The sequence below is a fragment of the Bremia lactucae genome, linkage group LG4, assembly GCF_004359215.1.
Source record: "Bremia lactucae strain SF5 linkage group LG4, whole genome shotgun sequence".
In the NCBI taxonomy this organism is placed as follows: Eukaryota; Oomycota; class Peronosporomycetes; order Peronosporales; family Peronosporaceae; genus Bremia; species Bremia lactucae.
Genome location: NC_090613.1, coordinates 6716599 through 6786845, shown reverse-complemented (window position 1 = coordinate 6786845; position 70247 = coordinate 6716599). Strand labels below are relative to the sequence as shown.

The window sequence follows — 70247 nt, the reverse complement described above, 5'->3', positions numbered from 1 at the left end:
GAGGATGAGACGGAATTTTTCATTGATGCCTTTTCGGCATCGGTGGTACTCTTTTAAACGGGCAAAGGATGTCAAACTTTGTCTCAAGCTCGGACAGGCTTTGTACAGAATGTGCAAAACTTAGACCTTGAGGTCTGGCTTTACAAGCTAAATGCTTTCCGTAAACGGTTCGAGAAACGAACCGTAGTAGGTGCACGCTAAAAGCTGCACCATTTATATATAGAGAAAGGATTCCTTGTCTCTCGTGGAGGAACTCATACCCATGCTGTTTAAAGGGTGCAGGTCATGCCCCAAAGAAGCAAATTCCCTCAGATCCTCGTTGGAGGTCGCTCATCTCTTACGAGATACGCCAAGGGATTGAAAGTCTCCAATATTACGAGCGCATGATGCGCTCGTTCTTCGATCGATCTTTTGTCGATGAGGATGGGTCTCGTCCTTCTGTAAGACGAGACCCGGAACGTCCAACACCAGTTGGAAACCACTTTCCCAACGATCATGCGAAAATGGATACCCTCGCCAACGAACGAGATAACTCGTTCGAATCCCCTTTACCTCACGGCGGCTCGACGATTCTCACCACTGGAATCCGTCAATGAATGTGGAGGGGGGAAAAATAGGGTTCGTCTCCTTTGCCAGACCCGAATCAACACCGTGATTTGGATCACACACTTTATTTTTTGAGGGTGGACATTGATCGCGAGCAATCCCGTCACCGCTACCTCGCGGTGACGGTTAAAAATGTTTCTCGTGTCCAGTTGAGAAATTACGCAGCTTGCGACTGATCAACTGGCAAACGAAAGGACACATCAGTATCTTCATAACGAGCTGATGAGAGCTCGTCAGAAGATCTCTTACCCGGAGGAAAGAGTGGATCATCGGGTTCAAGAGAATCAGAATCTGTTCCGAGACAATAAGGCTTTGGCTCGGAACCATCAGGCTTTGGCGGATGCTCTAGACCGTTCCGGTGTAATCCGAAATCGAAAGAAGCCTCGTACTGATGGTACGGGCGGAGACGCCCAACATAAGACGTAGGATGCGTTCGCATTCTACGAGGAAGCTCCATCTTGTACGCATTGCCTTGGCGATGTAGTGCATGAAACGGGCTGATATACCAGGGTACTAATTTATAACGGCCTACATTCGTCACTACATGTGTTTGTTTTTGGTAGGCTTACCGAAGACAGTAGGACTAGGTCATTAACATTAAATGAAAGTATGTTCGCTCACTCATTTTTATAAGAGTTCCGTTTCTGTCGATTCATCGCATCAGCGATGGAAAACTGTACGAATCGGACCACTGCTTCAATAACCAATCTGCTGACTTGGTTTTATTTTTGTTTTCAGTGCGACCGGCTCGCACTACTGAGATATCAATCTCTTCATTATTGAGAGTATCATCGTTCTCATTCAATATATTGTTTTCGATGCTGAGCCTTTCAGCATCGTTATCAAAGTCAGTTATAGCATTATTATTATTACTGAGTTTGTCCACTTCAATGTTAATAAAAAATTGGTATCCCTCGCATTGACCTTGGTGCTAATGCGTGATGAACAAGAGCTAAAAGGTTCTTTGCTCGAGCGAGTCCCTCCTCCCCCCTTGAATAAGAGGTGGGTATACGTGAGTGGCATAAGCCATTAACGAAATATGTGCATCCTTTGTAGAAGTATGCACAGAAGTGTTGATGGCAAATCCTACCATCGCCAAAAACTTGCTCAAAATCTTAGAAGAGTGGACGTATCCGCGAAGCACCTCCGACAATACGGTTTGCACGCTTCGTCTGACCATCTTATTCAGGATGACCAGAAGTTGACATTTTCAATTGTGTTCCAAGTGATTTGAACACAGTTTGCCAAAATCCGCCGAGTTCGCGAAATAACCCATGGAATTGAAATATCGTGTCAACAAAGACACGAGCACAGCTTTTGACTATGATCGACTCCGGTACTGCAGCGAGATGTACCATTTTGCTGAAACGATCAACAAAATCAAGAATACCATTCTTCTTTTGTTCGTCGTTGGTAAATCCGAAGACGAAGTCCATAGAAACGGACTGTCAACACGATGCCGAAACAGGCAGAGGTTGTAACGGAGCACGGGATGAAGCACTGGGCTTCAACCGGTGACAAACTTCGCAAGCACGTATGTACCTGCGGACGAAATCATACTGGCGTGGCCAGTTGAAGTCGCACTTATCGTGAGATAGGTCTTCGCACGTCCACGATATCCACTTGTTGGTGCACCGTGGCGCTCATAAATGATGCGTAAAGGCAAATCAATATGGGACGACACAACGTGGGTCGCCAGTGGCCTTATGCTCACTGTTGATTTGCGCAATCGGCTCAAAATCGGGTCGGCGCGAAAGGGCATCAGCGACGACGTAAGTCATCCTGGTTTATACTCCACGTAGAGGTTTTACTCCGCGAAGAAAGACAACCATCTCGCCATTTTTTGCGAGATGTGAGGACTGTTTACGGCCGTGCGTAACGACGCATGGTCCGTATATACAATGAAAGGTTTATCTCTCAAGAGATAAATTGTAAACTTAGCCAGTGCGTATTTCATGGCAAGGAGTTCATTGTCATGCACTAGAAAGTTTCTTCCACCTGGTTGAAGCTGACGCGATTGATGACAGACGACGCGCTCTCCGCCGTCTGTGTCATATTGCATTAACGCACAGCTGATTGCAAACTCGCTGGCGTCACAGATCACATGATATGGTCGGTCTTGGCCCTCAATTGCCAGGATAGGTGATTGCATCAAGCTTTGCATGATGTTCTCAAAGAACGCTGACCATCAGCCTTTCATCACCATTTTACATTTTTCTTTACAAAGAAGAAAGATGTACTGTGATTTCGACATATTTGCGGGAGTGCTTCTTTAAAAAAGTACGCCGCTAAGACAAAGAATTTTCGATGAGCCTTTACATCGACTGGCAAATGCCAATCACTGATCGCCTTGATATTTGCTGAATCCGAGCATGCACCATGCTTGACCACGATGCACCCAAGAAGTGGTATTATGCTTGCTGCGATATACACTTGTTGAGATTTGCATACAATTTGCCCTTACGCATAGGTGTAAGGACCTTTCGGACGTGGGTACGATGTACTTTAACATCCGACTTTGCGTTCATGGCTATGCTATGAATGGAGGCATCAACAAAATAAATTAATGCGAAATATCGCGCCGATCTCAACAGATTAATTACGCATCTGTTACATATTGTAGGGGCATTACTATGTTCCTGTGGCTTGACAAGCCACTCCCATAGCATACCGCTTGGGGCGCTACTGCTGTGAACGGAATATCTTGTTCACGCATAAGGATCTGGTAGAATCCGTCCATCAGACCCATTGACGAAAAGATAGTACTCTGTGACATACCATCAATGAGTACGTCTTTTCGTGGTATCGGCGTTTGAGCCAGTACCGTTGCAGCGTTCAATTTATTGAATCCATGCACAATCCGTCATCCTCCTGTTGCTTCACGCACACAGAAGGTCCGAGAGCTGTGTGGGGGAATAAATTCCCTCACATGGCCCGCTGCTAAGCGATCGGCAAAGAAATTGTCGATCGCTAATACTTGTTCACGAGGCAATGGCCATTGCTTCATGGCACAATATTTCAAATCTGGTATCAAGTCGATATCGTGTCGAGCGCCTTTATCGTTAGGCAACTCGCACGGTACTGATTTAGGAAAGACATCCTTGAATTCTATTTGACTTTTACATAAAGGGATTGTCTTCAAAGCCTTCCAGAATTGGGACATGGAACTTTTCAGATGATGAGGTTAAACTCATCACCTGGGGCAGTTACACACAATGTTGGTGTGGGAGGAGCAACTTTCGTCAAAAGGCCTGCAAATTCTTTTGACGTTGCTGGATCAGTGGGGCGCTCCGCCCCTACCGACCCCGACCTTTTTTTACTATCCGTCTCGCCGTTGCGATTTCGCAACAACGTCGGACCCGCGTCCTCCGCTGTTCCTATCAAGCGGTCGGTCTTCGCAACAGCGTCGGATCCGCTGTTCCTAGCAGGAGATCAATCTTTTCGCTCAGTGTCTTTAGGCACAGGCCGTGGGGTGGAACACTCATTGGCGTAGTGGCCCATCTTTGACAGCAATTACATTTTTGTAATCGTTTGTGGAGTGAAGAGCGACGTTCTCGCTCTCTACATACGAAAAATCTATGGAAGTGGACCTCTGTTTTCCTTTCGTCTCGGTGAACGATATGCAACCAAGTGGATGAAAGCCTGTTTCAGGCTGAAGTCCTCCTGCCCGCTATAGAGATCTTTTGGTCGAGCTACTTTAATTCTAGCTAGTAGAGGTGGGCGGAGGTAACGGAGCCGTCGGCAAGACCTTTAATAAACAAAGCTACCTGTGTTTGTTTATCGATTAGATGACTGACGATTCAGCTGACCAGGTATCGTGTATGTTGGGTATGAGCGTGAATGTCACGCTTGCCCTGCTTCAAATCCAGGTGCTCGACTCGAGCCCTGAATTCGGCACGTGGCGGCTCACATGTTTGTCTGAGCCGGGTCGTATAGATATTTTACGACCCAAAGGCTAATGGGTGGTGAAGCTTGGGCCCCAAGGCCCAAGATTAGGCACGCTCGGCTAAGTTGAACGTGCCAAATTTCACTTTCGTCAGATCATCACTGATACGGCGAGCTTCTATGGCGTTGTCTATCACTCTGGGCACAGTTGAAAATGCTGTCTACTCTCCATGAAACAGATGACAAGAAAGTACATTTAATTCGCATCCTCAAGAGATACTTCGAGGATACGTCCAATCATTTACGAGCTGAAATGAGTTCCTGCCGATGGCATGATTTTCCATCAATAATTCGGTGGATGCACGAACCATCTTAAATGGGAGTCGCCTTTTATTGCCTAAAACTTAGAGATTTCGTTCTTTAAGCTCCGGGTCGACGTAAATGCGTCGACCCACACGCAGCATGTAAATGCTGCTGTCACAACATTTTTTATTGTTGAGCACCCTGTTATCTCAACAATTCCGCGCGTTGAGAGCCTTGCTGGTAAAGCGAGGCTACTTTTTCCTGGGCCCCGTCGAGTTAATGTTGTATGAGCTCAGCTATAGCCGCATGTTGCTCGTCTCTTTGTAGAGCGAGCAACATGGCGCTAACGGCTGGCCCAAACCCATGCGATCGATCGCTCTCCATCCAAGGTCATTAAATTTTCACGCGTTGCGTGATAGCTTTCTTGAGGGGCTTAAAGCTTCCTCCTTCTTCATCCATGTCCATATTGGATGGGACGTGCGTAGGCCGTTGAACGGACTACGAAGAGCTACCAGATGCTTGGGGCACCCTATGCTAGTACTGATAGCAGTACTAGTCAACCCTATACTAATTACTCTGAAGGTGGGGTGCCTCGACTACTTTACGCACACGACATGCAGAGGAATGTTCTAAGTAGATAAGAAGTCTTAGTACTTGAAGGTAAATTTTAAAGTTATAGAATAGAAAAGTAAAATTGTATTAACATATAAGGTTCTTTTATAACAATCGTCTATCTACTGCCTTTAATATATGTCTGACTTACTATGCAATGCACCTTGCGCAACGCCTAATCGCGTCTTGTAACGATTGATTGACAGGGTTGATTCAAACTTAAGACAACCAATTATTACAACTGATGTCTTATCGCGTCAATATCACCAAATTTGGTAATATTAATAGTATGAAGTCAAAATTAATAAAACGACAAATTTTTGTACTTCTTCATTTATATCCTTCCATATGAGATAACATTTATGTAACAGGCTACCCCATTACAATTGCGCTTGCGAATGATCTTGCAATTGACAACGAGCATCCCAGGCGTACCAATGAGAAGACAAAGTGGCCGTTGAAGCCTTTGCCTCACAACAAGATGCAGTAAGATGTCCGAACGCGTCTGCCCGCGATAATAGTATGTCACGCCTACTAAGTGGGTGCTTCTAGGGTGACAACGATAGAAGCACCCTCTTAGAAGACATGAGATACCGTTATCGTGGGCCCTCTTAGAAGACATGAGATACCGTTATCGTGGGCCCTCTTAGAAGGCATAACATACCGTTTATGCGCACTTAACGTACACATCTTCGGGCACAGCGAGGTAGTTGGAAGGTGCCTTAGGCGACCTCACACAACAAACTTGTGCTCTTAGACAAGTCACGTCACAAAAGCGGTTTCCCGACTTTACGTGCGTCCCGTGTACAAGAAAGTAAGTTTATGACTGATTTTTACATATAGAATAAAATTTAAAGCACTTTCATCCAAGAATTTGATGTCACCTCTGTAGATGCGCGTCCCTACATTGCGTACATATTTACCCGAAATTCATCAGCTCGCAGATGACGTCGGATGTCATTCACTTTTAATGCGAATGCACCTGCGTGCGTCATTTACAGATAGGTGCGTCACTATGTAAGCCTAGCCTCAATGACAATTCGACTGACTTCACATTAAAAACAATTGATCCCCCCCCATTTGGAGTATAAAAGATGCGTGCACCATAAGGTTACACTGGCGCGCACTACAGTTACTAACTCTGCGCAGATCCACCGGAAAGGATGTGCTCCTGCGAAAGGCCTATGCAACTGAAGTCATGTTTTACACAGGTAGGGGTGAGTTGATGGGATATCAAGCGTACCAGGTCCTAACTAGAGCCTAGAGCATAGTGTAGTGTCCCTACAAAAAATCAGGTGACACAAATTTCTACTCAGCTCGGACAGACTGGTGTAGTAAATTGGAGATGGAAAGTATTTATGCGTTCAAAGGTCCTGAACAGAGCCGAGAGCATATAAAAGCTGATCGCGGTCTGAACGGCACGGAGACTAGAGCTTGGTGCGGCTGCAATCGATGTATTCGCCGATATAACAACGGCACCCACCTCCAGGTCCAAGGTTGTATTTACTTGAAATACGGATACCAGAAAAAAGGTCGATCAAACGTAGGTCGGTATAGTTTGAATCAGTCCCGGTCCAAGAGGTCAAACCTTCGTATGACAAGATAGCGGAGGGACCCTCCGTTGAGGTGCTCCAGCACGTCTTGGGATCTGCCGAGGAGATACTTAATCCCACGGAGATAACGAGTTTCTGTCCAACCAAAGGAAGAAAACATTAGCGAGACAGGCGCACCAGTTCCTGGGATGTTGCTCGTCGTTCATAATTGACGAGAGTGTCTAAGAGATCGACAAGCAGCGGCTCTTTGCTCAAGGGTGGAGGTTTTGAATGACAACCGATTTTATGTCGTTCTGTCGAAACACCGTAATGTGTTTCCAGAAGAAGTGCCGAGCCGCCTACCTGCCGATAGGGGCATCGGGCATGACATTGCCCTAGACTTAGAATCAAGTATTGCGTGACCAGACAATGGCCGTTGCCAAGGAACAAGCCAATTGTATCGATGGGTTCATCGGCAAGCGAGCCAAGGCGGGATATGCATGTGAGAGCAAGTCGCCTCACTGCAGACCGACATTCTATGTGCGTAAGGCCACACGTTGATGACGCGTGATTTACTCTTACAATAAGCTAAACACGACCACCATACCGGCGGAAATGTCGATGCTGCGGAATGATGTCTTGTTGAACTCCATGGGCAGTTTAACTATCTTATTCGCGTTAATTTAAAGGATGGATACTACTACGTAGTACGATGTAGCCAAATCGGCAGTAGCACCCTAAGCGGTTTGCTATCGGAGTGGCTGCGATGCCACAACGGTCGGAAAATGCATAAATTTAGTGGTGGGTCGCGTGATGCGTCAACAACGTGCCTACGCGCTTTGACAGTGTATTCGTGCATAACAGGACTAAGGACAGGCTGAGCGAAATTGAGTCGCATAAGCGTCTTTTGGACGCTGTGTTGAGGTACCTGGCTGACGCTCAACTTTACATCAGCTCGAAAAAGTGCGTCAAGGGTCCCCGAGATACCTGTGCTCGACTCCATCGAACGTACTATTGTGTACGAGCTGACCCAGAAGTGTAAAGTCTGTAAAGAAATGTAGTTCCACGTCAGGTGAAGGATCTGCGCCAATTCCTAAGGCTCGCTAATTACTTTCACATCAGTGAAGTAGTGTTGGTCTTGCCAGACACGGATAAGCCCTTAATCGTCGTCAGCGATGCAAGCAATTTGCAATCGGCGGCGTGCTAATGCAAAAGGATGACGACGCGTTAACCGTATCATCTCTTACCAGTCCCGAATTTCGGAAGCTACAAAATTAAATTACCCTCTGTTTGACAAAGAGCTGCTTCAATGGAGGTTGCTATTGTTAAGTTTTAAGTGCACCTGTTGGGCACCGAACCATTTGTGGCTTAGACGATTCACGCATCACTGCGGACCGCAATAAACTCACCGAACCTTTCGCCTAGAATGTCAAGATGGCTTACATTCTTCTCTGCATTTAATTTCAAAGTTGGATACAAGTCTGGAAGCCGAACGTCTTGGCTGATGCGCTATCGCGCAGACCAGACTTCGAGGCGAGACGCCAGGGAAGTGTGTCTCGTGCTAAGGCACAAGTTGAGTCGTGAACGTTGCTAGCCATGAAGGTCTACTACGTGGCCAGCTCGTTGGCCTCCTAAGTAGAGGAGAGTTATAGTCAGGAAGAACATTGTCGCCTAATCATGGATCACTTCGGTGGATGAAAGGTCTCCCTTCCGTTGCACCTGAAGGCAAAGCTAAGTTGGTTTAGCTACAGCGAAGGCCTTTTATGGCATCAGCTGTCATCCTGTGATTCCTGGAGACACTATATCCCAGATGACACAGATTTCAAGCAAAATATACTTCACGAGTTCCATGACGCACAATCGAGTGAGCATCTAGGCAGTGACATGACATTCTCACGAATATCAGAAGAAATTTTGTGCACCCACCTTTAGCCAGCTATATTCGCTCCTGCGAACAGTGTCACCGCATATAGCCTGCACCGTCCAGAAGTGCGCCAGTAAAGCCGCTGCCGATCTCAATTGATTGTTTCAAATCGGTCAGTTTCGACTTCATATTTGTCATACCACAAGGGTCGGACAGCGATCATTGTCCTTGTAGACAGACTGCGAAAGGTGGTTCATGAAGCACCACGATCTTAGGCAAAGAGGCAGCTCAGTGGTTCCTAAAACATGAGTCGTGGCGAATGTATTTGCGCACAGAAGCGACTTCTAAGAAATTGAGCAAACAATAAATTTTCGTGGAGTTCGCTATTACTAACAGGGTCCACTCCAGCACGGGTAACAGCACGGTCTTATATTAACGGACTGCGCCATCCTTGGACGCCAGTCGGGTTTATGTGCAGCCCGAGTCTTAGTGGGGAGGGCCCCTCACTACGCTCGGTGCGAATGAATTGGAGGACACGGTTTCGTCGAAGTGACGATTGGCTGTGAGGGGTATCAGTCTGCGGCTAAAATTATTCATAGTGGCCCTGCCGGTTTAGTAATGGTCACGACACAGAGAGGTGTCAGTGCTGTATCACGGCTAGAAATACCCGTGCTCCTTGACGATAACGACGTGGCATTATTGGCAGCTACGTCCTATGAGACCTCTTGGGGTGTCATAGGCGAGTTGGATGCCAAAAGCGTGAGCGAGGATCAACGCTTTGGATGAACGATTAGCCATAAAAATCCTGTGACGCGATCGCAAGCGCACAGTACAATTAAAAACAATACGTTGATTAACACGATCGTAAGAACAATGATGATTTTAAATATGGGTATCATGTATTGCTACTTACCTGGAAGGCGGTTCTGTATCACCTGGTGGAATTACGAAAGCGCTGCTAAGTTACGGTGGTCGAGGAGGTTGGAGACCTGAATATAGATCCGCCCTCCCGTCATACATTAGAACGATATGTGGATCCACAAAAGAGCGCATATCTCCATTCGCCGAAGGTGGTTAATGGTAAAGCCGACAGTGAAACGTGCGTTGTTGAGGTGGAGGCGACGAGGAAGATGAAAATTTCCAGCCGACAAATTTGGTCAACCTAGAAGGGAACTCGGAGAGCGAGGAGGGCTTCGCGCTTCACGCGAGTTTCTTACCATCCTCCAAAATATCAGCCAAGCTTTTTGCCGTTCGAAAATATGACGATTCTTCAGGCGAACATCGGAGCACAGCCGAGTTCATGGTAATTTTCCTTAAATCCAGAGAAAGAGAATCGTCCTCCCCTGATATATCTTCACACAAGACAAGAGGGCGATCGCTAAGCTCACTATAAGATACGTGCATGGACCGAGTAGGCAAAGATGCTGCAAAATGGTTATGGACCTGTCCCATCCGGGTAAACTCAAGATGCATAAATGCACCAAGCCGCGCATTAAGCAGTTCTGGACCCTGAGATATGATACAATTCATTCCCCACTACAGCTTTCAGCTTTTCGAACGCTTAGCTTAAAGCCTCAAAGAGGCTCGGAAAGGCTCGTTAGCGATTTCATCCTCACCAAGAGTCAGTCTGTGCAGACTTTGCAACCAAGCGTAGCGGAGCTGCTTAACTTAATAAGTCGGAGGACAACTAATAGGCTCAAAGAGCCACTAACACGGAGCAAAGAAACCACTGGATGAGTCGTACAAGCTCGCAGAGCTAATTTGGCTCTGTGAATTTGTATATTATTTAACAACCTTAAGTGTTAATTTCATGTAACGATACACCCCGTTACACATATCCTGTAACAAGGACTCACGATTCGTAGAATCACACGGCAGCTAGTGCTCAAGAGGATGTCCTTTAAAAGACTTCTAATATTAGCGATCACTTCTGCGCAAGCCTTAAGAGGCACTGAACGCTTCAGATCAAAAGGGGGACTGAAGTTTATTTATTTTATCTGTAGAAACCTTATTTTAAGTAAATCTAATATAGATTCTACTTGCTAAGTTCGCATTACCAGAGGATTTATATCTGGTGGCCAACACGTGTCGGCACTGAAAGGAGGTGTCCGCTACATAATTGCTATTTCGTGTAAGAGATAATAATAAATATTATTTCCAATTAGACGAAATAATTAAAGAAGTACAAACTTATTGTTCTTTATTAAGGGTACCGACCGGTATAGCCACGCACCCTTTTTTGGTATTGCCACAAAGAAATTACGAGCGAAAGCCGACAAAACTGAAACATAAGGAAATTGTGGCTCTCTTGCGCTCATGGTGGGTACAAAAAAAAGAGCACTGAGATTCGCCAATTTGAAAGGTAAGCATGCAATTCCGCAAAAGTTTGTCGGAGTAAAATGAAAAAATCCATCTTTAGCTTGACCTCCAAAGACTAACTAACATGCATGCGCAAGAGCGCACCTCCGACTGTTGTCGCTTATTACCAGCTCAACTTCTACCTGGTTAGCGATTCACTTATGTAATTTAGGGGGCCTTTATAAAATTTGACTTAATAGTATCAAAATTCCAAACTTTGGTAATATTGACGCAATAGGACATTAGTTCCGTTGATTGGTTGATGCAAGTTTAAATCAACCCCGCCAAACGTAACAAGACACGATTAAGCGGTGCGCAAGGAGGCGCTTTACATCGTTAGCTGATTAATGTATCAAAGTTCAATTTAGAGAAGTACAAGCTTTTGCCCAATTCGGTTCAGATTTAGATGCAACTACTCAACAACAATTAAATAGAGGTGTTAGATTAACAGAAATGTTAAAACAAGGTTTAAACGTGCAAGTAGATGAAAGATCGTTACGAAGAAATAAATTAGAAGTAAGCTTACTTTTTCTCTATTCTAAAGCCTTAGTTTCGACTAATAGTAGCTAAGACTTCTTAGCTACTTGTAGCACGTCAGTGTACGTGAAGAATTCGAGGCACCTCACCTTCACTGTTATCAGAGTAGGTTGACTAGTACTGTTGTCAGTACTAGCAAAAGGTGTTCCGTTACAGGCACCCTTAACTGATAAAGTATTACCGATCAATGCTGAGCCCAAGTGTCTCTGTTGCACACAAAATTCGCAATTTGCAAACCGGGAGACTGTTTGTTTATTTGTTGCCCTTAAATTGTCGTACACCCAACTGTAGCCATTAGGTCGTCCTATAATACGGTTGTTTTAGCCCTGCGCTTTCAATGTAATGATATCAGCGGTAGTTCGAAAAATTACATACATTAAATTCGAAGCTGGCTACAAAGCAAATATTGTAACGGGGTTGCACGATAAAGCGAAAGGACGATTTGCTCTAGCCATCTGACTTCTTGTAGCCTTGATGAGCCTATAAGTACAGCGCAAGTTATAAAGCAGCGATTGTGGCGATCCTTGATTTCAAGCTTCAAAAGCTAGGATATCTGTCTTCTCGTTAGCTCTTTGAATAAGTATTGGCACATAAGCAATTGGTACAACTCCTGATACAATGCAATACCGTACTATTTATTAGCGTATATAACTAATTCCATCCAATAAATAATCGTTCCCGCCAAAATTAGCATGTCAAGTCGCGAGGCGAGCAAAAAAGCAGCCAAAGAGCTGTTGGCGCTTTGCGCCAAGGAAGGCGTCAAAGTCCCGACGGTGCGAGTTGTCTGTTGTTCTCATTTAATTTTACTAATCTTGCTTTCAAGCGGACATAGGATGCTGTAAATGCCGCAGTCGAAGCAGGCACGATGATCAACGCCACACGCGAGAATGTACGAGGCAGTGAAAATTACAATGCCAAGAATTGCTTAGTATCTTAGCAACTTAAATCGTCTGCAAAAAATTAGGGCGAAATTCAACTAAATGCAGCGCTTAAGGTACGTCACAGAAATATGTTAAAAGCGATAAGCTCCGCTAATCGCGTCATGTAGGAAATGATAAAAAGATTTGGTGTCAAAGAGAGCACTTCACCAAAAAAAAAGGATGACAAGATTAACATCAAGACCGAAAAGAAAAGAGGCCGCAAGCGTAAGGCTGACGACGAGAATGCAGAGGCTATTGAAGACGAGGAGAAGAACAAGAAGCCTCGCAAAAAAGTGGAGGCTACTTGTGAGGCTAACCAGATGCTGGCGGATGCTTTCAGTGAGCTTTCGGGCTTCGAATTTAAGCGCGGTGAGAAGTTTAAGGGTGGCACGTGGTCCAAGGTGGCCAAGGCTATTCGCGACTGCGAGTCCGAGCTCTCGTGCGGTAAAGAGGCCTTGAAGCTTAAGAATGTTGGAAAGTCGTCAGCTGCCTTGATTGACGAATTTCTTGAGACAGGCACGCTAGAGAAACTCAAGGAATATCGTGCAGGCAACATGTAGTAAACACTATTAAATGGACTCCATTTAAGTTCTGTACCGTAAAGTTTCCTTTTGGCGTCAGCGGGGATTACGTCTTTTTTCGTCTTCAGTCTCCATATCGAGACCTGAGGACACGGCTGCACCTTCCGAGAATTCGTTTAAAATTTTAAATGAGAAGAAGCTACAATTTCCAAATGTCGATCATAACGGGCAAGCGCGCTCACTTTACATTTGGCCAGCTAGAGCAAAAGTCTTTCGTTATATTCATGCACAATACGCAGCGGGTTCAAGTTGCAATGGCCGACAACAACGCGACGGCTGGCAGTCGAAATGTGGACCAAAGAATCGCAGATATGCCCCGGTATGGGTGGCTTCCGGCCCCCATGCAAAGAAGCTATGCAGTGTCGAACCCATCGCCGGACTGCCTAAAGTACCGTCAGGTGTATCGTAACACTTCGTGCGACCATCGATACAGCAACAACACCAATCAAAAGTATCGAAAGGTCCAAAAGCCTTGTGTCAAGTTCAGATTTGAATATGGCTGCTCCTTCGGGAATAAATGCCGTTATTCGCACGATCTCCGACCTTTCTACTCAGATTACTATGAGTACCATTTGTTCCTTGTTTTCTGATGTACAATAGAAAGATAGATGACTAACGACTTACTCTGTTATCATTGATCCTAATCGACAAATATCAGTTGGGACGAGCTGATCTGGTCTGAAGTCAATCCCATGCCACGACAAGATTTTCAAAACTGCCTGCATCGGCAAATTTCACATTTTGTGAAGTCGCCCCCGTAAGTGATTTACTACTTCTATCGCTCCTGCTGCGGCTTCACACGCCTGCGCAGGTAGGTGGCTTGATTGCTGCTACCTTCCGATTAGTGAATGTACGCCTCACATTTTTACTTACAATAAGTTGATGTATTGCTCATAGGAGACCGACACTAAGCCCAGAGCATCAATTCTTCTCGACTAGCAATATGCCGAAGCGTGAACATATATTCAATTTTTCCCGCCATTATCAGCTCCTATCGGATGACGCTCGTGTCGTGCATGGTCACAACTTTCTATGTGAGGAGGCTATTTTGATGGAAAACAATATGAAACAATCGAAAATTCATAAGTGCCACGAATTGAATGCATCGAAAGCTACTAGAGGCCTTGAATGTAGCGATGATTACAGTCATCCCGATATCAAAGCTTTGGCAACTGAAGGTGACGTGGCTGACAAGAGAATACATACACATGAGAATCAATGGCACAATAACATGCAACATTCGCGAAAATATGCAGCAAGTGATGAAAGGCCGAATGCTGCTAATGGCAACTCTGCGGATTGTTATTTTAATTTGAAAAGACATCTATCAAACCAAGTTGATGGCAGTGGAGGTTTGTCGCCCGTACAGTGTGCCAAGCAGCTGTGTCAGGGTCAAGAGCAGCGATATGATTCGGAGTATGCGAACATGTGTGCAGTGCAGCAAATGCAGATATCAACTCTCCCATACACGTGGTACTTGGTAAAGGAACAATTTTACAGGTACTACTCCCCATGAGAGTATTTATTTATTTAGAGGAATGACGTATTTGTTGACATAGTAACCTAAGCAGACAAGTGGAAGAATTCGTACAGTACGTTGACACTACACTGGCGACGATAAAAAGGCACAAACAGCAGGCCGTTGATTTTCTTCAGGGAATGGTGCGCACTTTGTGGCCTGATGCTGTAATCGATGTTTACGGATCTAGTTACACAGGGCTCGCATTGCCGGTAAGTGATATTGACTGTGTGCTAGTTTCTCGTTCGCTAGAAGAGATGCAACCCTTGGCGGTGCTGGAAGTACTGGCGGCTGAGGTTGAGCGACGTCTCTGGATGAAAAAAGTCGAGCTGCTTCGAAGTGCTAAAATACCTGTCCTTAAAATGACCTACTCACTCGATTCTACAGAGCAAGAAGTACTGCTCGACCTTACGTGCGGTCATTCAGCTGGTCACACTGGAATTGAGGCCCGAGATTATATATATTCTTTGAAAAAGGAAATGCCAGCATTGCGTCCTCTGGTAATGGTGTTAAAAGAGCACCTTGTTTGCAAACGTAAGGACTTCTTATCTTGTGTTTGGACCTTGTACAAACTCATTTATTTGATTGCAGAGTTGAATGCTGCTTACACGGGTGGCATTTCGTCATACGTTTTGGTAGTATTAGTGGCTCGCTTCTTACAAGTATGGTTGATATGCCTGGTATAATTCGATGCAGCGATTTCTAAGTTGGCTGCATTTTTTATTCTGTTAGGCATGTGGCGGTACACACGAAACTTCATTTGTGAGCAATGGTAAATTACGCGACATAAACAGCAGAAGGAGCTATTCGGAGAGCGCATGTGGAATTAATTTTTCTGAAGAGGATGCCCACGTCTCAAATTTTCGCGATGCCGTCCTGGTTGCGCAACCAAGGTGGTGCTACACATTTTCGCGTGGTGGGCACCTTACTTGGCAAACTGATCTCGGCAGTCTTTTGATGCTCTTTTTGGAAACATACATAATGTTTGACTACCGACGATTCGGCATCTCCATTAAAAATGAAGGGTTTGTAACCCATCTGTTTAACCTTACGCTAGGGAAGCTTAACATTTGTGAAACTGCAAATTGCTGTGCAGAAGTTACTTTGTGCTGCCTCCAGACAAAATTGTGCTGACGCATTGCTCTGTTGTCATCCCTTTCGTCGCGGATCCAATGAAGCCTGGCAGAAATATTTGCAATTGCTTTCGCATGCATGAGGTAGGTCGATGAGGGTAGTGTCTACTTTTGAGGCTTGATGCTCGTGCTGTCGTTAGGTGATTCAATCTTGGCTTGAACTATACCGGAATCTTGCAGCTCGAGTCCCCATTGCAACATGTATCGGGAATGACTCGACTACGTAAATTGATGTATTCAACCGCAAGATTTCATCGCTCGTTTAATAGCGATGTATCTTTACTCGTGTCAATGAATTCGAAGAAAGTAGGTGCCTTAACTTTAGTTATTGCTCCTTGTAAGATCACCGCTGCATTACCTATATTGCCTAGACGATGTCAACTGCATTGTAGTGAGTAGTTGAACTGAAAATTAAGCTTTATGGCGATTGCATTTTAATGACTCGTAAATACAAGATGCAGGAGCAAAAAGCGGCGATCATTCTTACTGGCAAAAAAATCACCTGTGCATCACAGATAACTTAAAGCTATTGCTTTTTTAAAACTCTAAGGTGCGCACTTTCATAAATTCAGCTACAAGTTCGTCAGTAATGGCGGCACGGCGCTTCTGAAAGTCGAGCGTATACTCGGACATGACATCAATTAGCTTCTGTTTAACTTCACCGGACATTATGCGACCCGCGCCGTACTCAAGGCCAATGCGCTCAAGTTCCTCGTCGTCCTCAAGCATAAAAGACAGGTACTGGTACGGAATGTCAGCCTCTAAGTTAGCACCGTACTTTTCATGGTCAGCCTTTGTCTCACCACCGCCACTTTGCATAACACCAAGCAATTAAAACAAACAAATACGTAACACAATCATGCCAAAAAAAGGCTTACCTGAACGCAAACTTTTTAATCTTGTTTGCAATATCTTCCGGGGAGTCCGAAACATAAATGGTCGTACTTGCCTTGCTGGCGCTCATCTTGGTCGTGCTTCCTTGAAGCGCTGGGAAAAACTTAGAATGCATGGAAGCAGGTTTAAGGTAACCAATGCGGGGCGCCACGTCACGCGTCATACGGAAATAGGGGTCCTGATCTATTGCGTGGGGAATTAGACAGCGCAGTCCCTTGCGTCCACCAAGCACTACAGGAAACGTCTCGGAAAAAGATGGCACGGCTTGAACGGCAGGAAAAGCTGACTTGCCAATATTGTCGGATCCAGTGAAACCAAAGATGCCACGTACCTGATTGTACGTGACACACTTTTGTACTTTAAGAATCTGTGGATACATCTCCTTGATGTAATCGGTGTTGGTGAAGATAAAGGTCTTCTTAACATCAAAACCACAAGCAATAATGTCCTTGGCATTCTCCCAAGCCATGACCTCACTTTCCTCAAGCGTCTGGTTCTTAAACAAAAACTTCTCATCATTCGTAAGTTGAATCACGAGAGGTACGTCAAAGACCTTCTGCAGCCAGGCCGTGAAAGTGAAAGGGATTAAGTGGCCCATGTGCAGGCTACCTGAGGATGGGCCACGGCCTGTATAGAGAAAAAATTTCTCGCCCTTCTCGTATGCGTTCAAAATCACGTCTAAGTCTCGGTGTGAAAAGAAATAGCCTCGGCGCAGGTAGCGGTGGGCCTTGTGAGCCGTCAGATTTTCCATACGTGTTACCATTTCGGGTGGAATTTTAGTGCTGCCGAATTGTTCGACAAGCTTGTCGTAATCCACGCCGTCTTCCGCCTCAACATCCCACGGAGTGACGAGCTGGGTGCTGTTGGCCACACCGGTGCTTTCTTTTTGATACTGAAACGTTGACTGGCGCAAGAGCAACTCAGCGTCCGAGGGAACAGCGGCAATCTCGGCTGGCTTGGCACTTTCACTGGGCTTCGACTGCTTCTCCTTCTGTTTTTGCTTGCGAACCATGTTACCGCCGCCCGTGACCTTTTGAGCTGTTTGTTCACTTAAATTTTTTTTTTTCTTCAAGCCACAATTTGATTTTTTAGGCCCATCGACGTCGGTGAAAGCACTTTTCTTCTCAGACTTCTGCTGTGGCGCATAGTCGACACCCGTTAGGGTCTTAAACTCGGCCTTAAGCGCTAGTAATTCTTTTACTTTAGCTGCAATGTCATTCAACTTTGATGCGTCTTTAGCCAGCTTAAGTTCGCGAATGGTACAACCCGTAGCCACGATCTTGTCCGTCAGCGCTTGAGTGTCCATCGCTTAAGGTCACAAATCGATTGAAATGGCTTGTGGAAATTATTTAATTAATGTTATTTGATGCAACCACACATCATTGGTGTAATAGCTTAAGTCAAGGTCCTACCACTTGGCGCAATGGTCCAAAATATACGGAGTGAAGTACGTGATGAGCACGCTAGCACCAGCACGCAGCAGGCTGAGGTGGGCTTCACGCACGACGGCGTCTAACGAGTTCGTAGATTCGCCGTAATCTTTGATCATCTTGTATTCGCCTGAGACGAGGTAGCACACGACAGGTACCGTCTTCTTGGCAGCAAAGCTAGCCACGATATCCGAGTAGAATAGCGACGGTTTAACAATGATGCTATCGGCACCTTGTTGCACGTCACGCTCGAAGGCCAAAGCGGCATGGCTCGTGCTACCTACGGGGTGTTGATAGCGCTTACGATCTCCCTGGAATGTGGACTCGACAGCGTCGCGGAAGGGAGCATACATTACAGAAGCCTTTTTGGACGTGTAAGCCATAATAGACACGTGCTCAAAGCTATTTTCATTTAAAGTCTTGCGTATCGCGCCGATGCGATTATCCATCATGTCCGACGGGCACAACATGTGCGCTCCAGCCTTGGCGTATGCTATCGCGATGCTACAAAGACGATCAAGCGTGCGCGCGTTATCAATAATCTGCTCGCCGTCCACATCACGTAGGATGCCGCAATGACCGTTGTCCGTGTACTCGCACATGCACACATCGCAGGCCACCATGAGATCGGGCAATGCCTCGCGCAGCACCTTGGTGCAGGCAATGACAGGCGAAGCCCAATCATCGGCCATGCACCCACACGCATCCTTTTCCTCGATGACACCGAAAAGCATGACGTTTGTAAGGCCCTTTTCAATGAGCGCGCGCACATGGGTTACAAGTGAGAAATAGTCCCCTTCAAGGCCTTGGCCCCACTGCATCTCCGGCTCGAGTCCGCAGATTATCTTATCTTCACTGCGCAACGTCACGAAAAGAGGATACATCAGTTGCGATGGGTGCAGATGCGGCTCGCTCCAGGAACGCTGCGCGGGGTGATGCAGGCTTGAATGCAGGAAGTTCATACTGTCTAGACCTTTCCTGTAAATTTACGCTTTGTAAACAGGCATTGAGTGAAAACCGTTATAATCCTCTCTGTCTTATTTGATTGGCATTTATAAATAGATTATCGTCCCAAAATTTAGTCATTCCTTTTGTGCCACCAAGGCTTGAGGAGTCATTGGCCAATCGAAAAGCAACGAGTCGAGAATTACTTGACTTTCAGGAATTAAACACTCTATCGTTCTCAGCTCTTGGCCAATAGTACTCTTTAGGAGGCTCGCGTGGCCGTGAGCGCCCTAACGATTACCTGGTTCGCCGTTGGGCGTTACCTTGTTGTGACGGGGTGTGCCGTTACATAAATAAATATTATTTATCACAAGAGGAATAATAGAAATTATTTCCTATGAGAGGAAATAAATAAAGAATTATAACATTATTATTTTTATCAATTTTGACTAAAATAATTTCAATATTACCAAATTTGGTAATTTTGACGCCCGCCAATCGTTATAAGACACGATTGTGCGATGCGCAAGAAGGCGCCATACATAGTTTATTTCTGATATAATAAAGTCAGAAGTAGATAGAAGATCTTAACGTAGAAACTTAATATATTAATATATTTTTACTTTTCGCTATTCTAAAGTCTTAGAACTAACCTTTGGTAGCTAAGACTACTCAGCTACCTGAAATCTTTCTCCGCACGTCTTTTACGTGAAGTAAGCGAACCTTCGATGTAATCACTGTACTGCTGTAAGTACCAGCAAATGGTGCCTCGTTACACCTGGTAGCACTTTGTAGTCCGTCCAATGGCCCACGCACGTTCCATCAAACATGGACATGCTAGATGATGAAGGATGGAGCTTTCAAGCCCCTCAAGAAGGCTATCACGAGACGCGTGAAAAGTTTACTAGTTTAAGTGACCTTGAATGGAGAGCGATCGAACGGATGAGCTCGGTCGTTGGCAGGCCACTTGTTGGCACAATGTTGCTTCCTCTGAACACATGAAGAACATGCGGTCATGGCTGAGTTCATACAACACGAACTCGACGGGGCCCAAGAGACAGTAGCCCTGCTTCATCAACAAGGCGCTCAACACGCGGATGTGTTGAGAGAACAGGGTTTCAACAATTGGAAATAGTTCCAGCTGCATTAACATACTGCGAGCGGGCCGACGCTTCCACTGCGAGCGGGCCGACGCTTCCACGTCGACCCGAAAGCTTAAAGATCAAAATCGTTAAGTTTAAGGCAGTCGAAGACGACTCTCTTTTGAGATGGTTCATCGAATTAGACGACACCATTGAAGCTCGCCGTATCAGTGATGATGCGACGAAAGTAAATTCTGGCATTGGGGCTCAAGCTTTACGACCCATAAATGTTTGGGTCGTAAGAGGTCTTTTAGACACGGCTCAGGCAAACATTTGAGCCGCCACGTGCTAAATTCAGGGCTCGAGCCGAGCTCCTGGATTTGAAGCAGGACATAGAGGACTTTCGCCCTTATGCCCAGCATACACGATACCTGGTCAGTTGTATCGTGAGTCATCCGATTGATGAACAAACACAGGTAATTGTGTTTATTAGAAGGTCTCTTAGACGGTTCTGTCAAGGCCCACCTGTTCCGGCTTGAGGTCGAGTCAACAGAGTCTTCTTTTCCCGCTGATCATTCCAAGCCTGTTCCCTTGGCTGTGCGTTCCTCGACAGTAGATAGGCACGGTGGGAATCTAATTAATTCATTCATACCCAACGAGGCAGGCTAATCTTGCCTCTCGTGGGGGACTCATCTCCCTACTGCTTTAAGGGTGCAGGCCATACCACTAAGGAGTCCATTAAAGACCCTCATTGTCTAGAGCGAAACAGGAGGACTTCAGTTTTACAAAGGCTTTTGTCCACTCTGGAGCTTATTGTCCTCCGAGAAGAAAGGAAAAGGGAGGTTCAGAACCAATGGACTTCTCATATGTAGAGAGCGAGAAACCTCGCTCTCCAAATTACAAACGATTACGAAAATCTAATCGATGTCAAAAGACGGGCCACTACGTCTATGAGTGTAGCGCCCATTTTCGCTCAGTGTTTTTTATCACTGGATGTGGGCCACTACGCCTATGAGTGTAGCGCCCGACATCCAGTGATAAGAAACACTGTGCGAAAATATTGACCTCCTGCTTTTACAGCGGATCCGACGCTGTTGCGAAATCGCAACGGCGAGGCGGATCGTAAGAAAACGGTCGGCGCAGTAGGTGCGGAGCTCTCAACTGATCCAGCAACGTCAAAAATATTTGCACGACTTTTAACGGAAGTTGCTCCTCACATCCAAACATTGTGTGTAACTGCCCCGGGTGATGAAATTAACCTCATCATCTGAAAATTTAGTGTCAAAAAATGCCACATAAGCCCCTAGTCGATTGTGGGGCGTCGAAGAATTTAATACGACACCAATCGCTAGAATATCCCAGGCTCAAGTTCGTTGAGCTCGATATCCCACTAATGATGAAGACAGTGCGCTTAGCAACAGGCGCATCTGTAACAGAAAAGAAACGTGTAGTTAGATCCAATACACGTTAAAGAGTAAACAGTATGATGATAATTTCATCGTACTAGATTTGGATGACAAATTCGACGTCATCCTTGGATTACAATGGCTCAGAACGTACGAGCCACGTATAAATTGGCAGCATCAAGCCGTGACGATCTGTCTCTCGTTCAACAGAAGGTCATCTATTGAACGTCTTGGAGCGTCCACGAGCGTGTGGATATCCTACGAGGGAGTGCGGTGGTCTCACTTGTGGGTCGGTCGTATGCACGACAGCACAAGACCTCAGTGTGAATACCCATCACACTGTGGAATTAGATCCCGACGGCTGTGCACAAGCACAGGCAGCGTTGAATTCGACTACTCAAAAGAGTTAATGGTACGAAACAAGGATGCTCTGTTGGAAAGTAACATCCAAGAAAGCTAAAACGCCCGTCTACAAGAGACAGTGCGAAAGTCCTAGATCGAAGGGAGAGTGATCGAAGAGGATTTCGCTGTGGTAGCGTGGTAGTGCAACCACAGCTAGAGGCGGATACTCCTCAAATAAGATCTGTAGGATTTAGTACCCGGAAACCTGTGGTCAAAGGCTCTCAGGTCTCTTTGGAAATATGTTCCAAAGAGGAAACTGAGAAGTTAAATGTTTTACTAAACAATGGGTCAAGTGTAGGCGCTTATGCACTTGATCTAACAGCGCCACCAAAGTTATTCTGAAATTAACTTCGGAGATAACTCAATTGCCAACGATGGAACCGAAACGGTTGTTACGTGATATGCGTAGTGGCAAGGTCAAGCAGATCTGCGTACTTGTCATAGATGACAGCTGCGTGGCTGTTATTCGGTCGGCAATAGTATTTCCAGATTACGAACGGGTTCTTAGCAGCTAATCGATGGACGAAGTGTCCTCGATGAGAAGACTCGGGTCGAACGTTTTACGTACCAAACCTGGAAGTCTTCGAAGACAATCCCTCTATATAAGAGTCAAATAGAATTTAAGGATCTCTTTCCTAAATCAGTACCGTGCGAGTTGCCTAACGATAAAGGCACTCGACACGATATCGACCTGATACCAGATTTCAAATATTGTGACATGAAGCAATGGCCATCGCCTCGTGAACAAGTATTAGCGATCGACAATTTCTTTGCCGATCGCTTAGCAGCGGGCCATGTGAGGGAATTAATTCCCCCACACAGCTCTCGGACCTTTTGTGTGCGTAAAGCAACAGGAGGATGACGGATTGTGCATGGATTCAATAAATTGAACGCTGCAACGGTACTGGCTCAAACGCCGATACCACGAAAAGACGTACTCATTGATTGATGGTATGTCACAGAGTACTATCTTTTCGGCAATGGGTCTGATGGACGGATTCTACCAGATCCTTATGCGTGAACAAGATATTCCGTTCACAGCAGTAGCGCCCCAAGCCGTATGCTATGGGAGTGGCTAGTCAAGCCACAGGAACATAGTAATGCCCCTACGAAATTTCGCGCCGATCTCAACAGATTAATTACGCATATATGTAACAGATGCGTAATTAATCTGTTGAGATCGGCGCGATATTTCGCATTAATTTATTCTGTTGATGCCTCCATTCATAGCATAGCCATGAACGCAAAGTCGGATGTTAAAGTACATCGTACCCACGTCCGAAAGGTCCTTACACCTATGCGTAAGCACAAATTGTATGCAAATCTCAACAAGTGTATATCGCAGCAAGCATAATACCACTTATTGGGTGAATCGTGGTCAAGCATGGTGCATGCTCGGATTCGGCAAAGATTAAGGCGATCAGTAATTGGCATGTGCCAGTCGATGTAAAGGCTCATCGAAAATTCCTCGTCTTAGCGGCGTACTTAGAGAAGTACTCCCGCAAATATGTCGAAATCACAGTACAAATTTCTTCTTTGTAAAAAAAAATCTAAAGTGGTGATGAAAGGCTGATGGTCAGCGTTCTTTGAGAATATCATGCAAAGCTTGATGCAATCACCTATCATGGCAATTGTGGGCCAAGACCGACCATATCATGTGATCTGTGACGCCAGCGATTTTGCAATCAGCTGTGCGTTAATGCAATATGACACAGACGGCGGAGAGCGCGTCGTCTGTCATCAATCGCGTGAACTATTAGTTCAACCAAGATTTGTGTGTGACCCTGAGTAAAATTACGGGCAAGAGCTTGTCATCGAAATTTAAGTGGATTATGGCACCAGATCCATAAACTTCTGCTAAAGATTTTCCACTAGCCATTTCTTTATTAGGCTAAAAAGTGATACGCGGCGTACGTACAGATTTTTAAAAGTGCGAAATTCAATACGTAAAAGCTTTCGCGGCATTCTCTATAGAAACTTCAACTTTTCTCGTAGAGATCATTGAATGCAAACGAGTAATTAGTCCTGCACTTTCACGCTTTGCTATAGCTGCCCGTTATCGATTCCTTGACACCCAGCACTTTCTTAAAATTAGCTTGGTACAACATTTGGGTAACTGAAACGGGGTATTCGTTGCGTAATAGAGAAATAATAATGAAGAAAAAAAGAATATTACTGCCGCATTATATGAAATACTTACAAAATTATCTTAAAAATTTTAAGTCCTTAAAACAACCCCGCCACTGCTGGACACGCGAATAGACGATTAGCAATGAGTAACTATACACTAATTTCACATTGTTATACTAAGTCAGAACTAAAAGAAGCTATTAGTACGTTGTAACAGGGCACCTTTCGCTAGAACTGATAATAACAGAAATTGTTGAAAGGCAAGCTTGAAGTTGATATACTAAGAAAGTGGTACTAGAATCAGTGTTTGATATCATCTTTGCGCCGAGCAACAGTGGAAGTTTCATTTTATATTTTTTTCTGCAGGAAGGCTTTGATAGCGACCCAGGAGATAACGAAACTAATAACACTATTTTGCATTTAATTGTGTGTCCTCTGTCTCTACCTCTGTGTATTGACTTCTAACAGGTTATGATCCCAAAGCACGGGGCACTCAGGGGTGACACGCGTGACGGCGCGTATGCGAAGCAGCCCCTGCCACTGGTCACGAAAGGGCCAACGAGCATGTAGTTTATGAAGAGAATAGCAAGCCGGGTGTTGTCCATGCGGTGGACAATGCTATCACCAGGAGTGACTACGCGTCGGAACTCCTGGTATTGATGAGAGGAATTACCGTACGTCTGGATAGGCTTGAGGAGTCTCAGACAAGGTTGATGAAAGCCGAGGAAGGGCGTGGGAGACATAGGACACGGCTTTGACTCCGCCTAGACATTCAAGTTTGTTTGTTTCGGCTTTGGGGAGAGGAACAAGAATGCATATGGACAACTTGGAAGGGTCCACTGATGCGCCGTTATTTACTCCGAGGAGGCCGGTTGAAGGACAGATGTCGTTTGACGCTGGAGCCCGAATATAATGGCCCCAGTCAGGACGTTCGCGGTCAAGTTGCACCAGCACTTGGAATTCCTGGTATTGTTGCCCCAAGATGGAGAGCAGTGGTACAAGCAACATGAGGACCTAAACGGACATGGTCATGCACAAGGAAAATACTTCAAGTGCGATATCCTGATGCAGGACAAAAGAAGCTGGGCATTCGGGCGTTTGATGGACGCGAATTGTACGTAGGACTTGGTTCTGTTTTTTTGGAGTGGGGTCGGAGATTCGAGCGTCAAATTTCTTTGGCGCAGTCGTCTTGTGGATTTAAATGGCCTGAAGATGTGAAAGTGGATTTTCTTGGCTTGTATCTCTCTGGGACTGCAAAGAGATACTATAACAGACAAGTTGCGATGTGGTTGAGTCAATCACCCGCTTTGCAGTGTGTAATGGAGAAAATGCTTGAAGCATTCAAGACCAGTATAACACATAAGATGAAACTTTTTACGCAACGTAAGAACCCTGACCCGAAGTTGGTCAGAACATTATGTGCATCTGACGGCCATTTCCGAAGTTTGCGGAAACGGTGGTGATTATTTGGTTTTGGACAATATTGTGCAATACGCCTCTGAAGCTTTTTACTGGCAAAAGTTAACCACACGAGACCGGATTACCTGGTACAAGCAGAACATCTCGCTCACTTTCGCAACCATATGAAGTACACACTGGGTGAGAAAAAACACAAGAGAAATAGTTAATTCTGTTTCCGATCGACAACGCAAGGATGCGCGCAAATGTCATTTTTGTCACGAAGTGGGACATTTGCAGGGAGCGTGTCACAAATGCGAACGACCACAAGAACCTCAAACAAATTCGTCGCTTGCTGTGAATGAAGTCTCAAGTCAACAAGACGATATCTGGATTTTGGATAGCAGATCCAGTAGAAACTTGATTAGTGATGAGTCATGGCTTCAAGTTGAGCCGTTCGAAGAGGTTTGTCCTTAACCCGTGTGACAGCCGCTTCATATAAGCAAAAGAGGCACTGTAACGATTAACGTCTTGGCTTGTGGAGTTGAGCGTGTGCTGACTCTTACGGATGTATACTTTGCTGAGGGCATAAGGCATATTTTAGTTTCGTATGGAACTTGGACCGAAAGCGTTACACACTTGGATACAATGGTCAACAACGTGTTTTGTCCGACAAAGTTACTGGAGCTGGGGCTCTTGATGTTCAATTGGTTGGAGACGTTCTTGTGGTGCCGTGTCGATTGATGGACAACTATGTTGAATTGGTTAGAGTTATATTGGCGGTCTTAGGTGAAGAAGCAAGTGTCCAAGTTTCTTCCGCTGTCCAAAAAGGCAGCTTAATGGACTTTCACAAACGGTTTGGCCATTTAAACTACGAAACGGTAACAAAGTTGGCTAAATATCCGTATTGTGATTTTTTGCTTACGGATAAGCGTCGAGAATTTTGATACACTTGCTCACAAGGCAAACAGACCTAGAACAAACAGCAAAGTTAAGACTCTGGGCAACACTCACCGATTGACATTGTTGGAGGTGTTATCTGTTCGGACATTAAGGGACCGGTGACGCCAAAGGATCGGCTGAATAATCGTTATATGATCAACTTCGTTAATCATAAGACCAATTATTGCCGTGTATTTATTGCTCGCACTAAAGACTCTGCAACAAAAAAATTAGAGGTTTCCTGACTTGATTAGAAGAAAAATTTAATTGTCGCGTGCACGCCCTTTGCACGGACTCAGTAGGAGAGTACCAGAATGTAGATTTTTTCTGCAAGAAGTCGGGCGTTGCAAGACAGCGAAGTGAAGCAAGAAACCAAGCCAGCAATGGAAAAGCTGAGCGCGTGCATCGGACCATCATGAATTTGGCCCGTTGCGTGATATTTGCTTCAGGATTACCACACAATTTCTGGGGTGACGCGGTTGAATATGCTGCTTATATTTTGAACCGGGTCCCTACAAATTCGAATGATGAGAAAATGTCGCCGATGAAGGTGCACGGACCAGACCGCGTCCCTCGGTCTTTGGGTCACCATGTACAGTGTACAGAGATCCCAAGAAGAAGAATTTTGCACCGAGAGTACAAAAGGGATTATTATTGGCATTGGTGAAGAAACCGAAGGGAATCGTGTTTATCTGCCAAAGGATAAAGTGGTTGTTGTCTCGCAGCATGTTCAAAATATTGAGACACTGAATAAGGCCCAAAATAAGCAAGTTCAAGAATTGTATCTGCAGAATACTACTAGTCTGGAAGATAATGACTCCGCGCGAGATCAAGTTCAGGAGGGAAATTAATTCAAGATTTCAAGATTTAGAGGAAGCGACAAATCGTCAGGACCAAACACAGACGATGAAGAAAAGGACATCGTGGACAAGAAAGAAGAAGGTTGTGACAAGATCGGCGAGCAAGAATAAACGTTCAAGCCAGGAAAAAGAACTGAGAGTTTAGCCATGGATAAGGACGTTGCCAATGCTGTCACATTATCTGACCTAAGAAACTTTGGTGAAGCTATGCGTAGCAGTCACAAGGAAGGGTGGATGAAGGCAATTTCGGAAGAATTGCAAGCTTTGGAGAACAATAGAGTTTGGAATATTGTGAAGGCTCCAAAAATATTCGAGCACTTCATTTGAAGTAGGTTTTTAAGACGAAGCACGACGCAGAAGGTGGTATCGAGCGATTGAAGGCGGGCTTTGTCGCGTGTGGGAATGAACAAGTCTTTGGAGTGAACTATGGAGTTACTTTTGCTGCTGTGATTCATATGTCCAGCGTGAAGATAATTTTCGCACTGGCAAGAAGTGGAAGGTGCCTGCAAAGCATAGAGATGTTCCAAACGCTTACGCTAAAGCAGACAAGGAAGATAATCTCGACATTTACATCCATGTACCGCAGGGAATGCAGATTGCAGAAGACTTGATGAAGAAAATTGGTGTTTCACAGAACAATGAAATTGTTTTGGAACTGAAGAAGGCATTATATGAATTAAAACAAGCAGGAAGACTATGAAGTTAATTGCTACATCGGAAATTGTTTGACATTGGTTTTAATCAAAGTCGACATGTGTGTCTACTTTAGATGGACACATGATCATCTATTGATTGTTGGAGTTTACGTGGATGACCTTCTGGTAACAGGTAGTGATCAGGGTTCTGTGGATTCATTTTTTGATGAGCTCACTTCACTTTCGGTCAAAGATCTCGGATGTGCTCGCAAGTTTTTGGGTATGCGTATTCAACACAAGGACGAAGATGGGTACACTTTCGATCAAGAAGTTGGAATTATGGACATGCTGAAGGAGCTGGTCTCGAAGTGGGTCATAGTGTGCGTGTTCCAATTACTTAAGACTAAACGACACTGAAGAATCGGTACCTGTGCCCTTACCGGTATTTGGAGGAGATGGTGTGGTTACGGCGAAGGATTTGCAGTTACTTGTGGGAAGTTTACGATGGATTTCGCGTTGCACCAGACCAGATATTGCTTTTGCGGTGCATAAAGCCTCAAGATGGACTAATACCACGATGGGAGATTATAAGTTGGCAAAGAAAATTGCAATGGATCTGTCTAGCACGAAGACATTGCGACTTTTTATGATTGGAAGAGAAGATGAAAAACAGGTGTTACAAGTGGTTGGGTACAGTGATGCGGATTTCGCTGCCGACAAAGGTGAGATAAAATCTATCACCGTTGGTTTAATTAGGATTGATGACATGCCAGTGCGCTGGATGTGCAAGAAGCAAGGCGGCGTATCACTTTCGACCATCGAGGCTGAGTTTTCAGCTGCATCCATTATGTCTTGAGAGCTTTTGGGATTCGCGAACTGTTGCAAGAGTTAAATTTGAGATTTGAAGAACCTATGCCACTGCGAGTGGGTAACTAAGTAGCTTTGAAACAATTTGACGGTAAAAGAGCTTCGGCTAAGGCCAAACATATTGATGTGTGCATCAAGTTTGTCGGTGATTTCATGAAGCGAGGAATTATAAAGACTGAATATCGAGAAACGTCGAATATGCCTGCAGCCATACTTACAAAGGCATTGGCTGCACTGAGATTGGTCGAGATGCGTCAAATGATCGGTTCAAAATGAATCGACCGTAGTCGACGATGACAGAACAAGGATCAAGTGTTTTGTCAGGACAGTGTCGACGAGGGAGGAGTGTTGAAAGGCAAGCTTCAAGTTGATATACCAAGAAAGTGCTACAATTATCGGTTTTTGATATCATATTTGCGCCGAGCAACTGTGGGAGTTTCATTTTATGATTTCTTCTGTAGGAAGGCTTTGATAGCTAACCAGGAGACAACGAAACTAATTACACTATCTCTTTTGCATATAATTGTGTGTCCTCTGTCATTGCCTTTGTGTATTGACTTCTAACAGGAATCGTTACGGGGCACCTTTCACTAGTACTGATCAGTACTAGTTAACCTTAACCTTTCACTGATTACAGTATAGGTGAGGGGCCTCGAAACTTCACGTACACAAAGGTACAAAGGAAATTCCTTATGAAGCTAAGGGTCTTAAGGTTTAAGGTCTAGACTAAGGCTTTAAAACACAGAAAAGTAAAACTGTATAATATTTTTAGTTTCCAACGTAACAATCTTCTATCAACTACTGAGCTTATAATATTATCAACTACATATTTATTTATCAATAAAATAAGTGCGCACCGCACAATCGTGTCTTTCAACGAATGGCGGAGTTAATTAGACTTAAATCAACCAATCAATAGAGCGAATGTCTTCATCAATTTTACCAAATTTAATAATATTGGAACTATATAAGTCAAAATTAATCAGAATAATGATTTTGTACTTCTTACTTTATTTCCTCTCTTGGAAATATTATTTATTATTTGTGATGTAACGGGACACCCCGTTACACCCCCCCCCCTTGAATAACCTGTCACTATAGTGACTGATGTAGGGTGACAGGAAATACTATAATGTCTTTCCCTGTAATTTTGCATTATTAATTTTACTACAAATACCGATTTTCTTCGCATTTTTGATTTGACCAAAATCAACATGGCGACAAAAAAGTCTGTGCGCGTGGCGGCAGCTGCACGGATCAGTGCAGCTGATTGTGATGCATGTGTTACAGCAGACGCATTAGCGTCTACTGTGGAGAATACGTCACCTCCTACTATGATTTGAGGTGACTGGAATATGTCATCTGTTGATGGCATTGCAGGTGACGGTGAAAAACCACCTGCAACACCAATTGTAGGTGACTGGACCAAGTCACCGGCATCGCCCGACTCAGTGGCTACTGTAAAGACCATCGGATCACCCGGGGCCGAAACCCCTTAACATTTGGGTTCTAACGTGACAACTAGAGAGGTGATGACGAGGTTGTTCGACTTGTCGGACTTCTTTGGTGTGGAGTCATTTGATGATGACTCCGTGGGCGATGATCACTCTGGTGACGTTAGTATGCGTCACCAAGAACTAAGTGGTCGCGAAGAGAAGAATGCTGCTGGTGGTGCTAGTTTGCATCAGCAGGAAGGAGTGATTCTAGGGATCGCTCCAAGGGCCACGCCAGCGGTAACATTAACATGAGCGAACAGGAACCGCAATACGTTGCAGTTCGCGGCTGAAAAGAGGCCTTAGTTGCCCTGTAAGGATAACCTAATTCGTCGGTCTGGTATGACTGATATCATATTACGCTATCCGACTCATTCAGGCTTCACCAGCCTGGTGAGGATGAGACGGAATTTTTCATTGATGCCTTTTCGGCATCGGTGGTACTCTTCTAAACGGGCAAAGGATGTCAAACTTTGTTCCAAGCTCGGACAGGCTTTGTACAGAATGTGCAAAACTTAGACCTTGAGGTCTGGCTTTACAAGCTAAATGCTTTCCGTAAACGGATCGAGAAAAGGACCGTAGTTGGTGCACGCTAAAAGCTGCACCGTTTGTATAGAGAGGGAGGATTTCCTTGCCTCTCTTGGGGGGACTCATGCCCATGCCGTTTTAAGGGTGCAGGTCATGCCCCTAAGGAAGCAAATTCCCTCAAAGATCCTCATTGGAGGTCGCTCATCTCTTACGAGATACATCAAGGGATTGAAAGACTCCAATGTTACGAGCGCGCGATGCGATCTTTCTTCGATAAATTTTCTGTCGATGAGGATGGGTCTCGTCCTTCTGCAAGAAGAGACCCGGAACGTCCAACATCAGTTGGAAACCTCGCTCCCAACTATCATGCGGGAATGGATACCCTCGCCAACGAACGAGGTAACTCGTTCGAAACCTCTTTACCTCACGGTGGTAAGAGAAGCTTTCAACAAGAAAACGCTTCTCACCAGTCGAATCCTTCAATGAATGTGGAGGGGGAGGAAAAATCGGGTTCGCCTCCTTTGACAGACCCGAATCAACACCGTGATCTGGATCACACCCTTTATTATTTGAGGAAGGATATTGATCACGAGCAATCCCGTCACCGCGAGTTAGCGGTGCCGGTTAAAAATGTTTCTCGTGACCACTTGAAAAATTGCGCAGGTTGCGACTGATCAACTGGCAAACGAAAGGACACATCAGTATCTTCATCATGAGCTGATGAGAGCTCGTCAGAAGATCTCTTCCCCATAAGAAAGATTGGATCGTCTGGTTCAAGAGAATCAGACTCTGTTCCGAGACAATAAGGCTTTGGCTCGGAACCGTCAGGCTTTGGCGGATGCTCTTGACCGTTTCGGTGTAATTTGGAATCGGAAGAAGCCGTACTGTGGTACGGGCGGAGACGCTCAACATAAAACATAGGATGCGTACGCATTCTACGAGGCAGCTCCATCTTGTACGCATTGCCTTGGCGATGTAGTGCACGAAACGGGCTGATATACCTGGGCACTAATTTATAACGCCTACATTCGTCACTACATGTGTTTGTATTTGGTAGGTTAACCGAAGACAGTAGGACTAGGTCATTAACATTTAATGAAAGTATGTTCGCTCACTCATTTTTATAAGAGTTCCGTTTCTGTCGATTCATCGCATCAGCGATGGAAAACTGTACGAATCGGACCACTGCTTCAATAACCAATCTGCTGACTTGGTATTATTTTTGTTTTCAGTGCGACCGGCTCGCACTACTGAGATATCAATCTCTTGATAAATGAGAGTATTATCGTTCTCATTATAATATAAATTGGATGCTGAGTCTTTCAGCAACGTTATCAAAGTCAGTAATAGCATTATTGCTATTACTGAGTTTGTTCACTTAATGTTAATTAAATCAACATTGGTATTGTTCGCATTGACCTTAGTGATAATGCGTGATGAGCAAGAGCTACACTCGAGCGAGTCCCCCGCCTCTTGAATAAAAAGTCACCCTCAATCAAGGTGGGTACACGTGGGTGGCATAAGCCATTAACGAAATTTGGCGTATCCTTTGTAGAAGTATGCACAGAAGTGTTGATGGCAAATCCTACCATCGCCAAAAACTTGCTCAAAATCTTAGAAGAGTGGACGTATCCGCGAAGTACCTCCGAGAATACGGTAATCATTTGCACGCTTCGTCTGACCATCTTATTCAGGATGAACAGAAGTTGACATTTTCAACTGTGTTGCAAGTGATTTGAACACAGTTTGCCATAATTCCGCCGAGTTCACGGATTAATCCATGGAATTGAAATATCGTGTCAACAAAGACACGAGCACAGCTTTTGACTGTGATTGACTCCGGTACTGCAGCGAGATATATTATTTTGCTGAAACGATCAACAAAAACAAGAATACCATTTCTCTTATGTTCGTCGTCGTGAAATTCGAAAACGAAGTCCATAGAAAAACGGACTGTCAACACGATGCCGGAACAGGCAGAGGTTGTAACGGAGCACGGGATGAAGCACTGGGCTTCAACCGGTGACAAACTTCGCAAGCACGTATGTACTTAAGGACGAAATCCTACTGGCGTGGCCAGTTGAAGTCGCGAGTTATCGTGAGATAGATCTTCGCACGTCCACGATATCCACTTGTTGGTGCACCGTCGCACTCATACATGTGCGTAAAAGCAAATCAATATGGGACGACACAAGGTGGGTGTAACGGGGTGTATCGTTACATGAAATTAACAATAAAAGATTGTTAATTAATATTATCCAAAAGCTTGATAATATTTGGAGGAAATTACTTTAAATAGTAATTTCCTGAATTCTTATCCATAAATAGGTATACACCATTATGTCTATTTATTCCGCAGACTAATCAGCTGTAGAAGTAATCAAAGAGAGTTACGAGATAAGATAGATAAGAATTCATTTACATGTTTAGTATTAGTTTATAGTTAAGACAACATTTACAAAGATAGATTAACAAGACACTTAACTATATTAATACAGTTTTCATTTTACACTCTTAAGCTAACTTGCCTTAAGAGAAGTCTTCCTCTATACGTACAGTGTACGTCACCTAACGAGAGGCACCACTCACATCTGAAGCAGTGTGAAGTGGACTTGTACTGAAACAGTACAAGTCGTAGTACAAGAAGAGTATTTTACCCATACAATAGATTTACCAGAACAACGGTTCACCAACCGAAGTGTGCCCCATTACACACTCCTCCATCAGACTGTTGACACCGATGACAAGATTCGCTTTATTTATTTTTTGAGGTTGGAATATAAACAGCTAACCGTTCGGTTGGGTTCTGCATTCCTTTGTCTGATGGCAACTAAGCGTCAGCCCCAGACTCTTAGCTCCTTCCTTAACGATGAGAAGATGGTGGACTATGAAAGTCACGCTCTATTGGAGCGTCGCGACCAGCGAGCTCCTTCGGCGTCCTCGACTTGGGCCCGGAGGTCTCGATGATCAAGCTGCGACCTGTAACTTTTTTGAAGTGCTCTTCCACACTAATTGGAGTGAATCGATATCGCTGTGAGCTTTTGCTTTCGCAATGTCTGCAGCTTGACGACGAGCTTATTCCTCTCTGAGGATTGCCTGCTCTTAATCTTCGTCGAGCGCACTCGTAATTATGTTGGACTCAGGGTATGGTGTCCTGCGCAATGTAGCAAAAACATCCGCGGTACCACGTTCTGGGAACGGATGTGGGGTCCGACGATATTCGTCCACACGAGAGGTGTGTAGGAGCCGCGCTCCTTTTCCCCATCCTCTTCATGAGCGATACCTTACAAAGTAACATCAGTATTTGACGCGTTTGCGTGATCAGGCCCGTGAGGCTTCGGTGACCTCAATGAGAGAAATTCCGATCGTCCTGTTTCCAATGAAAACAAAAAGTGAAAAGGATGGGCCAAACTCTCAGTGAAGGTATTGATGCTTTAAAAGCGCGAGATGCCACTTCCTCGCGAAGGCTTTGCTCGGATTGAGGGCTCTTTTGACGCGATCCAAAACCTTCTGTCAACGTTGGAGCGTCAACAACCTCGTTTAGAGGGCCTGCTGGACATCCCGGTGAGGATACACTAATCTGCGCCATGGCCGCCTGTCTCGGCGGAAGCGCCTTCCCAATAAAGCTTAATCAAGCCCACGTAGAAATCTGGGTCTTGTGAGTAAGGTTTAGCGTGTAAGCTAGGCCCTTCTTGGCCACCACCCCAAATGGTCCAATAAAGCGCGGGCGCAATTTGGTCTTGAAGGTCGCGAAAACCAAGTTTGTAGGTAGGTTCTTAGCTTTTAGCAAAATTCGATCTCCGACCGCATAAGAATCAATACAACTTCTGCCTTTGGCATCCGCTTGTTCTTTGTGTTCGTCTTGGCTATCAGCCATCGCGTCACGCACATGTCTTAAGACACTTAATCGCGTTGCGAAAATTTCGCTTACTTGTTTCCGAACGGTAACAGGGCTGATATCAGCAAGCCTATCGGCTAATTCTTCCCCGCCAAGCCCTGAACCACGTAGTGGTATCGTTAACGGAACGCGTGGGTGTGTGAGAACGTTTACGTAGAATGGAGTATAGCCGATAGAGGCATGTAAAGCGTTAATTAACGCAACTTCACTTCCGGGAGTAGTGTGCTCGAGTGCTTTGGTGTCTCAGCACACACATTGCGCAGAACGACTTCAATGACGCGACTGACACGTTCAGTTTGACCATCGGTCTGCGGATGATCCGCTCTGGACATGTTAAATCTGGTGCCAAGCACTCCAAAGATCGATATCCAGTATTCACCCGTGAAACGGAAGTTTTGTTCAGAGGCAATTGCCGCAGGCAAACCGTGTTGTCAGAACGCGTGATCAATAAACAGCGTTGCTGTGCCTTCACCATCAATGATATCCGGCACAGCTGCTAAATGAGCCGTTTTGCTTAACCGGTTAGAAAAAATCATGATGCCTGTGTTACCGGCAGAATCTTTCGGTAGGCCAACCAAAAAATTCATTCCTATGGACTCTCAACACCCTGTGGGTTCGGGTAGACTGGCCAGTGGCGCAGCAGCGTCAGCCGAGTTTTTGACCCGTTGGCAAGTTTCGCATGTGCGAACGTATGTGCATACCCTTTTGTAAATCTTTGAATCACAAATAAATCTAGCTCACGGAGCCATAGCTTCTTCCTCTAACGAGATGACCACTAACAACAGTATTATGTGCCTCATAGAGGATTCGAAACGTTAAATCCTCATCCTGAGGAACAACGATGCGCAGAGTATATGCAGCATCTGTGTAATTAAGCAACATGCCGTTGTCGATAAAAAATCGATGTAAGCTCGCACGCATTTGCCGACAATTTAATGTCCGACTCAGTGCTCTTAAGAGCTCGCAGCAGAGCTGCGCACTGGTCATCCTTGACGTAAGCCGAACAAATTAATTCAGTTATAGGTGACGTTATAGTCGTTAAATGAGAGAGCGCATAATCCAGCCTGCGTGATACCGCACAGCCAAAGTATTCTGCTTGCCAGGCTTATATTCCACTTCAAAATTGTATTCGGCAAAAAATTAAAGCCATCGAGCCATTTTCTGAGAGAGATGGGGCGACTTAGCCGCATTTAGGTTTCGCAGAGCAAGAATCGTGGCATGGATAAGACTATCCTTAATTGCTTCAATAGCATCACTTTCGGTGATAGTCCAACATCTTTATAAGGAGATTAAATAATGGCCTAGCCATATCAGCGCAATTTTCGCTATATTTGTGCAAGTAGGTGGCGAGGCCCAACCACCTACTTAAATCATTTTAATTGTTAGGAACCGGTCAACCAACTATGGTTCTTACCTTAGCGGGATTCGCTTTAAGGCCTCGCTTCCCAATGAAGCACTCTAAAACGGGAATTTCTTCTGCGCCAAAAATGCGTTTAGATGCATTGGCACACAATTTATTTGTAGAGCACTACTAGCAAATGGTCGATGTGAATTTTTTCCACATCCGGCCGACCTTGCTCCGCACGATTATGGACAAAAATGTCATTAAAATAAGTCTGCGTATAGCTAGAAACTAGATAAGGGTGGAAAAGTTGCGCCACTAGACATTTAAATGGAGCCGGGGCGTTGGAGAGCCCTTGCGGCACAACGAACCATTCCCATAGCATACCGCTTGGGGTGCTAATTGCTGTAAGCGGGATATCGTTAGCTCGCATGAGCAGTTGGTAATGACCATCGATTAAGTCAAGGGCACTGTACATCGCGATTCCCACCATATTGTTCTGGAGAACATCCTTTCGAGGTATGGGGGTTTGTGCTGGTATAGTGGCAGCATTAAGCTTATTAAAAGCATGTATAATGCGCCATTCACCATTTGACTTTTTGACACAAAATTTCGGTGATGAAGTGAAGATTTATTCTCGCGTACCATACCATCTTCCTCAGCGCGAAAGTTCTATGAGCTTGGCACGGAAGGAATCGTCAACGACGTCACACTGTTCTTTTGTTAAAGGCCACTGTGCGGGTAACACAGTATTGGTTCCAGGAACCAAGTCGATTTCAAGACGGACACCTCTATCTGGAGGTAAAACCGATGGTGGGTTGGTACAAACCCTTTCTTGAAATTCCTCAACAATAGAATGAATCGATGGGATCTGTAATGACCGATGGCCCACTCCGCGCACAATGTACAGCTTTTTATGTTCTCCCGGACGGCTTCATCCAGAAGAGATGATGATTTTGACTAAATGTTTGGTCGATTAATCACCATCTCAGACAAGTCGCCAGCTCTTGAGGCTCGGCCACACTCATCAATAGACATTTCGTCTAGCTCTAAAACAGCATGTAACGAAGGGATTGCTTCAAGGCTAAATTCTCCTTCGATGCTACCGGTACACCATTTGCAAGCGTATGCAACTGCTCGCTCATATCACTTTCTGGCGTTATAGACGCTTCGCGTCTCTGCTGTCTCGAAGTCGAGACGATACGCCTTTTAGAGGCCGGGACTTCCAAGATTTAAGTTTCTTAACATTTGACCAGAGTTGATGTCCAATCCGACATTCGACGAGGAGTTGTGTAACTCAAAATTCTTGTCCAGTGATTGTTAACGTGTCACTTCACGTGCATCAGAGGGGTTTGACCCGAAATGCCCTGGCAACTTGCCAATAGTATCACAACAGACACTCAGTATGGTTCCACCTCGGCCCACCACGTTCGGTGGACTTAGATGTGCCACTCCAGGATATTAAACCCTTGATGACTCGCCCTAGGCCTATATTGCTTTCAGCATTCAGTGATTTTGAAAAAATTAATTTTGTACTGAAAATTCGTAACTGGAACGAGTGGTACTCGACGGAGTACGTACCCCCTAGTGTTTTTTAACATTTTACTTCATTATTTTAGACATTCCAATGTCTAGCACACTGACATATTCGGTCAGTGAGTCGCGCAAATAGCACTTTTGTTGCTTTGCAAAGGTGGGTCATGACTTCTAAAGCTTTGCTAGAAACATGGCGCGTTGCATTTAAGGTCTTAGACCTCCAATCTATCCATGACTCATGGTATTCAAGCCAGGCCATACCAAGAATGAGATCATATCTCGAATCCAAATCAAGGAAGAAACAGCGTTACACACTGTCAAAGTCCAGAAACTTAATACCTAACTTCAACGGAAATTTAGGAACGGTGACACGAGTCCCAGTCGCTAAGCGATAACTTCTCCTTCTCCCTCCTCAACGAGGCTTAGATTCATGGGTTCCGGTCCGTACGGATGGTACGGGCGGAGCCGACCAACGTAAATCGTAGGATGCGTTCGCATCCTACGTGGCAATTCTATTGTGTACGGCTCCGCCCGTACCATCAGTACGTGGCTTCTTCCGAGGACGGATTTCACCACCCTTTTCAAGAATCTCCAAAAGATTCGTGTGATCGTGATCCAGATTCTCATGTTGAACCTGAAGTTTCTCATGCCGGTTCCGAATATCCTCGAAACTACAATGACTGACGACATCATCTCATCGCGAACAGCATGATATTTTCGTTCGTACTCCAACATGGAGTACGCACTCTTCGAACGGTCTCCCAACCGCTCAATATGGTGAGCCTGCACCGTCTGCTTCAACGAGCGACGCTTGCCGCGCTCGTAGTCAAGTCCCTCCTCCAAATCATGGAGGAAGTGACCAATTTTTCGATCCTTGACATTAGATCCGACATACGATTCGGAGCTAATTTTCCCTCCTCCACCACATCCATTGGTAGATTCCGACGGACGTTTCCTTGTGGAACGTATCCAGAACCACTTTGATGTGAAGGGGCAGCGAACGAGTTATCTTGTTCGCTGGCGTGGTTATCCACCTTAACATGACAGCTGGGAATCTCGTTCCCAGCTGGTTGCTGACGTTGAGGGCCTCGTCCGTCAGTATGAGGAGACCCACCCGATGGTTCAGAAGGCCCATCGGAAAACACGCGCCTGGTGCTTGTAAATTGATTGCAAAACCTCAATCGCATCACGCATGTCAATAGAGATGCGAGCCCTTCCCCAGGGCGAAGAAAGGAAGTAAACATCCCATTTCGCTCGTTTCGTGTTGTCGACACAACGCGTAGAGGGATCACCCCACCCGAGACATGAAAGCCCAGCCTCACGTGACAACCGATGCAATTTATACTTTGCACCGTTTGGAGTTCGTTTCTCAAACTTAACGCGATTCGCGTTAAGTTTTTGAAACCAGGCCTCGCGTCCAATGTCATTGACATTGCGAATGAACGCGCTCCAGGCTTGCATAAGCGATACTTTATCTCGCTTATTGTTGCCACTAAACCAGCGATGCTTAAGAAAGGCATCGAGATAAAAATCTTCTCAGCCCGAAAGTTCTTCGCGCTGGGTTCAAGGCCATGTAGCTTTGTCGCAATAAATAAAGGATATTTGTTGTGAGGAGTAGTTTCTTCAGACAAGCTATTGATTAGACGTTCTGGCAAAAGCCACGGCTTCTTCTCAGGGGCGAGATGAGACATTTTACTGTCTTCACTCCCCTGAGTGGTACCCACTGAAGCAGGGGTACCACAAGAACTTTTATTACGATGGCTTACGCCATCGTCATCACCTTGCACATAACAGGTGCAGGTGACCGTACGGGAGACGGAACGGGCGATGAGGGATCATCCTCATCGTCGGATCCAAATAGACTATTAACTCGTCTATCAGAATGAGCCCTCTCATTCGAAGGCTCATAGTCAACCGCCTGACGTCTATCAGGCGACTGTTCCATTCTCCCCAAGTCGGCCATTTCGTCTGACTCGCACTCATAATCGACCTCTAAAGAGGGGTCGTACTCACGTGGTGAATCACCACGTGCACTCGCAACACCAAGTGTTGTGCGAGTGGAAGACACTACGGTAGACGGAACGTCTACCGCAAGAGATAACAATGCGTCACCCGCGGCTGCACGAACCGCAGCCGAAGGTTCAACACTATCCTCACCCCGCATGAATTGTTCCTTCATGCGATGGAATTTAAAATGATGGATCTGACCAATCAAAATCATTTTAAAAATTAAGTGGTCATTTAGCGACCACTCCACCTAATGACATTCAGAGTGATTGTCGTTTAAGGGAGGGGTGATGTAACGGGGTGTATCGTTACATGAAATTAACAATAAAAGATTGTTAATTAATATTATCCAAAAGGTAGATAATATTTGGAGGAAATTACTTTAAATAGTAATTTCCTGAATTCTTATCCATAAATAGGTATAGACCATTATGTCTATTTATTCCGCAGACTAATCAGCTGTAGAAGTAATCAAAGAGAGTTACGAGATAAGATAGATAAGAATTCATTTACATGTTTAGTATTAGTTTATAGTTAAGACAACATTTACAAAGATAGATTAACAAAGACACTTAACTATATTAATACAGTTTTCATTTTACACTCTTAAGCTAACTTACCTTAAGAGAAGTCTTCCTCTATACGTACAGTGTACGTCACCTAACGAGAGGCACCACTCACATCTGAAGCAGTGTGAAGTGGACTTGTACTGAAACAGTACAAGTCGCAGTGCCCCGTTACAGTGGGTCGCCAGTGGCCTTATGCTCACTGTTGATTTGCGCAATCGGCTCAAAATCGGTCGGCGCGAAAGGGCATCAGCGACGACGTTAAGTCATCCTGGTTTATACTCCACGGAGAAGTTTTACTCCGCGAAGAAAGACAACCATCTCGCCATTCTTTGCGAGATGTGAGGACTGTTTACGGCCGTGCGAAACGAAGCATGGTCCGTATATGCAATGAAAGGTTTATCTTTTAAGAGATAAATCCTAAACTTAGCCAGTGCGTATTTCATGGCAAGGAGTTCCTTGTCATGCACTGGAAAGTTTCTTTCACCTGGTTGAAGCTGATGCTGCATTTGGTATTGCCTTAAGCAATTTTGTCTCGTCAAAACACCGGAAGATAAGATCACATCTTGGCAAAGTGAGCAATGACTGGTAGAGAACAATGTAGTATTGTAAGATGTATATTTGAGCCTCTATGCATATCGCCCATGCTCACAACTCAAGGCTCAGTTCTATTCCAAATCTTATTTGGCCTTTTGCATTTATCTGCTTCGCTTATAACTACTGCTCGACCGCTTCGCTTTGAACCTGACCGAGGAGCCGTTTCACGCTTTCCATGACAGCCGCGAACGTTCCTGACGAACGGTCTTTTAATCCTATAGCTACCAGTATGGGTAGGCCGAGAGAAACGCTAAGCAACCACATATATGCATTCAGTCAGCAAAAACCTTTTGTTTGCATATTAAAACATTACCCAAAGTGTTCTAAGAACTGCCGCGCATACACAAGCAACAGCGGATCGTCGCGTCGCCCCAGACGAACATGAATTTCTGGCTGCAACTTACCGCCAAGCGAATTCTTTTGGTGTGCTTCCACCTGCCGCAGCACACAGATACAGCAGATTACACACTTATAAAAATATATCATTAAAAATGCTTGATTTGCTAACCAAAGTGCCTAATGTGCCTAGCTGTGTCACGACAATGAACACACGGTCTGCGAAGACCGACACAGCTACATTGGTCGGAATACCATTTATATTCTAATCAGAACATAAGCGTTAATCTCGTTACCTACTGGACCGATATATTCATGGGAATACCTTCTGCTCCTTCTTCGTCTGAAGTGCCGACGATATCATCTTCTTCGTCAATAATGCATGTTAAGCAGACTTTACAATTGGTTAAAATTATGGCGTAGGTTTTCTGGTCCGACCATGAAAACAAAGACTTAGCCTTGTCAGCGAAGAAGCTGGAGAAAACGCTTGTAATTTGAGCTTAGAGTACCGTGCCGCGCTGCCTAACGCCCCAATCCAGTAGGTTCTCCTATGCTTCTCCGCGCGAAGTGGCCGATGAAGTCGCGCGGTGCTTGTATGGAATTAGCTTTAAAGATTATTTAGCTTACGACATGGATCTCGGTCATTTTCAGGCATAATGGACGGCTATGATCACCTATTTAAGCTCCTTCTGATCGGCGATGCTGGTGTTGGGAAGAGCAGGTATTTTAATGTTGCTTTCAACTTGCCAAAAGCGTATACTTACTTCTTAATATGCCTGTGTAGTATGCTTCTTCGATTCACGGATGACACATTCGACGACAATTTGCAAAGTACAATTGGTAAGAATCAAGGCCAGTAGAGAGAGATTGAATTTTGGAAAGTTGGTGGCATACACTAACTTAAGAGATGTGCAAGGTGTGGACTTTAAGGTGAAAATGATGCAGGTGGATGGCAAAAAGATCAAAATGACAATTTGGGACACTGCTGGTCAAGAACGTTTTCGCACGCTGACCAGCTCTTATTATAGAGGGGCTCAGGGCATCGTTCTTGGTAAGACCTGGCTACGGTGAGACGATAATGAAATATTTGTAACTTAATTCTTTTTTAGTCTATGACGTCGCTCGACGGGATACGTTTGAGAACTTGGACCTTTGGCTGCAAGAAGTGGAAGTTTATAGTCCAGCTGGAGGACGCGATGTGGTGAAGTTGCTTGTGGGCAACAAAATTGATAAGGTATAGAGAACTTAAAATCTTTTAAGGCTCAATTCTTACATTCTCGGGCTCTTTGTAGGACAGAGTGGTGAGCCGCCGAGAGGCGGAAGATTGGGCGCGGTCTAAAGGTATGCTTTTTGTCGAAAGCAGCGCGAAGACCAAAATTGGCATTCAGCAAGTGTTTAACGAAGTTGTGCAAAAGGTGAATTTTATTCATTTCTGATGTTGCCGTGTGCAAACGCTAAATTAATGGCTGTAGATCCTTGAAAACCCTGCATTGCTGTCTATTACGGCACCGCGTGGTCGTGGGCGAAAGCTTGATGGAAAGGCAGAGAAGAGTGGTAGTAGTGGTGGAAGTGGTTGCTGCTAGAAACCCTTATGTCTGTTTGTGACACCCGCTTCTTTTGTGCTTGTTGCACATTGCGATGCGAGGTTCTGTCGCAAGTTGTCGCTGCAGTAGCACAGCTTTCCGTTGTGATTACTTAGACTTTAGGCTATATTCACCAGAGAAGATAAAAGCGCGAGGTTGCAGCGGCTATTTCGAACAAAGTTAGCAATACATGTTTATGAGTCTGATTTTGGCCTGCATGATGAAACAATCTACGAGATATTTTTAGAAAAATGCATTCACACCCTTTTTCCTAATTTCACACCCTTCATGCGTCTCCCTCCTTATTCCCGATTTTCCAAAATTACAAAATCTTCCACGTTGTGGGATGTTTCAAGTAAATGCCACTGCAACTACCTCTCTCTGCTTCCGTGAAGCGCGCGCAAATCTGCTACACACTGAGTAATGGATTCTTGGACGGAAAAGCGACACCGAAGTGGCAAAGTTGGCTTCAGGATAACTACTGCTTTGAGTCTGTATGCATCCGGCGACGTACAGCGCTAGCTCGATACGGCCTCTACCCATTAAACATGCCACTTCAAAGACTTGACGTCACGGACGCTGGAAACCCGGTAGTTATCGACTGGGACGCCCCTGTGCGCGTCACCGTGTGCGAAAGTTGAAAATATTACGCAAAATGCTGCGAGAGCATGCGTATACTCTTGAAGGAGGTACTGCAGAAGATAGTGCCATCGCACCCGCATCCGAATCATTTCGCCAGCCGCGCCAGCGGCTCTTCCACCGAGGTACCCTCCAAGTTCATAGAGAATTTCAATTCCGGCATAGATGGCCTGTCCATCATAGTGGTCTACTTGGACAGTTTGAAGCTTCCGGCGCTCCAAAATGAGATTTATTAACTCACAGCCATTATAAGTACAAAGGCTGGCTAGTCACTCTTCGGCCTCACTCTCTGCTCCATCTTGGCACTTTGCGACAGCTCTTGTGATTATGACGATGCGGACATCCTTGATTGGTAGCAAATATGCAAAAGCGAAATGCCGCACACGAGAATATACGCTCGATTACAGTGGAGGAGCAGGCTGACTTACAGCCAAACTGACCAATAGAAGGATCATAGTTTTAAAACTCGTTGAGTAGTTGGCTGTACTGTTGGGATGCGACGTTGAAGATGTAAAATTACAACGTTGTGTTGCCGCTCTCACAAGTAGTCGACAATTTGCGCAAGTAATCATCAATCAAGCAGACTGTTTTATTTGCAATGTCCACGACCTCTTCAGATGAAAGCGGTGCGTTGCCAATGATGTTGCTCTTGCTCTACCGATTATTTAAGATCGTATCGCTACTCCCATAGACGCTAAGAAAAGGTCGGAATGCTTGGAACTGTTCCGCGCACTAAAGAATAAGGACGAGTTGTCAAGGTCTTGTAAAGAAATAATGAACATGATAACTGCGAACGACAAGGGTGTTATGGAAAACGAGCCGCTCAACACTTATGGCGGTAGCCGCCTGCGCGGTGGTATCAGCCACGCTGCACTGCAACGCCGCTTCACTGGCAAGATGTCCGGCGTCAGACTTTCCGGCTAGAGTTTTAAAGTTGCCAGAATTACTCACTCGACTTTTACAGCGTCAAGTAGGAGACGGTGTAGAGAAAAGTTGATCCGAATTCGTTAAAAATTGTAATCGCTTTTTCTAGTACTATTTTTGTAACTTTCTTGAATGGCAAAAAATAATATAATCGAATGGAGCTGCTAATTCGTCGCTCTACGTCAGCTTGTGCACTACCACAGGGACACATTATCATAGCAACCTACCGCTCCAAGCGAAGCCAGGCCAAGCGTGAGGTCTTGCGTGTTTCTAGCGGGTTCAATGCCGTCGAAAAGAAGATTACATGGAAGGAGATAAAAAGGCATAAGGATCAGCATAAGGCTGAGCGAGACAAAACGCTTCCGAACGCGAAACGACCACAGTATCCAACGGTAGAGGAGCTTGACCAAAAATGGGCTAAGATACGTATGCGAACGAAGGCCGTTCCTTCTGCTGTGTTGCCGGCCCGAGCTCGCAAGGAGATCGAGAACAAAAGACGTATGTGGCGACTAGGTCTAATAACGGACGACGAGGAAGAGAAGAACGGAGGCGCAGGAGCCTTTGAGCCTCGCAGCAAAGGTATTACAGGTCATCAATCGAAATTCGAGCGTAAGACCTCGTCCACGTCTAATGATGGACGCTCGTCTAAAGCAGAAAAGGAGGCGAATGAGGAGCGATATCGAACTACTGGGCGTCTCCCACCGAGGCGAGCGGTTTCAATGAAAGAAAAGCAGTTTACCAACATCCAAGTAGCACCAGAGAATGTGGTGGATCGCGAATTTTTGATTCCAGACGAACCGGCCAATTCAAAGGCGTTGGATCTGGCAGTGATCGGACGTCCAAATGCCGGAAAGTCGTCCATTATGAACAGGATGTTGAACGTGACAGTGTCAGCGGTCTCGCCAAAATACAACACTACGCGTGACCGTGTATTAGGCATATTTACGGAAGGCCATGTGCAGCTCTCGTTTTACGATACACCGGGTCTAATCAAACCAAAGGAAAGTCACGAGTACGTGCAGACACTGGTGACTACGGCTGCAGAAACGCTTCAAAGTGTGGATTTGTCACTATTGGTCGTGGATTCAGTAAAGCGTCTTGATGAGCCGGCTTTACAGGCGCTGGAAAAGGTATTGATAACGTCAGCGCAAGTGTGCTCCCCAACAATGCTCGTGATGAACAAATTCGACCTCGTAGGCAAGCGCGAGCAGATAAATTTGGAGTATAAAGTGAAGGAGGTATCTCAGATGGTTAAAGAGATTTACGCCAAGCACTTTGACTCTAATGGATCGTCTTTGCGCATAGACCCACTTGCTTACATTGGTGAAAACTGTGTAAAAGTGTCGGCTACAAAAGGTTATGGTATGGACAGGCTGAAAAAGACTTTGCTTTCATTAGCAGTCGACCGACAGTGGAGCTATCACTCGTCCATAAGTTCCGATTTGTCGGACTTAGACCTAGTGACTGAAATAATACGCGAAAAGCTTTTTCGGCGATTTAATAAAGAACTACCTTATGCATTTGTGCAGGAAAACGTCGGCTGGACAAAATTCAAGGATAAGAGCATTCGCATCGATCAAGATATATTCGTACGTCATTTCGTTGAATAATTGCAATAATCTACATAAAATTAATGTAATAAATGACCTCTGTAGGTTCCTGCTGCTCGCATCCGCAAGATGGTGGTTGGGCAAAACGGTAATACCATCCGCTCTGTGGGCATGGCGGCTCGTGATGAAATTGAGCTGTTGCTTAAGTGTCGTGTACACTTGTATCTGAACATCCGCGTTCGATAGATTGTATGCAGAATGATATATTCGGCAAGCTTATTTCTCGATTATTCGACAATAGTCGACAGCAATGCGTCTGCTGGCATTATCCCTTTAAATAACGATACAAATTTAACGATGGATTATTTTTATACTCAAGTATACTTTTTTAACCTTATCAATCTGCACAGCTGAGCCGCTAAAAGTAGCTGAACATTCCAGCTGTAATTTTAAGGAACATTGTGCTTCTCAAAGTTACTCATTGTTTCTGCCGATGACTCCCATAATCTGCAGTGTCATGTTTTCGCCGCCACAAATCACCGCGCACTGATTCGGATGGGCCGTCACAGCAGTAATGATATTGTTTGTAGATATTTGAAACCGATCTAGTCGCTCAACTGCTTGTAGTTCAAATTCATTAGGCTTCGCTTCATGTTCCTTACAAGGTTCATAAATCTGGGCTGGAAAAGAAGCTCTGATAGTTCGCAATTGGTGCAAATCAATTACATTTAAACTTGCGGCATCATGGATACCCGTGCACATAATCGACTTGTCAAACAGCATAGTTCCCGCACAGCGGTGACTGGAAAGCCAAGAGTTGCGGAATGATCGTGGCAAAAGATTGCGTGAAATTTCATTTTCTGGAGGAGCTGCGAGCACCGTTGGCGATGGATCGGCCTTCAGTTTTTCCCTTGGCACCACTTCTGTAAAAAAAACATGCAAATATCGTTAGGTCTGCAAGAGCGATCAACCTTATAAACACAGCACATACTACGATTCAATGTATAAAGTTTAAAAATTGAGCCATTGAGATAATCGAGAACTACCACCCAGTCATTGCGTAATTGGCACAGCACATGGGCTTCTGACTCGGGTACTAGACGCATCGATATGATACCGGGGGATCCGTACCGGCTTGATAGTAGTACGGACTCTAACAATGCGGCCGACAAGTAAGCTGTATATTTCACAAGACAAAAACAAATCAATAGCTGCTCGACACGTTATCAGAGTGTACAGCGTTTGATAATAAACCTACGCTTGATCATATCCAAAATGTTGAATGATGCCTTCCGCTGCGGCACGGGCTTTGATCCAAATGCTGGAATAACTTTGTGCTTAATATCGTAAGTCTGTAAATAAGTTGTACCGTTCGAGAGTGATAATAACTACATTAAATTGGAGAATCAAATATTCATACCATAAGCATTCCAGCCTCGTTGCCGCATACAATAAGTTGTTTATTGGGAGAAAGCACCAATGCATTTATTGGCAGCGATCCTGCTAGAAAACTAAACACTGGGCGCAAGGGATACCGTGCGTCCCACATGCGAATAGCTCCATCCATGTCGCCAGCAATTATATTTTCCTGTTTAATATTTGGCTTCTTCGAATGCCGAGAGTTTGGCATTGTAATTTCTATCGGATGTAGGTATACAAAATCATTGTATCCACTAGAAGGTTGAGTTAAGCTCTTCAATACTTTGTAAGGTTTGTCCGGAAACTTGCGCAAGTCGAATACATAAATCTCATTGCGATTTGTAAATGAGCATGCGATTTCGTCCTTTCACACATAAGAATTGTACCACGTACGGTCAAAACAATGATCAATTTGCTAGAGCTCTTTCTACACATCTCCTTGTACCTCATTCATCGGGTTCCAGCGAATGCACTTGACTTCATATGGTGTAAATATCGTGTGGATCTGCACGAAACCATCAGTAAAGTCATACTTGGAGAACACTGAAATATGCATACCGGATGCATTTTTCTCTCAGCTACATTCAAATCTTCTCTCGTTTCCTTCATTTTATTTTTGAGTGGTTTCTGCCCAATGTTCAAACTATGGTGAAACACGTCGTCGAAGTCATAGATAGCAACGATCCCATTGGATGCGCCTGCTGCGAGCAAAATTCCCTGAGCGTCAAACTCTAGACAGCTGGCGTAAAAGTTTTCGGTGCTTAATTGGCCTGCAGCTTGTTCCCAATGCGGAGACAAGTGAAGCTTTAGCGGCAGTCGTTGAAAGTGTGAGAGTGCCCAGCGCACTAGCTGTTGCTTTCGTCTTCGCCGGGAATGTTGCCTTCCGCTGATAAAACGCTGATCCGAGGCACAGCCTACGAGCTCACGAAACTGTAGAATGCCAACCAAGTCCTCTCTCGCCTCTCGGCATATTAATGCTTTACGCTTATTCATATGTAACTCTGGCTCATCTTGGCCTCGTGCGTCCTCCAATAGGTATTGGGCTTTGTAAAGCTTATTTGAACTTGATATGGAGACCACAGTGGTGGCGTCGTCACCTTCATGGCTGTCGATAGAGCCGACGCTGATGCGGCGCGTCTGCTTACGCTGAAAGAAAGTGGTTATCCGTTCCTGCTCGCGCTTCATTAACCAAAATTTACCTCGAAATAATTTTTAAATTGATTTGAAAGGTTTTCCATAGCCATGTCGACAGCCGGATGGCATTAGAAACAGCGCTATAAAGATATTATTATTTGGGGATAGCGAAATAGCATCGACAAGCAGCCCGCTCCATGTTCGCTATGCAATAAAGACACTGCAGCGTTGCATGCTGTAATCATTAGGCCTTTCGCTTCCACGAGCGGCTACACGAAAATTGAAATTTTCATTTTACGGTTTGTAAAAATGACTTATCCTAGTACGAATGAGCGAATGTTGCTGGCACTTTTGTTGGGATGTCGTGCTCGTGACCGCAGCTAGTCAGCTGCTGTCAAGATGTCAAGCAATCATATTTTCATCTACAGCATCTATAAGTTGCAGTCCAAATGTTGGCATGGCAAAGTGAGCTGACTTCTGGTCACCGAACGGCGCCCGCTGATTAACAAAAAGCTGGAACCTTAGGGCGATCTGACCATCTTGACGGAATTTTCCTGATTTTGGGATTTTCTTGCGCAGCCGCCTTTATCCCACTTCATTTGAAGTATTGTCAGATCAAGATATTATAATGGCTTTTTTGACGGAAGCTGACACAGAGCCATCACTCCTAAATCCCTCGTATCTTCCACAATAAGAAGGCTAAAAGTTGTAAATTGGTTGGTTCTCGATGTTTGTATGCAAACGCCAAAGACCAGGAACTTTAATCCACCCTCTTAACGTTTGCCTGCCAACCATCATGCTCTATGCTTAATACTAGGCTAGTAGACGCCTCTCCAGAACCCTTCCTTGATTGCACGCACAAGCGAAAACGCTGCGCAGAAGTCGCGACGAAATTTAATAAACGCCGCCCAGAAACCAAGTGAATAAGATCCGCCCTTACTTTGGTCGTTCCTCTGTGCTACCGCCAGGTCCACGTCCCTATTGACGATCGCGTCGTTGCCTTTATGCTCATGACTGAGACGTACCAACCGGCAGGCGCCTCCATCGCCGCAAATGCTGCAGTGGATCCCGACGGCGAAATATTTAATGAGCGTTTGCGCCTCAAAATTCAGCCGAGTCCGCCCAAGTTTCCGTACCGAGATGAACCGTTTGAGCTGACAGTGTATCTCGTCGATACGGCTGACCACCTTAAATCCGGTGTGAAGGTCCCACTTAACGTGGAACTCTACGCTGCCGAAAAAATGATGCCCGTAGAGAAAGATATCTTGCACATTGACCCAAGTACGAATGCTGTAATGAATGGCGACGGCATTTGCAAGCTGCGCATGAGCATCAATGAGTGCTCCATGGCGCTCGGTAATCGTAAATTTGTCGTTCATATTTCGGCTGCCTCCATCAAGGAAAATATTCATATAAATGTCACTCCCGCCTTCACCTCGGAAATGACGGTGATCCAGCATCGGTTGCTCATTCAGGAAAAGCTTCCTGAGCTCTGGTACAAGGACGAAGGTGGCCGCGACAAGTGCATGACGCTGCCAATCTTTCTTGTAAATGCCAAGAATGAACGGGTGGGTAACCGCCCTGTGCCGCTACGGGTCACGCTGCTCTATGAAAATGAGCACCCGGTCCTTAAGCAGGACATTCTCAAAATGTCGCCGGACTGCCAGCGTATCGTTGATTCGACGGGGAAGGCTGTGCTCAAGCTTCGTATCGAAGACGTATCCAAAAATCATCAAGGACAAGCGTTTCGGCTGAAGGTAGAAGCCGATACTGCGCAATCTCCACTTAACTTTGATGTTGCATATGATTTAAGCTCGTCCATTTCAGTACGCTCGAAGCGCAACAAGCGTCGGCCCGGCAAGAGCACACCGGCCCAGATTACTCACCACATTATCGCTGGTGCGTCGACGCCGCTGTCTTCATCTTCATCCCCTGGCTCCAGTGCCGAGCATGAAATTATCTTAGCAAGAGCATTTGGTACGGCCGCTTTCTCAGCAGAGGATCGCCGAAAGAGAATGCGCATTGGAGAAAGTTTGTCCCCTGGAACTCCTCGCATCAATGGCAGTCCTCAAGCTGCCAATTCACTTACAGGTGCCATGGAAAGCATTCTTACTTGGACTGGTGGAGTTGTGAATGGACTTCACCAGTTGGAGTGGCAGACGGTGGGCTATGAAAGCAAGACTGACGGCATGGCAGATCCTGAGCGACCTATTTACCGGTGCCCAGCATGTTGGCGCTACAAGGATGTGATGACGTACGAGACGGCTCAGCATGACACAAAATGCCTAATTGCCAATCTATTACTTACTTATGCTACGGACACTATGGGTCACCTCGACTTCGTGCTGAAGGGAATTGAGCGGTTTCCAGCAATGATTGCGAGTGCACAGGCTGCCGCTCAGAAAGCAGCTGTGAAGCCTATAGGTCAATTACATGGTCAGATGCCGTCGCTGGTAAGCCCACAGAACGCCGGTATGATGGGCGTTAACCCTCTAGCGGACGATTCGTCGTCAAACCAGCAAATGATGAGCATGATGAACTCGAACATGGGTAGCAATGCCACTACAAATCAGTTTACTATGACCAAAAGCTCGTCAGCAATGTTAACGACGACATCGGGCGCGATGAATGGCCTCGCAGGAATGGATGGCCCTCCTGGACTATTCCGCAATAATTCTGGTGGCCTCACTGAATTTATGCGCTCACTAGATGAACACGATTCGAGTGAGTCAATATTTTATCAAAATCTTACTGGCAATGGAAACCATCACAACGATAGTGGCAACAGCCAACTCGCTGATGCGATTGAGATGCAAATATTCTATGTAGTAGCGCGCATGGTCACGCTTAATGCTAGCAATGCTATCGGGTTTCCAGCATTTGACGTTAGCATGAATTTACTAGGTTTCTACCAAGAAGGGCGCGAAAATGCTACGACTGAAGTGGTATTTGTTCCTGCAAGCGACATTCCTGCCATTTCTCAAGGGGAGGTTTTGGAAACACAGCGATTGCTGCAGGCCGAAATGAAAGGCAACAGCTCTGCAGTGCACACACTAGCTCGGTGCAACAACGATTTGGTAAAATTAAAGGAGGACGTGATCCTTTTTCACTGGAATGCGAAGGACCGGATCACACCAAAGTGGTAATAAAGTTGTTGCGATCTATTGATCTATATAGACACGAAGTGACTATGGCGAATACTAAGGGCACTAACTCAGCACAGCCAATGTCGTGATTTACATTGTGTGCAACCCTCCACAAATTAATGTCTGAAAGTCACAGCCTCTTGCGGGTATCACCATTGCAAGATATAAGGTTGCTGAGAAGTTATAAGAGAAGTAGCTAAATGAATAATATAAACTTAAATGAACTGAAACGCTAAGCCATCTTTGCCTACTATTTCATTTAATCTCTTACGATCAGTCGGCGGAAACCAAGTGTCACGGGGTGCTTCAAATTGGTCAATGAACGCATTGTCTTTTTAAATTTTGGCTTTGGAGGGAGACATCGGCCATTAATGCTGATAAGAATATCTCCAACAGCCACAACTTTTGAGCGGCGAGCCTGCCCAGGTCCAATGTGCTTCACATACACCACCAAAGTGTTTTCACGATTTAAATCTTCGTAGCAGGCGAAAAGAACCCCGAGTCTCCCCCCGCTCCAGAGAATGCTGTATGTTGATGTAATTGTTTCGTTTCTACCATACACAGATTCTTCATCTTTCTCGTGAAAAGTTGTAGCAAGTAACGTTTGCTTGTGATCTGATGAATTTCCTTGCGTGCGAAAGCGCAGCACAACTGGCCTGGATGCAAGGCGTAGAAGTGTGCGAAGTTCCGTTGAATTCAAGCCTAACGTATCCCAGTTGTTAATAGAGACGAAAAAATGTCCGACCGCGTGGCTTGGCAAATCGAGCGTGGAATTCTTAAGAATTTTGTGAACAATTGGATACTGACGTCGAGCGGTAGCTGTACGTCCTGATTTGTCATGAAATATCTCAAGTTGAAGCCCTAATTGGGATGAAGTCCAAATCACCTCGTATTCGTGCTGATTGCGCAATGAAGACGCTTGTTGAGGACAGATACGCTGCAAGGCTGACGTTGCAGCTGAGTCGTAGTGAGCGTTTCTCTTAAGAGCACCCCCAGAATCAGATGGATTTTCTTGATACAGACTTGAACATCTTTCGAACACTTCGTCTTTGCCGCTAATATCATCACATTCATGCGAGCGAAACACAAGTATTACCGGCTTTGGAAGTGCTAACAGATCTCGGCACAGGTCATTCAGCGCAAGGCTTTCAAATCGTTTGCCGTTTATCGACATCAATTCAAACCCGTATCGCAGAAGCTCCAGATTGGCTGATGATCCTTTTCCAGTCAATCGATTTACTACTGCTGCACCCGAAATGGCATCTTCCACCAACGTCAATCCTAGAGGTCCATCCATCCATTCGATAACAATATCGCTGCTCTTCAATTTTTGGTAGCATTTGTTTTTTTCTTCTTGAAAACAAGTATACGCCGAGCGATGAGCTCTTGGAGCTTTTAATGCTTGCGATAATTCTCTGCAGCGAAAGTCACTCTCTTCCCTGCTTATGGTTGGCAAAGAAATTCTTCGAATAGCCTTCTGAGAAGATTTAAAGCGACTCGTATACTCCTTTGATTCTTCGCTTGCGGATTGGCTATCACACCAACCCTCTCTTTCATGGCGCTCAAATGTAAGCCTCGCTGGACGTGGACATGTTTCGAGATACTTTGTCGTCATATCAAGTCCAGCCGCAATTGCATCTTTGCTATTAACTGCCACAAGCACGTCGCCAACGCGAACACGTGAAGGTGATGAAAAATCGCCGTTAACATTATGTGTACTTTGACCAACGACCCGAGTAACAACAGGGACATCACGAATTCCATCTCCCATAAAGACCACCCCCAATTTTTGACGAGCAAGGACCACATCAAAGCGTATGCGATTCCCGCAATTTGATGACCGAAATCGTATGATTGAAGGGCTGTTGGACATTTTTACTAACACGATTGCTGCCTCAGTGTCCATTGCATGGACTTTCTTGCCTGCTACTGTCTCCAAAACATCACCTGGGCGAATTCCAGCTTCCCACACATTCAATGCCGTGACGGTACCCACTTTTAACTCGGAATTTTCGTCCGATATAGACGCGCAGCCACTATTTTCTGATTCTCGAGAGGTTGTCAGTGTAAACCCGGGGGCACCACCATTCCAAACGAGAAAGCGAAGGCAGCCAAAGTCCTCGTGCGTGGAGCCCCAAGAACACGGACTATATATCGTTGACTGAATCATCTTTGTTGCAGGAGTGGTAGCTGAGCGCCTATGTTTGCCGGCATTGCAGTATTTTGAGGCGAAAACGCTTCGTAAGCGTTCGAGTGGCATCTTTGAGGTGGCAAGAAGCAAACAAAAGTGAATGGCATATTGGATTCAAGAAAGCATGGGCTTGATAATGGCTTGATTGATGGAAACCTCAGCACCTGCCTTCGTTAATCCATGTAATTTTGCATTTGTCCAAACGCATCTGCAAATGAAACACCTTAATTAATAACTTAAGACCACCCTGAAGTAGATTGCTCGACCCAACGCTGACGGAACCATAATTAACATTGTAGCATCTCGGTAAGGAATACATATATAATTATTCTACCAAATGTAGACTACCAGATGCGCTCGCGAGTCTTCCTCTCCTAGGAAGCTTTTAGAGTGAATTTAGGTGCGGATAGCTGAGTTTATAATTTGTAAAGGGCTATGTGTTACACGCATTCTAGTTGTTTCAGGCTAGTTACGAAATACCTGAAAAAGGTGAAGTAGCGGCCAACTACTTAGCGCCTGTCAGACTAAAAGCTTCGGTCAGCTTTGGCTGCAGGAAACGGCTTGGGTGGACAAGAAGGAAGAAAGGAAGAAAAGTAAGACATATAACGCAAAATAATAATGACAGAATCCTTTTATTCTAGTCCTACAGACTTCTTATTTGACCACTAAGCAAGTTTGCCAACGAACAGGTTACGAGCCCAAGCTCATGAGAAGAAAGACGATATCGACATGGCCCAGGAACCGCCGATAGGCAGTTACGAAAGGGCTGCGTCGGAGCCTGCTGTGGTCGTCCCTCCTCACGCTCACGGAAGGAGCGCGGTTACCAATGCGCTAGAGAAGGTTCTCACGATGCTGAGCGGCATGAACGAATGCATGAAAAAATGGAATTGTCGCAGGAGAGAATTGCTGAAGACGAGCGCATGCGAGGCGCTGCTGACAGCGGCATGTTCAGCTCAATGCCCAGTGCTGACTTCTCAGGCAATCTACATCGAGGCGCTCTCGACTGCCAGGCTTGAGAAACCATCAACGCCGCGTCTTGCGGGGGGAAGGCTTGACAGGTTTAGGCCCGCAGTACGTCAAGATGCGCCTCAACGCGCACAGACGCCACCTCGCCCGCCTGTCTTATTGCCCTCGTACCAACAGGTGCCGCAAATCTCAGTGCAAGATCCTAGAACATTTCAGTATCGGACTTTCGATGCAAGGCAGCGCAAGCCTGCAATACGCAAGTTCGACGGGACTGAGGTTTACGTTAGACTCAGGTCTTTTTTTGATTAGGCAAGACTTTTTGAGACAGGTGGACATTGCTCAAGAATCGTGCAGATTTCTTTGGACCGAAAAAGTGAAGACAGATGTACTACCACAGCACTGGACAGGCACTGCGGAACGCTGTTTTAATAAGCAAGTTGACACTTGGTTGTCTGTGCTACAAACTGTGCAGTACGTGATGCAGCGTATGCTTGTCACGTTCAAGAACGTGCTCACTGCGGCTCAAGCAGTAAACCAAATACGACAAAATGGACTTCTAGCGCTCGTAGTCAGAAAAATTTTGTACCTCGTTGCGGTCAGCGATGCAGCTGGTGGGGCCGAGCAGCAGGTGCTACGCTTCGCCTGAACTATCAATATGATCGAGACTCAATCTCAATCGTCTGCGCAAAGTGCGCTAATTCTTCAGCATGCACGAGGTAGTCGGCTCGATGCGTCTGGTACTTCGCCATCATAAATGACGTGCTTTTGTAAGAGAAGTGATCGCTCATGTGGAAGAGTCGACGTTGCGGAAAGAGACACATACCCGCTATCAATATGGAATGGCAGGACACGTCAAGATTGATTGTAGAAACAAGAAAATTGGCAACACAAGTGGAGGTCGTCGAGGCAACGGCGGTGAAAATATTGTGCTAGCAATTGGCGAAGGCGCCAGTGCCAAAAAACTCGCGTCATGCTCAGTTGGCCACGACACTAGCGATTGGGAGCGTCACCGATTGTGGTGGCGTCGAATGGATTCTGGACAGTCGATCAAGTCGACATCTAGCCTACAATTTGTCTTTTTTAAAAATTCAAAAGTGTGCAAACTTGAGTGCCGTCTGGCTGATGGAGGCTCAGTCAAGCTGTCACGTGTCGGTGGCGTGGTACTTGCTGTAGGCGACGGAGGGATACACGTTGACTGACGGCTATCTCGCGCCAGAGCTATAATTCCGTATGGCAACACGAAGCTCGAGCGCAAGGGGTATGAAATAGCGTATGATGGCACAAACGGACACTAGCAAGGTGCAGAGAACTTAAATTGGAGACAGTGGAGCTGGTATGTATTCCGAGTGCTTCTAGTGACCTTTTAATGGCGATAGTAACTTAAGAAATATCGGACAATCCGGCCAAGGACATGCAGGATAGATCATTGTTTCACTTTCACGAGCGTCTAGGTCAATTTGCTTACGACGCGGTTAAGCGGATGCGTCCAGCGTCTGGTATAAAATTTACGGACCATTCACGACAAACAAGTGTGTCATGCGCTGAAGGGAAGCAAACCAAGAATGCGCAGTCGCACAAGGACACGGGTGCTCACACGCTGATGGACTGTATTGGCAATGTCATATAGTCGGACCTTAAGACAAGGGACCGACTTGGAAACCGTTACTTGACTAATTTCGTGGATCACAAGTCAAATTACTTTCGCGTATTTCTCGCCAAGACCAAGGCTCAAGCGGCGAAAACGTTCGAGCAATTTGTTTGGTATTTTTAGAGCGTCAGTTCGGCTGTCGCGTACATGTGCTAAGGACGGATGGCGGAGGCGAGTATAAGTACGTTAACCTGTTTTGAAAGTCTACAGGTATTTCAAGACAAGTCAGTGAAGCAAGAAATCAAGCATCGAACGGAATAGCTGAGCGTATGCATCGGACAGTACTTAACATGGCTCGCTCGATGATATCTGCAAGTCGAATCCCTTTGTCGTTTTGGAAGGATGCGGTTGAGTATGCTTCATACATTCTAATCGCGTCCAAAGAAGCGCTAACGAAAAGCGAGCATCGCCGATGGAAAAAAAAAAACTTGCGAAGCGTGCTCCTAATTTGCGTGAAATTGGCTTTTGGGTCTGTATGCTCTTTATACCGCGATCCGCGAATGAATTCGCTCACAAAGAGGTCTCAAGTCGGCATTATCATTGAACGCAGCGAAAATCCAAGGGCTACATGATATTTCTGCAAAAAGAGAATAAGTTTGTGGTCACGCAGCACGTGAAGGACATCGAAACCCTAAGCGATACGCAAAACAGTCATCTACAGAGAATTCTTGAATTCAAGGGCCAATCAGATATTCAAATTCGACAGGTTCAGGTGACGCAGTATTCGGCTCAGCTACAAAAGGTCAAAGCGAAAAGAAAAAGTCGAAGTCATGGACACGTGCTGCGCACAGGACTTTACGTGCAACGCGACGGATGCAGTCTTTTGGTGCTCAGGAAGAGCAACGTCATGAAGATAGCGTCGTGGCTCGCGTATACGAGTGCCATCCCAAGAAGTATATCAAAGCGATGCGCAGCAGCAAGCGCGAAGGAGGGAAGATAGCCATGCGTGAGGAGATAGAAGCGCTCGAAGAAAATAGGATTGGCGTTTGGTCAAACGAGGTACCAGCAGTAATGAACTGACCACCAAATGTGTCTTTAAAAGAAAGACCGATGCGCACGGCGATCTCGAGCGGCTTAAGGCTCGGCTGGTTGCGTGCGGAAACAAAGCAAGTTTTGGAATTGATTACCAGCTTACCTTCGCAGCAGTAATGGACATGTCAACGGTGAAGGTGCTACTTGCTCTAGCGGCGACATGGGGAGTGCCCGCTAAGCTCTTCATCTCACGACAGCTGAGTTGGACTGAGTCCAGTTACAACCCCCTCCATCGTCCTCAATGATACTCCGGGTTGTCTCTTGCGCAACCACATGACGACGGCTCCATCCATTGTGAGCGCACTGCCGGACACGGACTTGCGGTCTCAATTATCAGCAGCAAAAATCAGCATCGCTCCAGAATTCGATTCTAACAGGCACCAAGCAGAGCGCTGTGGATATTTTTTTTGTGGAGATGAGTTCATTTTCGATCAAAGACTTGGGAGTTTTTAACAATATTCGAGGGCTGCGAATTGGACTGAACGACACAACAGGATACTTATTTAATCAAGAGATCATGATCGAACTACTGTCGAAAGAGTTCGGATTGGAGTCAGCGAACGGGGTACGGACCCCAATCTGAGACGAATGCAACACGGATGATGAAGACGATTTAGTCTACCTTCCTGCGAAAGGTGCGAAGGTCGAGCCAAGTGTAAAGTCGTTTCAGTCTCTGATTGGAAGCCTGCTATAAATTGAAAGATGCACACGCGTCCAGATATTTGCTTTGCTGTGCACATGGCCACGAGACCGACGTACAAGCCAACGACGAAATATTAGAAGACTGCGAAGCGAATGATGAGATTTTTAATATGTCGAAGGACTTGTAGTTACACTTAAGCGGTGTTGGACCGACGTCGGGGGGAGTGACCAATAGTTCATCGACATAGACACCAACCACCCAGCGCGTACCGCCTTTGTCTTGTAGTTTAGGCACATGTATGTGGTGCGTTGCTGGAAACCGCCTTGGCGCAGCTTGAAATCAAACAATTGGCTCTATAGTCGTCCGGCCTGCTTTAGGCCATTAAGTGACTTCTCCAAAAGGAGAATCAGATTGCTTGGGATCTTCGCTTCAAAAGTCTGGAGCTCCTGGTCATTCAAAACCGTCCCCTTCCGCACGTTCATGTAGATGTCCAGGTGCTCCTCCTTTTCTGCTTTGAGATACGCATTCGGTATGTTGTCGAGCTGGTACTATCAATCGCCTGGAGAGCACCAGAATCAACTTCACCGTACCGAAATCCACGACAGCGGGAAACGTTAGGGTATAATTCACACTGAACACTTACAGACAACCAGACGAGCCTTGTATCGTTCGATGTCCCCATTCGCATCAGTCTTGGTCCTGTAGACCACTTGTTGTGCAGGACATGCGCACCTTTAGGTGGCACCACAATTGTCTTTCGGGGTTGCGAGCTTTCGCCACCCGTTTCCTGACACTTGAGTGTACTTGAACTTCCGATTGGCCAGCTTTGGGCATCTCCTTCTGATGGTCGACTCTTTCCAGGTAAGACTTGAGCTGTCCATTTTGTTCATCTGTCAGCGTTTCGATGTTTCGGATATGTTGTGTCACCACAACCACCTTGTCTTTGGGGATGTACACTTTGTACCCCTTCGTCTCGTCGCTCTTGCCAATTATTAGGGCCGCTTTCCCGCGCTCTCCAATTGACTTATTCCTTGCATTGACATGCACCGTGCATGCAGAACCGAACACCACTATGTCGCTCAGCACAGTCACCTTCTTCGTCAAACATTCCATTGGGACACTCCATTAGGGTTCGACTTAATTCTGCTCCGGTTAAGAATGTACGTCGCGTACTCAGCAGCATTACCCCAAAAATATAGAGGCAGATTCGAGGCGATTACCATGCTTCGTGCCATGTTCATGAAAGTCCGATGCATCCGTTCAGACTTGCCATTACTGCCTTGATTTATGGTTTGCTTACTTGACGTAGGACCCCTCTCGTTTTGTAAAACTCGTCCAGTGTTTTGTATTCGCCACCCCGTCCGTGCGCAGCTATCAATCTCTCGTTCAAAGCTCACGAGGAAATGCTTGAACTTGAGGAAAGCAAAATCCTTGGAATTTGCCAAAAACACACGACAGTTGTTCGATCGGTGGTCAATGAAGTTGACCAGGTAGCGGTTTCCTAAACAATCCCTTGGGGTCATCGGGCCTTTGAGATCGGAGCGTATTACTCCACCTATCACATCTATGGGATGATTAATTTCTAAGTCCCTCTTCGACTGCGACACTTTCGCTTGATTTCCTTCGGCACCAGCCAAGCAATGCATGCGCGTTGTGTCCGTCAGCCTGATAGCTGACGCCAGGTCTTTGGCCATTCTGATGATAGTATCAAAACACAGGTGACCCAAGAGGCGATGAAAGTAAATAAAGGTACCACTGTGAACATCCAAATCGAATGTGAATTAAGTACAGCCATCATCGCATCCCGTGGTGAACTGAAGACATTTTTTCCGGGTCTCATCACTGCAATAACAAACTCATTGCTGTTGCAGTCAGCATCCAGAACCGGTGTATCTCCAAACCCAGAGGTCAACACACGCCTCCCTCCTCGATATTCAAGTACGCATCCTGTAGCCTCGAGTTTATCAAACGAGATGATGTTACGCTCGAGCGTCGCGGTATACTGATCATCAAGGAGTCGTATGGTGTTCACGACTCCGTATGCAATAACATTAATGTTGACACTTCCTTGTTTGGTAATTCGTAGCATACCTCCATCAGTAGCTTGCTCATTTTGACAATCCGTTGGGTTTTCCAGCAGATTGAGGTCATTGGCCAGGTGCCTGCTGGGCCCACTGTCGAAAGTCCAATGTTTGTCTTGTAGACCTTCATCATTGCCAACTGCGAACGTAAAGCTTGCCCTTGGAATTTTCCTTCAATAGGGCACATCGATTTGATGTGCCCGATTTCCCCGCCTCTTGTAACACGTGCGGAAATCACCTTCATTGAACGATGTCTTCACCTTGACTTAGACCTTATCCTTCGACTCCTTTCTATGCTCGAAAGTGTTGACCACGTCGCGCCCAAAATGCTTTGCATGGTTCTCAACTTCCGCCGACTGTGCAAATTGTGCCAGCTCTTCAGCTTGGCGTAAACAATCGGCTCGGTGAATTTTAACCTGGACAACATGGTCATTTACATGTGCGGGTCCGCATAATGGACAGTATTGTCCAGCACGAGAGTACCCGCCCTTCTGCACGCATCAGTGACAGCGGTCGGGTATAAGAAATGGTCCTTCCAACTTATGTGGGCTACCCTCGGCGCCGTGAACGCATTATTTAAGGTATGGCTTTTAGACCACCAAGTCTCAACCTGCCGACGGTGATACATCTGCGCCTTTTCGGCTAGCTGTTACCGTAGGACATCAACCTTGATATCCTCCGCCCACAAAAATCCATACTCACGCTCTGCGCACCCGACTTGGCGCACATATTCCTTGCTCCATCCGAGGAAACCACTACTAAGACCATAGTATAGCTCCTTGCGGTCAAAAGGCTGTAGCGCAAGCTTTCTTTGTTGTGCGTCCGGCATACATGCAACCTGTGGTCTCGGATTGGCGTGTTCATGTTCGGCACACCCACACCGTGGCGGTAGCCTCGCACCCCCGCCATAAAATGGACAGGTCCGGCTTCTGTCCCAATGTGAGGTTTGCTGCAACATGGTCTGCTTGATGCCCTTGAATTATCAGCTCCGTAGTTTCGTCTGGCACCAAAGCATGTAGCCGGCGACGCGTCATTTGGTACCCTCTTGGGAAGGGTAAGTTCCAAGGTCTGGATATTCATCCCTCCAACCGATTCATCGGATCGGATAGGAAGCCAACACTTTGTCAGTGTCGATACGGGCACTGCCGACTTCTCTTCCAAAAAATTGTCGCTGACCTCCACGGTAGGTACAGCTTGTTTGGCTGCGCCAACAACACGTTCTGTTGGGCTCATAACCTGTTGTACCATAGGTTGTCTGTTGCACTTGTACAAGAGGTGTAGGAAGTAACAGCAAAGTATACTTAGCATTTCGTACTTCCATTCGTCAACACTACAGCATGCACTGCAACTTGACCATGACGAGCTCTACATGGTGACCGTCTCTCTCTCTGTTATGCCATCCTGATGTTCCGACGTGACGATAACGTCAGCTCGTCGCATCTGTCAAATTGTCACAACCGTTAGCCATTCAGGTGAGGTCGCGAAAGACCAGGCACAAGTTATCGCAGTTGACTTCAACACCCTTGTCGGCCTGTCAAAAACGATAGCTTCTAATAGAAGTGCCTCGGTAGTTCACGGACACTGACGTGCAGAGAGAGTTCAAGTAGCTAGCTAAGAATTCGTAGCTACTAACATAAAGTCATTTCTCTGCAATCTTATAACCCCGGCGGCAGGTAAATCCTATAAAGTTTAGGGAATTATAAAGTAGCGGAAACATCATTACTAGAATTGAATTACGTTAGCATAACAATAAATTCTTGCTAATTAGGGGTTCTAAGGTCCTATTACGTTCAGTACCTTTCGGTGCTGGGCGTGGGTCACTACACTCATGAGCATAGTGTCCGAAAAACGTGTATCTGCCGAAAGAAAGCGGCAGACCAAAAGATGAGCCAGGCCATGTTGGCTTCTTGGGCACAGGAGCGGTTCAACCTCCCTAATGGGATCACCCAGGTTAAAATCAGCAACATCTCCAAAAAGAGTGACCAGTTTGAGGCTGTGGATCTGTCGGAGCTCAGTGCCGAACCTTCTCGGATTGTCCAACATTCTGTTGTAGAGGTAGCTATTGCATTCTGGGTCCTTCAGTGGAGTGGTTTTAACTGGGAATCTCACCAAGATGAAAGTCAAGGCCTTTGCGCAGAGCCTCGATGTTCCAGATGATGCAATTGAATTTTTTGCTGGCTGGCTGCACAAGTTCCAGCCGCGACACTAGCTACGTCCTCTTCAGATTCATGTTTAGAGTGGTGCTGCCGACAATGAAGCAATGGAGGTTTCTCTGCCTGGCTTTCGGGCTCAATCGCCAAAATACGCTCTTTGTGATGTATTCAACATGGATGAAACGTATAAGCAATTATTGTTGAGTTTCTCTAAAGTAATACATGGCTGATAAATCGAACCACTTTCCAGGCCTATTTTATTGTATGTCTTTAGAAAAAACAATTTCGCAGTAGCAAGTTGAGAGTCTGATAAAGAATAAGATTTGATAGATCTTCTTCTTTTAAGATTTAAAATTATTTCCTATAGTAATTGTCATGCCTTTAGACCCGCTTTTATCTCGCCTTAACAGCAAATGCGGACGGATCAGGAAAACTTCCGTATTTTTTCATCGGGCATGCTAGGAAACCGCGTGCTTTCAAAAAGAAGGCTGGTGCTCAACTTGGATTCTACAATCGGAGCAACAAAAAGGTTAAATGACCAGAGTATTTTCCAGGAATTGTTGCTGAAGCTAGAAACTGACATGAAGGTTTGTTTTAATTCATGCAAAGCTAAGAAAGAACTTTGGGTTGTGCTCTTACCATCTGTTGCCTTACAGAAACAGAAGCGAATGATCTTTTTTTTCATTTTTTTGAAAATGATACCTCTCACACTTGGGAACTTCAATCTAATCACGTCAATATTCTCCTCCTTTCGCTCCATACAACATCCAAGATTCAACCACGACGAAAAACGAGGTGTTGCTTCAGGCGCGCTTCTGTGGGGGGCGACAGGCGAAGCGATTCTGCAAGGGTATGTGCAGGAGATGCGCTCGCTTTCCGCATCCATTGCCGTAGGTCCGAGTCCGGAGCTCATTAAGGTGCACACGTATATAAATGGACTGCGGCACGGCCTATCGCGAAGGGCCCTTTTTGGAAAGGTGCTACCGACAATGGAAGAGGCAATCCAAATTGCCCTAGTTGGGGAGCAACCCTACAACAGTGCCTCGGCGACAGCTTGATATATGCCGTTGGCCGAGAGGTCAGATGCCACTCCCATGGAGTTAGGTAATGCAGACGTTGTCTGCTTTAAATGCAGCAAGTGCGGCCATATGATGGCTCGCTGCTATGCCAGGGTCCCTGCTGGGACGAAGACGCCCAGCAAGAGGACTCCCTTCCCAAAGGGTGGTGGCAAAAACCAGCGTGAGAGACGCATGAGCTCTGCATCGACCACTGAGGGGTCGGGAAATGCAGGAGCGGAGTAGAGGCGGGATGCCCTACTGACACGGACTCTGAAGCTACCCCTGAGTTCAGAGTTGTCGAACAAATGAATAGCAGAGTCCCTGAGGTACCAAAATTCGGACCTCAACCCTGCTGGTCTATAGCGCTCAAGTACCAGGCTATGACCAGGTGATGACCCTCCTAGTGGATTCGGGTGCATCACAAAATTTTGTAAAACTCGCGGCTCTAAGAAAGACACCGGTGATGTTTGAGTCGCTTTGCCAAGATGGGCAAGCGAGAAGAGGTGACCGTCGTTTAGCGAACGGCGCGCTCGTAAAGTCTGTGGGAGTTCAAGTAGAACTCGCCTTCAGTTTTAGTGACTCCTCTTGTAAAGAGAAGATCACTGCTAGGTATGGCGAGTCCGTATGACCTCATCTTAGGCATGTGATGGTTAATAAAATACCAACCATGGTTAGACTGGCGTACACGCACAGTTGCTAACTCTTCGCAGGACACCGGATACGATGTGCTCCTGTGAGAAGCATATGCAACTGATGTCGTGTTAGACGCAGTTGAGGGGGCATTAATGAGATGTCAAACGTCACCAAGTCCTACCATGCTGGTAGAACTGGAATAGTGAAAAGAACGATGACAAGTATCATGCGTTCGAATGTCCTGCACAGAGCCGAACGCCAGTGGTAGAAAACAGCGAGCTGACAGGAAGTCATGCGTCGCATAAACCGGCATAGTGCTTAGAGCCTGGTGCGATTGGAAGGGTTGCGTTAGCCAGGAGTGCAACGGCACCGCTTCCCAAAAAAAGGTCGTGGTGACTCGAAGAACGAGTACCCAACAGATTAGGACGATCAAAGGCTCGTCTATACGAGTGATCTTCGGATCAGTCTTTAATAAAGAGAACGGGCCTTCGAACGAGGTGTTCAAGGCCGTCAAAGACGAAATTGCGGAGGCATCCTCAGTTGAGGTGCTCCAGCAAGTCTTTAAATCTGCCGAGGAGATAGTAAATCTCCCAAAGATGTCGTGGAATCTGTTCCTTGCCGAATGAAAGGAAGGAAAGATCCGCAAAATAGTCGCACCAGTTCCAGAGGAGAACTTGGTGGACTGTTGCTCGTCGTCCACAATGGACGAGAGCGTCCTAGAATTGGACAAAAAGAAGCGGTTCGCTGCTCAAGGATGGGATGCCTTGAGAGACAGTCCGTTCTTTGAGGTTCTGTGGAAACATCGTGATGTGTTCCCAGAAGAAGTGCCGAGCCGCCTACCAGCAGATAGGGGCATCGGGCACGAGATGGACCTCGAACCTGAAACCAAATATTGTGTGAACAGGCAATGGCCGTTGCCGAAAGAGCAAGTCGATTATATCGATGAGTTCTTCGACATGCGAGCGAAGGCGGGACATGTGCGTGAGAGCAAATCGCCTCACTGCAGCCCGACCTTTTGTGTGCGTAAAGCCACAGGTGGATGGCGCGTGGTTCATGCTTACAATAAGCTGAACACGGCGACCCTACCGGCGCAAACGCCAATTTCGCGGAAAGATGTCTTGTTGAACTCCATGGGAAAGTCAACTATCTTTTCCGCGTCGGATTTGAAGGATGGCTACTGTCAGGTACTCATGAGAGAGTCCGATGTAGCCAAAATGGCAGTAAACACCTGAAGCGGTTTGGGAGTGGCTTGTGATATCCCAAGGTTTGAAAAACGCACCAGCGATATTGAACCGAGTGGTGGCTCACGTGATGCGTCAGCACCCTGCCTACGCGACCCATTACTTTGACGATGTATTCGTGCATAGTAGGGCCGAGGACGGGCTGAGCGAAATAGAGTCGCACAAGTGTCATTTAGACGCTGTGCTGCAGACTCTGGAGGACGCCTAATTGGACGTCAGCTTTTCCAGAGATACCTGTGCTGGGCTGCATCGTAGGTACACATTGTGTACGAGCAGACCTATGTAAAGGATTTCGCTAATTACTTGCATAAGTATAGCAAGAATTATACGGAGCCAACAAAACCATTATCTGACCTACTTAAACAGGACGCAGTACGGTTTGGTTGAAAGATCAAGAAGATGCTTTCGTATCAGTGAAGGAATCTATTATCGAAACACCGGTTTTGATATTGCCAGACGCGCATAAGCCCTTTAGCGTCGTCTGCGATACATGTAATTTTGCAATCGGCAGCGCGCTCATACAGAAGGATGACGACGGCGTCGACCGTGTCAACTTTTATTAGCCCCGGCTATTGAAAGCCGCGGAACTGAGTTACCATGTGCACGACAAGAGCTACTTTCAATAAAGTATGCTCTTCTTAATTTTCGAGTGCACCTATTGGGTACCGAACCATTTGTAGTTTATACGGATCACGCATCACTGCAGACCGCAATAACTTCACCGCACCTCTCGCCTAGAATGCCAAGATGGCTTACATACAGTCAGGACGAGCATTGTCGCCTGCTGTTGGATTACTTCGGTGGACGAAAGGTTTCCCTTCCGTCGCACCTGAAAGCTAAGCTAAATCGCTTTAGCTACAGCGATGGCCTGCTTTGGCATCAGCTGTCACCTTGTGATCCCTTGAGGATCTATGTGCCACATGATACAGATCTCAAGCTGATGATCCTTCACGAGCTCCAAGATGCGCCATCGAGTGGGCATCTGGGCCGTGCAAAGACATTCTTATGAGTGTCAGAGGAATGTTGGGGGCCGCACCTATATCGATGAGTGGCCACTTTGTTCGCTCATGCGAAAAGCGCGTTAAGCCTGCATGCCCAGCAGTGCGTCACCGAAGCCGCTACCAAGTTCAACGGATTGTTGGAAGTCAGTAACTCTCGACTTTATGTTTGGCATGCCGCCCGACCAGAAGGGTCGGACGGGGCTCGTCGTCTCTGTAGACAGACTGAGCAAAATGCCGCCTTTAACACCATGTAAGACATCGATCACAGGCAAGGAGGTAGCTCTCTTGTTCCCGGATCATGTATACCGACTACACGGGATCCCCGAGTCCATAGTATTGGGCCGGGATCCACGTATAACGTCTGGTTTTTGGCGTTCTGTCTTTGAGCTGCTAGGTAGCAAGCTCCACATGTCTACCGCAAGCATCTTCAGACCGAGGGCCAGATAGAACGTGCCAATCGGATCGTAAGGGATGTATTACGAACGATAGCGACTTCCAAAGAATGGAGCAAACAATTGTCTTTCGTGGATTTGCTATCAATAACAGTGTCCACACCAGTACGAATGAAACACCGTTTATATAAACGGATTTCTCGTTTGTGCGCAGCCTGAGTCCTAGTGTGGAGGGCCCCTCACGACGCTCGGGGTGTAAAAGGGACATAATTTCGTCAATATGACGAGACCCGCGAGGGTATCATGTCAATGACAGAACCTTGCTCTAGTGACCCTGCCAGTTTAGCAGTAGTCAATAAAACTACGTCCTATGACAAAGGCGGGTTAGATACAAAAAGCGTAAGCGAGGCTCGACGCTTTGTGGATGAGCGATGAGCCATCACACCAAAAGTCCGGGACTCGATGGCAAGCGCACAAGACAAGCAAAACCAATATGCGGACCAGCATGGCTTCAAAAGCAATGAACGCTTTAGAGTGGGAGAAAAACTACTCATAAGTACTGCTACCCTACCTAAAGATGCAATTTCTGCACTACCTGGAGATACTACGAAGTTGTTACCGCATTTTATCGGGCCATTTACGGTGGTAGAGACCTAAATTATAGGCTCACCCACCCCGTACTTACGTGGGTCGTCCGAAACGGTATGTTGATCCAGAAGAGATCACATACCCCCATCCGTCTACGAGACCGATTGTGACACCGACTGTGAGTTGAGCGTCGATTGGGTGAGGGAGGCGGGGAGGGTGAAAAAAATTAGCCGAATGACTCCTCCCACCACGAAAAGGACTTGGAGAGCGAGGGACATCACGCGAGTAGCGCGGATCCCTCAGCATTATCCGCTCAAATGGTCCAAGCGAGTCTTCAGGCGTTCATAACCCTTACGATCTTTCGCGCGGACATCCTGAAGATCCGAGGTCAATCGCAAGACTGTTCCTCGAGATCCCGAATGCATCGTTCAACAGGGCTCAATGCCTGCGACTGAACGGACGCAGGTAAGGCAGCCGCGAGTAGGTGGGCGAGATCACCCCTCCTATTGGGCGCCGCCAGCACTGGTGGATGCGGGTGGGAACCAACGCTTCCTTGTTGAAAGGCTGCTTGCCCACCGCTCCGCGAGGCAGAAGTATCAAATGCTCGTCCAATATAGGGTGTACTCGAAGAGTTGCGACTCTTTGGAACCTATCGACACCCTACGTATTGCCATGCCAGGCTTGGTGACTGCCTATGGAAAGGAGCACCAGCTGAGACCTCTATGCTAGTCTCAAATGAACTAGAAGGAGTAGGATGATGAGAATAAACATGGGGTACAGTATCGCCCATGATTTTTTTCACACGCAAGCGGACGAAATAATTCGCTGCGACCGCTGTGTCACCGCAGCGCAATGCGGTTGAATGCGGCGCGTGAATTCCGCCTCGTACTGGTTGGGCGTTTCATTTGAACGCAACACGACCGGGATCGGGAAAATACGCCCAAGCGATTTTTCCTGAGCCCTCCATGATTTAAAGAGGCCATAATAATTAAGTGCGTCGAGAATAGCGCGCTCTACGAGCGACGCTCTTGGCCAATGGTGGGGCATCAGTGATATGCCACCCGTGACATAGCCACGTTCGATACGACAGGCTTGTGACACCGACTGGACACGCTCACGTGTCGTCAGGGGAGCTTTACGCTCGGTTTCCTCTATGTCAGAACCATTATAAATAATGGTGTGAACGACAGGTGTTGTGGTTATACCCACTGAGAATCAGCTGCGCCTTTATGGGCAGCGCTCTCATTAATGGTCGCTACGCTATCCAGCGCAGACGATAAGGCAGCATCGGAAACCATTATTGTCTCCATGTAAGGAGCAATAAGAGACGTCTGGATGGGTAATAAAGCGCCATCATCCTTCCTAATTAGTTGGCTGTACTCATTACTATAAGGTGATGGCAGCGGTGTCGACTCATTGTAATCGACGATGAGCGACGGATCTACATCCTCACTGTGAAAGTGGGATGGATCATTCAGTCCAGTTAACGCGACAGCAGCAGTAGCTGTTGACGTTGTTACTGTGGTACTGAGCGACGGCGGCGTGTTAACGCGGCGCGTGCGCTTCGTGCGTGGTTGAGTGGGTGTCTTTGCAGACAACCCACCAGCTTGACCTCTTTTAGGTGTGTTTGGCGCCGTTTATGAGAACACAGGTCGCTAGAATGACTAAGAAAACTAAAAAATGTAAATTCGTTCTTGAAGGGGGAATGTTGTAACAGGATTAAAGTTGCTCTATGTTACACTATCCACGTTAAGTACACTTTGTGTACTTAAGGGGATGGTCAATTACTTAAGTGAAGTAATTAGACCCACCGCTTGCGTAACTCACATTCTGACCCACCCTTGTGTATGTGATATCCCTGAGGGCATTCACATTAGCGGGGATGACGGCTAGCGTCATCCGTTACGTGAGGTATCTAGAAAGATACGCTCGCAATACATATTAGTGTCAATTTACAGAGATGGCATTTTAAGATTAGTTAACATAGGAAATTTATATTTACAACGAATAAAAAAAGAAATTAGACTGAAAACTACTTCCTAGTTCACAAGTGCGCACGCGGAGCCGGATTACCACTTCCGGGACGTCATTTAAATTAAGGCACTTAGTTCGTTGGGTGATGTCGCTTAGGCGCCCACCAACATCCTCACTGCACGTGAGAGAAGACGGTCAAACCGCTTCTTCGCTGTGCTAAGGTGTGTAGTGTGGCCGCATGAAGACGCACCTGCCAAAATACTTAATAATATATTAGAGCCAGTAGATAGAAGATCGTTATGAAAGGGCTTGATTTAATATTACAATTTTACATGGGAACGGGTATAGACACACAATAGCCATACCCCCTCCCTCCCTCCCCGTCTGTTTGTTATAATTGAGTAAGAACTACAAATTAAAAATGACAACATTCAACATTTTTATTATTCCGCTATATCACAAAATTAACAATTATTCCTTTAAAGTCGTCGTTAGACACCCTTTGAACTTTGGTACACAGTCACCCCCCTAAATTATTTTAGGGAATTGCTATAGCCACACACCTTAGGTATGTACATGAGAGTAGTGAAATGGGTGTGACTGCCACTGAGCACACCAGAAACCGTGTTTTCGTCTTGCAATGGTAGATGTACTAAGCCAAGAGCGCCCGCACTTGATTGGCAAGTCATAAGAAGAGCGAAAAGAAAGAGCAGCAATCGAGCACGAGGGAGAAGTTGAGCTGGAAATAAGCAACAAGGGTCGGAGGTAAGCTCTTGCGCATGCGTCTTGATTAGTATTTGGCCGTCAATCTGAGGATGAATTTAGTTTACTTTACTTCTACCAACTCTTGCGGAAGTGCATACTTACCTTTCAAATAGGCGAATCTTAGTGATTTTTTGATACCCACCATGTGTAACGGGGTGTATCGTTACATGAAATTAACACTTAAAGGTTGTGAATTAATATATTATCTAAAAGGTAGATAATATTTGGAGGATATTACTTTATATAGTAATATTCAGAATTCTTATCCATAAATAGGTATAGGCCATTATATCTATTTATTCCGCAGACTAATCAGCTGTAGGAGTAATCAAAGAGAGTTAC

General features: G+C 45.8%; 9 protein-coding genes across 9 annotated transcripts; 4 read left to right on the top strand and 5 right to left on the bottom strand.

Moving 5' to 3' along the window:
* Nucleotides 1-13350: 13350 nt before the first annotated feature.
* CCR75_003112 (uncharacterized protein) lies at nucleotides 13351-18100 on the top strand (the record flags this gene model as incomplete). Its single annotated transcript, XM_067961209.1, has 9 exons — nucleotides 13351-13772; nucleotides 13857-13955; nucleotides 14096-14698; nucleotides 14758-15251; nucleotides 15309-15379; nucleotides 15450-15742; nucleotides 15814-15934; nucleotides 15991-16677; nucleotides 16739-18100. 8 exons carry the CDS (start codon nucleotides 13351-13353, stop codon nucleotides 16075-16077), a joined length of 2190 nt encoding a protein of 729 aa, XP_067816777.1. The 3' UTR covers nucleotides 16078-16677; nucleotides 16739-18100.
* Nucleotides 16388-18050, bottom strand: CCR75_003113 (uncharacterized protein; the record flags this gene model as incomplete). The annotated part of the gene is made up of 2 exons (XM_067961210.1): nucleotides 16388-16661; nucleotides 16729-18050. 2 exons carry the CDS (start codon nucleotides 18048-18050, stop codon nucleotides 16388-16390), a joined length of 1596 nt encoding a protein of 531 aa, XP_067816778.1.
* Nucleotides 18101-18152: 52 nt separating the features above from the next.
* Nucleotides 18153-19058, bottom strand: CCR75_003111 (uncharacterized protein; the record flags this gene model as incomplete). Its single annotated transcript, XM_067961208.1, has 1 exon — nucleotides 18153-19058. One exon carries the CDS (start codon nucleotides 19056-19058, stop codon nucleotides 18153-18155), a length of 906 nt encoding a protein of 301 aa, XP_067816776.1.
* A 21739-nt stretch (nucleotides 19059-40797) lies between these two features.
* On the top strand, nucleotides 40798-44290 carry CCR75_003109 (uncharacterized protein; the record flags this gene model as incomplete). Its single annotated transcript, XM_067961206.1, has 10 exons — nucleotides 40798-41058; nucleotides 41122-41420; nucleotides 41479-41682; nucleotides 41796-41865; nucleotides 41929-41984; nucleotides 42061-42195; nucleotides 42254-42378; nucleotides 42437-42559; nucleotides 42617-43992; nucleotides 44037-44290. The coding sequence occupies exons 9-10, from the start codon at nucleotides 43965-43967 to the stop codon at nucleotides 44288-44290; spliced, it is 282 nt and encodes a 93-aa protein (XP_067816325.1). The 5' UTR covers nucleotides 40798-41058; nucleotides 41122-41420; nucleotides 41479-41682; nucleotides 41796-41865; nucleotides 41929-41984; nucleotides 42061-42195; nucleotides 42254-42378; nucleotides 42437-42559; nucleotides 42617-43964.
* On the bottom strand, nucleotides 40929-41508 carry CCR75_003110 (uncharacterized protein; the record flags this gene model as incomplete). The annotated part of the gene is made up of 4 exons (XM_067961207.1): nucleotides 40929-41058; nucleotides 41122-41243; nucleotides 41317-41409; nucleotides 41470-41508. The coding sequence occupies 4 exons, from the start codon at nucleotides 41506-41508 to the stop codon at nucleotides 40929-40931; spliced, it is 384 nt and encodes a 127-aa protein (XP_067816775.1).
* A 155-nt stretch (nucleotides 44291-44445) lies between the features above and the next one.
* On the top strand, nucleotides 44446-46218 carry CCR75_003108 (uncharacterized protein; the record flags this gene model as incomplete). The annotated part of the gene is made up of 2 exons (XM_067961205.1): nucleotides 44446-45879; nucleotides 45946-46218. The coding sequence occupies 2 exons, from the start codon at nucleotides 44446-44448 to the stop codon at nucleotides 46084-46086; spliced, it is 1575 nt and encodes a 524-aa protein (XP_067816326.1). The 3' UTR covers nucleotides 46087-46218.
* Nucleotides 46203-48444, bottom strand: CCR75_003107 (uncharacterized protein; the record flags this gene model as incomplete). Its single annotated transcript, XM_067961204.1, has 6 exons — nucleotides 46203-46763; nucleotides 46832-47017; nucleotides 47099-47228; nucleotides 47261-47623; nucleotides 47705-47764; nucleotides 47818-48444. The coding sequence occupies 6 exons, from the start codon at nucleotides 48442-48444 to the stop codon at nucleotides 46315-46317; spliced, it is 1815 nt and encodes a 604-aa protein (XP_067816327.1). The 3' UTR covers nucleotides 46203-46314.
* Nucleotides 48445-49403: 959 nt separating this feature from the next.
* CCR75_003106 (uncharacterized protein) lies at nucleotides 49404-51539 on the top strand (the record flags this gene model as incomplete). Its single annotated transcript, XM_067961203.1, has 1 exon — nucleotides 49404-51539. One exon carries the CDS (start codon nucleotides 49404-49406, stop codon nucleotides 51537-51539), a length of 2136 nt encoding a protein of 711 aa, XP_067816328.1.
* Nucleotides 51540-51798: 259 nt separating this feature from the next.
* Nucleotides 51799-53799, bottom strand: CCR75_003105 (uncharacterized protein; the record flags this gene model as incomplete). Its single annotated transcript, XM_067961202.1, has 1 exon — nucleotides 51799-53799. One exon carries the CDS (start codon nucleotides 53797-53799, stop codon nucleotides 51799-51801), a length of 2001 nt encoding a protein of 666 aa, XP_067816329.1.
* Between the last annotated feature and the right edge of the window lie 16448 nt (nucleotides 53800-70247).